A 72,089-nucleotide genomic window follows, 5' to 3' on the forward strand; every position below is an offset into this window, starting at 1 on the left:
TCTTTAGAAAAGAGGATTCCCTTTTCACAGCTTCTAGTAATTCTGACCTGCAAAGCTAATTGAAAGAACACGCGATAGCCGATATGTAATACCTCGTATTTTTCAAGTATTTATAAATATATTTAATTATATTTATAAATTATTTTATTATTTTAATCGCATTTAAATATTTATTTAAATGTATTTTGATAATTAAAAATATTTTTTATTTTTTATTAAGGGGAAAATGAATTTAAATTTCTAGTTGGGAATTTAATTGGGTTTTGAAAATTTAAAACAGTTTGAATTATTCTAAACCCAGTCCAATTGCTTTAATGAGCCCAGGTGAATAATTCAATGACCACTTTTTATTCTAGCCCAACCATGACTCAAGCCCAACTCTACTACTTCTAATCCTATCCCACCTAGGATACTAAACTATAAATACTCCCTTATTATTCAATTGATCCCCACTTCATTAATTCAAAAACCCTTAAACTCTCTTTTTCTTTCTTCCTTCTCACGTCACTCTCCTCTCTTCCCTCTCCTTACATCGCTGCACCTCGAGCCGCGCCCAGCTCCCCTCGCTGCGCGCCTTGTTCCCTCAGCGCTCGTCCTTTCGTTGCCTCGCCTGTTGCTGCTCGCCCCGCACAGCATCGCTGCCCCTGTCCCCGCGCACACCCCCAAGCACATCGACTACAACAGCCCCGGTCCCGCACTGCTATGTCGTGCACCGTGCACCTTCCTCCGTCCCTTGCTCTCGTCCGTCCGATCACCGACCACCACCACCGTGCCCTTTAGCCGGTTGGTATGCTTTCTTTCTTCCTAATCTATTCTATTTAAATTATGTTTTAAATTATGGGTTTTATGATTATTATTATTATTCTTGGATTATGATTTTAAATTGTATTTGGGACTGGTTATGAAGACCAAAGTTGAGGATTTTGATGATTAGATTGTTAAGGATTTTGATGATTAGATTGTTGAGGATGATTTTATTTGAAGAAGTAGGAATTTTCAGATTTGATTTATTAAATAAAGCTCCAATTTTTATGAGTTAATGAATTTGAAACCTTGATTTAGGGTTAAGGTTTTGATTAAACTCATATTTCTAATTTATTAACATAATTAGATATCAATTTTAATTATGGTAATCAATATTAATTTTTCATATTCGTTTAAAGTCTTAAAGGTTGATTTTTAATGGTTTTAAACATGTAATTAATTAAATTTCATGCTAGGGTTTTAAACGAGTAATTAGAATTATTATTTTAATGATTAACTATTAATTTCTATTTAAATCAAGTGGTTTATAACTAAATAAAGTTTCTGGAAATTTAATGATCGTGGATAATAATAATTAAGATTTATTATTTTAATGATAGAAGGAGATTTCTAAATTAGTGGATTGAATCACAAAGTGGCTCTTGTACTTAGGTATTCAAGGTACGTACAAGTCTAGGGTGACCAAGTTAAATTCATGTGAATACATGTTATGATTATATGTTGTGATTCATGTTTACTTGGAGTATTCATATTTGAGTATATGAGCAAACATGTTTGTGAGGGGGTCGAAAAAGCACGAGGCTAATGCATGACCTCGTCCCTCGTGGGCGTGACGTTGTCAGATCAAGTGTAATTGGATTTCCTGTGAGTTTACACCCAATCGACTAGTAGTATAGGAGTCGCCATTCAGTTTTTAACGACAATGAGAAAAACTGACAAAACCCGCTTATCGTGACATAAAGGGAGTGCCATTATGTTCGACCACGACGGCTATAGGTTCCCTTGTGATCCCTGGTGTGGGGATCGCTCAACTTACACCCGCAGGGCAGAGATTGAGAGTTCGGGGGACTGTAGCTACCGAGAGCAGTGCTCATCGATAATACTCCAGAGGCAGGTTATCCTTACTAGCTCAGCATAAATAATTGAAGGGACATGCATTAAACTATTAAACTATTCAGAATTGATTTTAGCAATATGCAACACATAATACTAAATCGATCGTTATTATCTTATTTAGATTGATTTAAGGTACCTAGCATAATAATTCAATTGTCCAAGGTATTATCTTATTAGGCGTGATAGATCAATCAAATTTATTGTTTGACAATTTTATAAAAGGGTGATGAAAGCGATTAAATCATATGAGGGACACATTACAACGCACCCTTGAGAGGTGCGTTGTGGTTCTCAGAAAACTAACCACTTGGCTTTGCTATTTCTTCTTTTATTTAACGAATCTCGAGTTTCCAAGCAATGTTCCAGTATTTAGGCTTAATTCATCAAGCTACAAGGGTATGATGCGTTCTGTTCGACTTTTGGGTCGATTGCGACAGAACGCTGGATCCATTTCGCAGCGTGAGGCTTAGGCTTGAGGCTAGAGTCAATACTCAGATTATGGAATTGTGTGTCCTCTTTTCAAGTCGGTTTTAGGCTATATTTATAGGAGAAGAGTGTGTGGAAAGATAGATTTTAAGATATGAATCCAAAAAGAATCCGGAGATAAAACGGCCCCAGGCACTTTCAGCGCCCAGGGCTGGGCGCCGAAGATTTCGGCGCCCAGTGTTAGGTTATGATACATATGATATTACATAAATCATGCGGAAACAACCATTAACCCAGGAATACATATTATTTACACATAATCATATAGCATAATTTAGATGCATACTCTTTGTTGCGTGCCTTCCCTAGCTGCGCCCGAACCGAACAAGAACAAGTCTTTAGGACTCCAAGTGTCGTCCCTCCAAAGATAGTCCACAGCACGTCCGGATCCGCCTTAAGATTGACCAACTAGAATCGCCCTTAAGGTACTAGAATTTTCGGCACTTTTGAGCAAGATGTGTGGCTGAATTTTTCTCTCAAAAACTCACTTTGAATACTTTAAAAACTCGTTATAAATTGTGAACCCAGGCCACATATTTATAGGGGTATGGAAAGGGAATTGGAATCCTATTAGGATACGAATTAATTAAACTTAGAATCCTACAAGAACTCTAATTAATTAATTTATCAAATAGAATTAGGAATTTAATCATTAACTAAACTCTGCACGTTTTAGGAATCGTGCATGAACACAAACACTTACGCACACACACACGGCAGCCACGATGGGCCGCCCATGCGCGTGCGTGCGAGCAGCAGCCCACGCAGCGAGGCCTACGCGAGCTACAAGCCCACGCAAGCACCTGCGCGCGCTGCGCGCGCTGTGCGCGCTGCCACGGCCTGCTGGGCCTGGCCTTGCGCTGGGCCTGGCGTGGCCTTGGCTGTTCGTGTGGCGCGCTTGGCTTGCTGGGCGATGGCCTGGCTTCGTGCTGGGCCCTCGTCCGGCAGGCCTCGTCCGATGCTTATTCGTACGATACGCTTCCGATTAAATTTCCGATTCCGGAATTCATTTCCGATACGAACAATATTTAACATTTCCGATTCCGGAATTAATTTCCGTTTCGAACAAATATTTAATATTTCCGTTTCCGGAATTATTTTCCGATTCCGATAATATTTCCGATTCTGACAATATTTCCGTTTCCGGCAATATTTCCGATTCTGGCAATATTTCCATTTCCGATAATATTTTCCGATACGTACCATGTTTCCGTTTCCGGCAACATCTACGACTTGGATAATATTTATATTTCCGATACGATCCATATTTCCGTTTCCGGCAACATCATCGTTTCCGGAGTATTCATTTCTTGCCTGTGACGATCTCAGCTCCCACTGAAACCAAGATCCGTCGATTCCGAATATTCATAGATGGAGTATCTAAAGCCATTAGATACTTGATCCGTTTACGTACTATTTGTGTGACCCTACGGGTTCAGTCAAGAGTAAGCTGTGGATTAATATCATTAATTCCACTTGAACTGAAGCGGCCTCTAGCTAGGCATTCAGCTCACTTGATCTCACTGAATTATTAACTTGTTAATTAATACTGAACCGCATTTATTAGACTTAACATAGAATGCATACTTGGACCAAGGGCATTATTTCCTTCAGTCTCCCACTTGTCCTTAGGGACAAGTGTGCATTTCCTAATTCCTTTGTCGCTCGATGCTTGCTCTTGAACATAAGGTAAGAGTTGTCATCCTTATTATGTCCAGAGGTGTTCCTCGGTTTCAGAGTTCAACTGATCAAATAAACAGATAATCATAGCCTATGATTCATCCGAGCACGGCCATGCATTTCACAGTTTCCAGCTCTCCGAGTGGCCTTGTACAACTTTTAAGCATCTCATCCCGATTTATGGGAGGACAATCCCAATCTTGCGATCTTGAGATTAGACTTCGTTTGATAGGTGATTACCTGAGCGTTGCCTTTATAGCCTCCTTTTACGGTGCGACGGTTGGTCAACGTCAAAGCAACCAGTTCTCAAACAAGTAATCTCAAATCACTCAGGTATTGAGGATTTAGTGTCTAATAATTTAATGAAATTTACTTATGACAGACTTTCATCTCTTACAGTAAAGTTTCATAGGTCTTGTCCGATACTAGTCTTCCCAAAGTAAGTATCTATGCAAATGATTATGACATTGCCATGTCCACATAGTTCAAGAAACAGAACTACTAGTCATCTTGCATTCTAATCGTCTAACGTTTTCTATGCGTCCAATTTTATAGAAAACTCCGACTAGGGACCATTTTCAACCTTTGACATTCAAGTTCACTTGATAGACATTTCTTAGTCACAGGACTGGTCCTGACAGTCTATCTTGAATATATCGTCAAATTTGAAGGGACTCATCATTTAATACTAAACCAAGATTAAATGGAATATGAAAATACATTTCATATATGATAAATGTTCAACCCCAATGTTTTATAACCATGGGCCTCAAACCCATCTTCTAAAACAATTCATGGAATTCAAAGCTATGCTTGATTTCCAGTGCTACAACGTGAGTGTTGCTTCTCACTTGTTGCATAGGTTTAGTTATCATGCTTTGCCAATCTTAATATCCTTTTCATCGAATGTTCTTCGAGATATGATGATAAGATCTTTTCGAGTTTGTTTATTATGCGATCTAGTCTTTCTTACTTCGATGGTGGTTTTACTCATTTTGCAATGAAGAACCATCAAGTTAGCAGACGTTTTTCTTGCTTCAAGAGTGGTTCTACGCATTTTTCAATGAAGAACCATCAAGCCAGCAGATAGGTGATCTACCCAAGTTCAGTGAAGAACTTTAAACAACCCTGTTTTATTGCTTCTTAGGCAATAATCACTTTTACTTCAACTTTATAGGTTGCTAGTGATGCTTTGTTTGGAATTACTTATCCAAGCAGTTCACAGATATGTGGAAGACTTTCCAGCTGTATCTTAGAACATAGAAATTATTATTTTAATTTCCCGCGCAACAACTCATGGTCTCCAATCCATGTTGCCATTTCAAAACACGATGCTCTATAGCTCGTCCTTATCAATGATTAACTCCAAAGGGTCTTGCTTGATCCTTTGCCAGTGTTTATGCGTGTAGCATCAATATTTAGCATATCTTTATTTCCTTGAATCAAGAACTATTCCTATGTACCTTTTCAAGTACCATAAGTATTCTTGATCTCAATCTAGTTGATCTTCACTTAGATCAATAGAGATTGGTATATGTTCGTCATGCCTAAAGTCATACGATACATTTTTGGCGATCCTCATATTATATCATACATGATAAATTCTTTTGCAGAATAATTCCCAATTGAATTCTATTCATGTAACTTTAGCTTATCTAGTTTCAGTAGATACTAAATTCAGCTAAATTCTTTGACATATAATATAGGTTAAGAATCTTATTTAGATCCTTTGATGTTTAACTTAGTAAATGCTTATACATAGTTCAAACATCCTTTACTTAGATTTATTCACATGGGTCGAATATCTCCAATGGAGACTTTCGTGTTTGATTTAGTAAATGCCATTACTTAATCCAAAACAATATCATAAGATCTTTGTAAATAGATCTTAATACCCAGTATGTACTAAGTTTCGCCATGGTCCATCATTGATGAATAATTTCAAATCTAAGTCATTAGCATTTGAATGTTATTTCACAATAGAGAGATATGTGTGTAATACACATAGGACCAATTAAGTTTTAAGTACTCCCACTAAACTTCTTATATATCTATAAGAATCATGTATATTTTATGAAACTAAAATACTTATTAGCTTCACTAAAATACAGTTCTAATTCCCAATTGCTTGCTTAAATCTGGACTTAGATTTCATAAGCTAGCTTTCCTTTTCAAGCATTTATTTGGATCCACAAATCCTATGACATACCATGTACATAGTTTATTCCAACATTTGATTGAGGAATACGTTTTGTCATCCAATTGCCATATGTACCAATATGCAATCATTGCTTGAATTATAGACTTAAGCATTACGATTTTGCATGAGGTTTCAACACAATCCATGCCATGAATTTGCTTGTAACCTTTAGCAACTAATCTAGCTTTGTGTGTGAACACAATTCCATGTTTGATGGTTTTTATCCTCAAAACAAACTTGCAACCAATAGGTGTGAAACTATTCTTGCAAATCAACAAAATTTTAATTTTGTCATCAAAACATTGAGTATGTTTTATGGCCTCTAACCATTAAAAATTTGAGTCTATATATGGCCTCTAACCATTTTAGGGAATTTGGGTTTCGTCATAGCTTTCTTACAGGTCACAAACTCATTAATTTACATGATAATAGTTTGACTGCAAGTTGTAGGTTTCTTCACTATTTAATAGAAGAATCTCATAGTTTCATTGACCTGATCTCTATGTTTCTTCACTATCTAATAGAAGAATCTCATAGTTTCAGTGACTTGAATTCTATGCCTACTTGGGTATAGAACATCAAACAATAGAATATCAATAGCCACTTGAAAGTCCTTTGAATATTCTGTTCTCCTTGAAGCACTTGTAAAGTCTTCTAAGAGATGTCTATTCTTTAAAGCCACTTGTAAAGTCCTTACAGAATAAGTTCGGATTTTCTGAAGCACTTCGAAAAGCCTCCGGAATGTCCGTTTATGTTTGTTGTTCGCCTCGAAGACTTTCGAGGTCTATTTTCTCCCACTTGTCATTTTGGAAACGAATCTCCAAAAGGACATCATATCGAGCAAACAAACATTATGTTCTCAAAAATTCGTGGTAGAAACAATACCCTTGTGTCTCATTTGAATAAATCACAATGAAACATATATCTAGACTTGGGCCTTTAGTTTGTTGAATAACAAACACTAAGCTCCCACTGAGTTTAGCAACTCTCTAGATATATATTATCAAAAAGATATTCTGAAATTTCTTTTCTATAGCTTTGACGAATTTAGTTTAGTTTGGTGGTAGTTGAGCATTTTGTTTTAGAAATTAAAGGAAAAGTCTTTATGATTCATCATTAATCGAATCAAGTACTAATTGACTTCGATTATCCCAACTAAGATATGCCATATCTTATGGACCTAGATTGTGAATACACAATCATTGATGATCATATTTGGTCTCAAGTAATCATGAACATGATCTAACCTAGATCTTTATGATTTCTTGCCAAGTGGATTTTATACTTCTGAATCTTTGAACTAGCCAAACAGATTCAAATTTATATCACATTTGAGTAAATAAACCTATATTCACTCAAATCCATGTGAAATAATAAAGTCATAAAATCTTTCTTTAGCTTTGAACTCTATTGTCTAGGCGTTCTAACAATAGTTCATATCTTTTGTTACTTTCAACAAGTAAGACTAGTTGTCTTAAATTGATCTAGAAATCAATTAACTTTCAAAAGTCCATCAAAATAGAGCTTTTGAATGTTAATTTGTTGATATGGTCTAAGCAACAATGCCAAAGATTAGTGGAACTCAAATCAAGGGGTTGATTTGAACCTAGTAAAGTTCTTTAAAGAGTTGTTTGTTTTAATCAAGCATATTGACTCAATCTGTAATTGACCATTTCATTCAAATAAACAAACAAACAAGCATTGTTTTTGTTCTTCTGAATGTGAGTCTTTCTGTGTTTGAAGCAGAAATTTAGGTATGCTGATTATGGAACAAAATAGCCATTTAGTTCCAGCCTTGAAAGGACTTAAAACAAACTAGATGACCCTACAACTAATGTAGCATTGCCATGCTTCATTTCCCACTTGTAGGTCATTAGTGTATCCTAGCTTCCATTATTTGAGTTATTACCGAAGTAAGAACCTCAAGCGGTATACGATACCAAGGAAGTTTGATTGCTAGGTCACTTCTCTTTAAACATAAACTTATAGGTAGAAACGGAATCATAAATTCCTTTCATTTGTTCCTTTGTTTTCCTATTTCTTGTACCCTTTCTTATAGTCTTAAGAATTGAATTCTTTAGTGTTGACTTTTATACTTTGTTAGACATGTCCAATGTCATCAACAAGGTTCTTTACCATTTTAATTTATGTTGAATATTTTGTTTCAACTAGATGATCTTACCAGAAGCTTCTAAAGTTCTCTAAGCATCGATCTATTCGAATGTCTAGGGACTAGACTCATTCGAGAATTAAATGGGCAAAGATATTAGGTTGTTAACCATTGGTAAAGCTGATCGAGCGTATTAAACTCAATGCTTTATGATTTCAAAACTACATTGTATTTTGAATTCACAAGCACCAATTGGTTTGCCATTCGATTTTGATATTCGAAAACAACCATAGAAGTCGATATAAGAAACGTACATTTTAAATTGCTCTCTTTCTCTCTTTTCCGTGAATCGTTCTTGGATTCACTACCAATCGAGGAAATTTACTGTTACCTTTCTAAAAGGATTTATTGCAGTGCAAGATATTTAATTATAAACAATAATTAAAACATACATTGAAGCATGCAAAGTCTAAACATTTATCATGAATAATAACTTGAAATTAAAGCAACCATGCAATTCAAACAAGTCATTAGCATTTTATTCGAATTATGTGTTCCGGCAGGTGTGAATAAAATGATTCCAAGATCCTAAAATCATTGAAGAACTAAGCACAGTTTGTCGACTTAATCCTAAAACATCTTAGGTAAGCAAAAGCCTTTTGCTAATAGTCTAGAAACTATTCTTGGTTGATAGGTACGTCTAAGAACTTATTAGGTAAACCTATCGATTTTGCCACGACATAAAAGGACTCCTTACTTATATCGTTGAGTTTCACCAAAACTAACATGTACTCACAATTATTTGTGTACCTTGCCCCTTTAGGACCAATAAGTAACACCTCGCTGAGCGAAAACTATTACTAGATTGATTTAAAGGATATCCAAGCAAGTGTATATTTTGGCATGGCACCTTTTAACTCAATTTTTTTTTTTTTTTTAAGTTTGGAACTTAAGGCTCTTACTATGTTGGTTAGATTTTAAGTGAACTAAAATCCTTAATCATGCAACATAATCAAGCTCTTGATCTCATGCATTTTAAGACATATTTAAAAGCAATAAATAACTTAAAACATGCATAAGATAAATGTGATCTAGTATGGCCCGACTTCATCTTGAAGCTTTGACTTCAAAGTCCGTCTTGAAAATCTCCGTGGGAGGCACCATTTTCTTCAAATAGGATAAGCTATAATTAAAACTAATTACAACTATTTGATGGTACGCAGACCATATTTGAATTGAAAAATAACTTTGGTACTTTAGACCAATTACATTCAAATTAATGGTACGCAGACCATATTTTCTATCCTATTTGGGCCATACTAGTCACTTCATAACCTGCAAAACAGTACATATACAATATATACCATTCACCCATTCATTATCATGAATGGCCCACATAGCTGGTTAGTAAAACACATTATGCATCACGTAAACATTTGCAGCAATTAATCAAGGGCACCAATAATCTACCAATTATTCAGTCCTTATTAATTCCAATCAAGTTGTTTTAACCTTAAGGATTCGTAGACCTAATCAAGAGTTTTATGACTAAAAGGGCTCCCACTTAAACCAATAAATTCATATGCTTTACTAATTTTAAACATAAAAATGTATTTCAAGTCTAGCCGGAAACATACAAATTTAATTAAAATTTAAAGCTCATATAAATTTATAATTGAATCCAAAAAGTTTAATTTAATTTCAGTCGTATTTAAATTAATTCATGATTTTAATTTTAGTAAAATAATTAGAATAAATAAAATTTATTATAATTACAATATTCAAAATTAAAATCCAAGAAAATAATTTAAATTATTAATTTTAAAATTAATTAAAATTACGTAAACTGAAAAATTTCAAATTAAACATTCAAAACGATCTAATCGCAACGCAAACACCCTACGCATCGTACTCCCATGGGCCGCACGCACACAGCCATCGCTGGCCATGTGCGCGCAGCCCATGCGCTCGTCGCATAGCTGCTGCATCTTCCATCGCAAGCCATCGCACGCTATGGTGCTCGCTGCGCACGCGCCAGCGCTCGACGCACGCGAGCCATCGCTCGCTGTGCGCGAGCCATCGCTCGCTGTGCGCGCGAGCAATTGCGCGCGATCAATCGCTGGGCGCAGCGCTCGTGGCACGCGAGCTTGCGCTCGCTGCGCGCGCTTGCGCGAGGCAGTGCGCGTCGTGGCGCAGCTCGCTTGCTGCCCACACGCGACTGCCTTGGCTTGCCTTTCGCCCATGCCCATTTGTTCATAGCTCGTGGCCCACGACACAAGGCAGGGCTGCTGCCTTGTGCTCGTGCACCATGCCCTTGCTCATTGCATTCGTGCCGCACGGGCGACGAGCTCCCTTGCTCGTCGTCGCATGCCCGCACTATACAACACCCCTTAAGGGTAACACGAAGCGTCCATTGCTTTGTGCGTGCAAGTCATATGAACGAATCGAATAAAAAATTAAAATTTATATTTAAAATTAATGACAAATTAATAATTATTATTAATTTCATAATTTTAGGGCGAAAAATCGAAAATTTATTATCCAATTGATTTCCGATTATTATGGATTCAAGTCTAGGTCATAAAAATTTAAAATTTATCATAAATTTATAATTTTTATGGTGGTTTTTAATCATAGGTTTCTAATTAAATTATAATTAATTATGAAAATCAAATTAATTCTAAATTATTCTAAATTATTCTAATTTTCAACAAATTAATCATAATTACAAATTAGATTGCATAATTAACAAGGCTAGGCATTCAAACTTGTTAAACATATACAGTAGGTCAATCAAAAATTCAAGATTTATCAACAAGAATCGCAAATATTTAATTTAACATCTTAAATTTACGAAATTTTGCATTCGAAAAACTAAAACCTTCGAAAAGTCATAGTTAGGCTTCGAATTTGAGAATTCTGGCTTCGGCCAAAAAAAACTAATTTTTGTCAAAATTTTAGAATGCCTTTTACATGCGGAATTGACACAAAAATCACTCGATTTGGATGGGTAACGAAGAAACTGCCGAAAAACTGCGTACGTATAATTAAATAAACGCAATTTGCAATTAATTAACAATTACGAAAATTAATCACCCCTTTTAATTCTTGCAAATTTGTAATATTTAACCATGTTCATGCAAATTAGATTATGAAAATAATAAGGGGCTCGTGATACCACTGTTAGGTTATGATACATATGATATTACATAAATCATGCGGAAACAACCATTAACCCAGGAATACATATTATTTACACATAATCATATAGCATAATTTAGATGCATACTCTTTGTTGCGTGCCTTCCCTAGCTGCGCCCGAACCGAACAAGAACAAGTCTTTAGGACTCCAAGTGTCGTCCCTCCGTAGATAGTCCACAGCACGTCCGGATCCGCCTTAAGATTGACCAACTAGAATCGCCCTTAAGGTACTAGAATTTTCGGCACTTTTGAGCAAGATGTGTGGCTGAATTTTTCTCTCAAAAACTCACTTTGAATACTTTAAAAACTCGTTATAAATTGTGAACCCAGGCCACATATTTATAGGGGTATGGAAAGGGAATAGGAATCCTATTAGGATACGAATTAATTAAACTTAGAATCCTACAAGAACTCTAATTAATTAATTTATCAAATAGAATTAGGAATTTAATCATTAACTAAACTCTGCACGTTTTAGGAATCGTGCATGAACACAAACACTTACGCACACACACACGGCAGCCACGATGGGCCGCCCATGCGCGTGCGTGCGAGCAGCAGCCCACGCAGCGAGGCCTACGCGAGCTACAAGCCCACGCAAGCACCTACGCGCACTGCGCGCGCTGTGCGCGCTGCCACGGCCTGCTGGGCCTGGCCTTGCGCTGGGCCTGGCGTGGCCTTGGCTGTTCGTGTGGCGCGCTTGGCTTGCTGGGCGATGGCCTGGCTTCGTGCTGGGCCCTCGTCCGGCAGGCCTCGTCCGATGCTTATTCGTACGATACGCTTCCGATTAAATTTCCGATTCCGGAATTCATTTCCGATACGAACAATATTTAACATTTCCGATTCCGGAATTAATTTCCGTTTCGAACAAATATTTAATATTTCCGTTTCCGGAATTATTTTCCGATTCCGATAATATTTCCGATTCTGACAATATTTCCGTTTCCGGCAATATTTCCGATTCTGGAAATATTTCCATTTCCGATAATATTTTCCGATACGTACCATGTTTCCGTTTCCGGCAACATCTACGACTTGGATAATATTTATATTTCCGATACGATCCATATTTCCGTTTCCGGCAACATCATCGTTTCCGGAGTATTCATTTCTTGCCTGTGACGTTCTCAGCTCCCACTGAAACCAAGATCCGTCGATTCCGAATATTCATAGATGGAGTATCTAAAGCCATTAGATACTTGATCCGTTTACGTACTATTTGTGTGACCCTACGGGTTCAGTCAAGAGTAAGCTGTGGATTAATATCATTAATTCCACTTGAACTGAAGCGGCCTCTAGCTAGGCATTCAGCTCACTTGATCTCACTGAATTATTAACTTGTTAATTAATACTGAACCGCATTTATTAGACTTAACATAGAATGCATACTTGGACCAAGGGCATTATTTCCTTCACCCAGATCCAGGCGTTGAAAATGGGATCTGGGCCGAGTTCTTTGTCAGATTTGGACTCTTAGAACACGGAGCTTTTGAGATTTATCTGAGTCTTTTAGTGCGTATTAACTTATGACGGAATGCGTCTGGGCCCGTTACGAACTCTAAGTTCGTTAGGAATTTAATTAATACGTAACTCTTATTTTCGAATTATACCAGGAATGCAAATTTTATCTCTTTTAGGATTTATGTTCGAGTGCAACACCTAATTCTGACAGGTTTCTATCTTTTATGACTTTTCCACTTTTAACAACTACCTTTTACGGCAGTTACTATTCTTAGCAGGTTTCTATAAATAGCATCTTTGGCTGAAATGAAAGGGTGATTGAGATTCGTTATTTTATAGGAGATGCGTTGCCAAGTTGAGATTTATGTTCTCATCATCGAACCTTCCCTTTCGGGAATGGGGACAAAAGTAGGTGTCTATAGTTAGCCCCCACTTTGACTGAGTCTCGAGATGAGACGATGGTCAAAGTACTAGACGGAGTGCGTCATAAAAGCCATGGTGTATGACTTCTCACAAGCCCCCGATTGATAACATTTGACTTAAGGGTCATCACTTGAAGTGTTAACACATTCCTCACGCGTCATTGGAATTTGTTAACTGATAGTATAGAAACTCCCTCACTTTGTCATTGGAAGTGTCTAAAGATGTTTTCGAAATCAAAGCTATAAAGTGTAACTAGGCCTGGCCAAGCCCAGTCACGAGGTAAAATGTTTTTAAAGATTCTCATTTTCAGTGTTAGCTAAACGAGAAAACCCCATTGTTTTTATAGGACGTAAAACGAAGGATAATCCAGCACATCGCTCTTTTTTGGAAAAGGGAAACCAATCCTTTGATTTTTGGAAAAGGGAAACCATCCTTTGATTTTTGGAAAAGGGAAACCAGGAAAAAGTTATCGCTGCAGCGACTAAGGACCTGCGCGGTTAGTGGCGCAGACCCCGCCCGCTGAAGGTGGGCGAGCCTGTCCGCTAAAGGTGGACGCCCCGTCCGATAGAAGTGGACGAATCTGTTTTGATGTTTTGAAAATAAGGACCTACGCGGTTTGTGAAGTAGACCCCGCCCGCTGAAGGTGGGCGAACCTGAATTCGTCTTTTCGATTTGGGACTCGCGTGGTACGTGCCGCGATTTTTCCCGATTGAGGTGGGCAAGTCCCTATTTCATTTGTTCTTGTGATTTCTTTTGAGAATTTCTTTTTATTCATTCTTGTAAGAGCGAATTATTTTGAGGGATGCTCGGATTTATTTGCAACCTGAATGTGGGTTGGCAACGTGCTTAGACGGACCATTGTCTCGTGGTCATCATCTTTCATGGTTTTGAGCTAGTCTTTAAGGCTCAATTTTGCCACTACCTGGGTCCTTGATTAGGGGACTATGTATAAGTATCAACGGCGACCTTTTTCTTGAGGTCGTAATCCGGTTTTATCTTTTGAGATTATCCAAACACGGGACTTCGTACAGCGTAGTCTGGGAATATTGTTTTAACTTTGCATACTCTCTTTTGAAATATATATTTTCTTTCGAGCCCCCAAGCACTCGTGCTTGACGGTCATTTCTTGTCAAAGAGGTTCCTTGGGGATACGCATTTTGTAATGTCCTTGATCGTGTTCGGGATCGTGCTCGTAAGTGCGAGCGATCTTTGTAGTGGTGTGCTACTCTTAACAAAGCCGTGAGGTGCGACTTTTAGTAAAGAAATCGGCAATTTTTGAGTCGAATGGATACGGCAGGACCCTATAGAAGTCAGGGCTTCTTTTGGGCCTGGGCTAATTTTCGGCACCCAGGCCTGGGCGTTAGAAATAATTCACGCCCAAGTGGGGCGTTGAAAATATTGTTTGGGCTGGTCTTTTGATGACACAGTTGGCCTCTTGTTCGTTCGTTTATTTCACTTGGAAATTCTACGTATTCTCTTCTCTTTTGTTTTTCTTTATTTTTGGAACGTAGAATTTTATTAGAGATCACAATGAGTTGAGTGATCGTGATGATTTCTCGAGAAGTCGTAGCCGATTGGTGGACTACGGTGTTTGTCGCTTTGGGGCGATTATTTAAAGGAACTGTCGCTCTTAAGGCGTACAGTTATTGCAATAGTTGGGCGAGTCTATATGGCCCGAGGAACATACCTTGAGGCGTAAGACTTTGATCGCGTATATATTTTTTTTATTTTTCTACGGTCGTTTCGTAGCTTGGAGCCCCCAAGTATGCATGTTGGGATGCTTCCTTTTGGTGTACGATTTTTGTAGGTTCTTTCGAGAAAGATGCCTTGGGGTCCCGCTCGTGTAGGTGCGAGCTATCCCTTCCGTGGTAGGCAATATTTTGCTACCTTTAATCCTTAATGTAGAAGTCGTGTGGCTTGCATTTTGAATTTGGGCGATAAGTAGTCTTTGCCTCATACTCTTGGTCGTGCCCGCATTAGTGCAATATACCTTACTCTTTTTTTTAGACTTGTACCGTGGGATGGTTGAACTTATGGTGCGACGTAGGCTTGTGTGGTCTAACATCGTGTCTTAAAACATTCCTCCAGGTGTTGGGATATCATTATTATTTTTTGCATTGGAGTACTTCATCACGCCTCGTTCAGGTGCTCGAACAAGTGTAGCACCTTCTGCGTGGGTGTGCACGGCTTATTACTTCGTTCGATGCGAGGATTCATAGATGTTTCTTTCTTTTTTTTTCCTTGATTTTTCTTTCGCTTTTGCTTTGGAACGACGTAGACTGTGTAACAGGCGCTTGTAGGGCGAGCGTTATGTGCAGTAGTTTGATCGGAGTTTTGGTGACTCGCGATTTTCAGTTACCCTTGTTAGTGGGGTGACTTTATATATTCTAAGTAGCGCTTAGAATTTGGGAGGGGTTGTAGCCATTCTAAGGTTCGTTTTACACCATCAAACCTTAGGATTGTGCCCCTATGACGTGTATATAGCATTAGCGTCGAGAATTTGCGATAAAATCGTCATTTCGAGCATTTTTAGAGTGTTTTTCTCAAGCCCCCAATTGTAGCTACGGAATTGGCTTGGTGCTATAATGCTTGGAATACGTTTTTATGCATTCATGGTGACATGGATCATGAATAGTTTGAACCAGACTCGTTTAGTGCAAGGTACGTTCGAGTAGTGATTTGCTACTTCTCTTGTAAATGTCGTATTGTGCGACATTGCCATGGTCAAGGTAGTCACATGTTGAAGTGTGCCTTGACCAAAAGCTAGGTGCCTTTCTTTACCCATAATCATATTTAGAAATCTTTTTGACTCACTTGCAACATCGAGATAAACGCATACTTAGCTTAAACCAACGACACTTTATTATGTTCGAAGAAGTCTTTTAAAATTATTTGAAATCCGAGTCCTACTGTGTACAATCCGAGGTGTCCTAAGTAAGTTGACTTATAGAAGGGTTCGTACATGATTACATGAGTGAATCGAAATACTGCTACGATTTTTGGAATGCTGTCTAAGGATTTGCTGGAAGCCAGGGTGCAGATGTCAAGATATTACTTGTGCCCGTGTGGCACATGCTTTAGGCTTTTAGGGCCATCTTTTCCATAATTGCGGGAATATAAACCGCTTTCAGATTGACTTAGATTTACTTGGTGTATGTCTGCACAAAAGGTCAAGGTATACTTAGTTCTTTCCCTAGTTCTTTCATTTCAATTTTTAGCCCCCAGTTGCTATTATGTCTTCTCATTAATGATGCTTTCAGATTTCGATTTTAGATGCCCGTGTCATATGTCTGAGTAGGGTGAGCCTTGGTTAAGTGCCAAGTCCTATTGACAATGTCCGATTTTTTTCAAAGGGGATTCGCAAGCATTTGAATTACCATGAACGGGTGCCCTGAGTTCGAAGGAACGATGGGGCGATGCCGTAGAACAATCCTCTTTATTGCAAGCTTACTGCCTTTACTACTTGTTGGCGATTATGACTGTGTCTAGTGGTGAAAGAAGGTATTTAAGTGAGTTACTTTGCTTTAGGGAGGGTCAAGTCGAGTACTTTAGAGGTCATGGACGCTCGCGCTAGCCCCCATTCAATTGAGGCAAAGCGATCTTTTGAGTATTGGCTAAGTGCCTAGGAGTGTGAGTGCTCCTTCTGGCAAGGGTATGTGCCCTTATTATTTTTCGATGTGTGATCATTTTGGCATCTTGATGACTTGGATTCTTCCTTTGACTTAAATTTTTCTTTCGATTTGGATTGCAAGTAATTAAATTTCAATAAGGGACTCTATTTTTTATTCTTGTTATTCTATAGGCTTTAACATTTTTGCAAATTTGTTGGACCGAATCATGGATTGCCTACGTATCCGCCCTAAATAGATTTAATTTGGAATCAGGTCTTGCGTAGTTCTTAGCCAGAAAATGGTTTCTTAGAATGCCGATTTTAAACAAGTACGTTCGAGTGGAATCGTAATGTTTGAAATAGGGTGAAATAAGTGTACGAAAATTTTGGAGCGCGCGTATTTTGCGTATTTTATATGATCTTCTACCCCCAAGTGTTCGATATTCTTCCGCATGTATATAGGAAAATATACGAACACTTTTAGGAATTGGGAGTTGAAAAGTGATAACCAAGAACGGCGCCCAAGGCTGGGCGTTATTATTTTTGGCGCCCAGGTCTGGTCGTTGAAAACGTGTTCTGAGCTGCCTTTTTGTGCTGCTCCTTTTCATTTTGTGCCAAATATTTGCGAATCTTTTTTGTGCGCTAAATGCTTTTTTTTTTTTAGACGAGCTTTAAAGGCGCTTTGCAAAGTTTCTTTTTTATTATTATTACTATTAATTTTTTTTTTTTACGTTAAGCGTAGAATGTACTTTTCTTTTGTCTTTTTTTTATTCGTGACTCAAGACGGCTTGAAAGATGGGTTGAATGAGATAGGATAATTTGTATAGGTATTAGTCAAGCATGAGGATTAGAAAGGGTAGAAGATCGTATAACTTTATGTAGTTTTTGTGGTATGATTTGGATTGGTTGACTCAATTCTTTTCCTTCGTTTACTTGGGTAAATTTCGCACTTTGGGAGGTACGGGCTAAGTACTTCATGGCTCGCTATTTTCGCTCTCCCTTTTCTCTTTCTTTTTTTTCTTTTTTGCTTGGGATTTTCCCCCCTTTTTATTTGGGCTAAAAGGTAGATGGTTGTGGTCTTTGAGTCACGAGGCGAGACTGAGTGAGCCTCGTTCGGTAGGCCTATAGTGGACCTTTAATTGTCTTATTTTGCAAGCGTTTTTAGTTGTTTCTTAAAATGTGCAAATAGCGTAGATTCAAAATGTTTTTTTACTTTATTGAAATTTAACGAAAGAATTACATCGAAAATAATTTTTTGCTTCTTTTCAGATTCCAGTTTCCGGGATTTAATTGGAAGTTGTGATTTAGACTCGAACTTTCATTAATTTTTCTGATTATAACCCATGTATGAATACAAGGAGGTGGCCTAGAGTCAAAATAATGACGTGGCGTAAGCCTATAATACTTGACCAAGCGACTTTCAGACTTAGGCTAATTTGACCATAACTTTCGTTGGTTGACACTTTAGATTTTAACCCTTGGGTGTTCATTTGTCATGCGTCATTTTGCTTAATGTTGGCAAGGTAGTTAGTTGGGGAGATCGAATTTTCATTTTTGCAAGACTAGAATCATTAGTGCGGCTTCCCTCTTAGTGTGTATCGCTTTACCCCAATGGTAGCTTATGGCATGCCGACTTGGGTATTTTCATGGTTCTTCATGTTGCATTCATGGAAAATCTTTTAGTCCGTACTTAGGAGTACTTCAAGGAGCGAGTGGCTCGAGATGACTATGATAGTCGTGACCCAATGTGATCATAAGCCTTGAGGCCATTAATTTTTTTTTGCCAATGGTATTGACACCTTAGGCTCACTTTGGGGGTTGTGCGACTATGGAGGAATGATTTTCAGAATGTGACTGTTTCCATTTTGCAAATACTTGAATTACATAATATATTCTTTTTATTGGTGAGAGAGAGTATTGAGGCCGTAGATTCTTAGCAAGGGATGTCAATTACATATGGGTGCTTATTGATTTCTTTTAAATGTTAGGAAGGGAGACTCAATATGGTTTAACCTTTTAACTTGCAGAACGACACCAAGCATTAGGACCGATTCTAAGTATAAGACAACTAAGACTTAGGATTTAGATTGTACTTTGGCATAGCCTAGTCTAGACTCGGATTTATTTATTTTTTATTCAAACATTATTTTTCCTTGAAAACTTTATTTGAACATCATTTTTTGAATACTTTGCCCATGTGACATTCAAAGTCATTTAATCAGCGTGCTCGGTTTAGTGCCGAACATAGTCGTCATAGGAGGCCTAGTGGCGACACAATGAGTTGTTTAGTTTATAAGTCGTGTTTCAAAGTCGAGTGTCTTTTTTCCAATACGTCCTTGCAATAGATTTGTCGCTCATTATTCTTTTTTTTTTTATGCGCGGGCACCAAAGCTGCTGGGCCTGACCAATAGGCCAGGCAGCAACTTCGGCGCCCAGGCTGGGCGTGGAAAATGATTGGCGCCCAGCCAGGGGCGCTGAAAATGCTTCCCTGGCTGGTACTCGTATTCTGTTCGCGTATCCTTTTTTTGTATATACGACTTGATTTTGCGTGTTTGCCTAATAACGTCCTTTACGCGTTGTGCGGCGTTGTGGGATCCGTTACAGGCTGTCCTGGGCGTCGCTTATTTTTGTGGCGATCGCCCGGGGCTGCGAAACACGTATTTTGGTACAACTCTTTGGCCAATTGCTGTTTATGAATGTTTGGGCAATTTTAAGGGTCGTTGGTTTTCTAGTATTATTTGTCACACACAATCACATAATTCGCTACACACAACTAACATTACAACATGAAGCAAAATAATATGTCACGTAGTTTATGATAGGCTTCTATGGGTAATATTTGCGCCGGCTTGGTACCTCCTCTATCGTCGATCCAACACATGCCCCGGTCGGGGAAGTGCATTCACGAGCGAATTTCGTCCCAAGAGGCTAATCACGATGTAAGCCAAGGGGGCATGCACCAATGAGAGGGACCTAGTGGGCGAGCGATTTGGTTTGGGATAGGTGTACTACTAGCGAAAGTGCCGAGTGGACAACATTCGAAGCGTATGCACCCCCCGGGTGGCGATGGGTATCCTTATTCCCAACTCCCGAGATGAAACATGCCAAGGGAGCCAAGATTCGTTATGCGGTTCTGTCCGTTCACATTAATATGCTGATTTTCAGGTCGTCCCAACTTGATAGGGAAATGAACGCGGGGTAGGATCGTTTCACCCTTCGGCTATTTTGATTACCTACGAGCACGAGTATTTCATTAATATCCCCAGTTGAGTCGCCACTGTGAGGGGGTCGAAAAAGCACGAGGCTAATGCATGACCTCGTCCCTCGTGGGCGTGACGTTGTAAGATCAAGTGTAATTGGATTTCCTGTGAGTTTACACCCAATCGACTAGTAGTATAGGAGTCGCCATTCAGTTTTTAACGACAATGAGAAAAACTGACAAAACCCGGTTATCGTGACATAAAGGGAGTGCCATTATGTTCGACCACGACGGCCATAGGTTCCCTTGTGATCCCTGGTGTGGGGATCGCTCAACGTACACCCGCAGGGCAGAGATTGAGAGTTCGGGGGACTGTAGCTACCGAGAGGAGTGCTCATCGATAATACTCCAGAGGCAGGTTATCCTTACTAGCTCAGCATAAATAATTGAAGGGACATGCGTTAAACTATTAAACTATTCAGAATTGATTTTAGCAATATGCAACACATAATACTAAATCGATCGTTATTATCTTATTTAGATTGATTTAAGGTACCTGGCATGATAATTCAATTGTCCAAGGTATTATCTTATTAGGCGTGATAGATCAATCAAATTAATAGTTTGACAATTTTATAAAAGGGTGATAAAAGCGATTAAATCATATGAGGGACACATTACAACGCACCCTTGAGAGGTGCGTTGCGGTTCTCAGAAAACTAACCACTTGGCTTTGCTATTTCTCCTTTTATTTAACGAATCTCGGGTTTCCAAGCAATGTTCCAGTATTTAGGCTTAATTCATCAAGCTACAAGGGGCAGGATGCGTTCTGTTCGACTTTTGGGTCGATTGCGACAGGACGCTAGATCAATTTCGCAGCGTGAGGCTTAGGCTTAAGGCTAGAGTCAATACTCAGATTATGGAATTGTGTGTCCTCTTTTCACGTCGGTTTTAGGCTATATTTATAGGAGAAGAGTGTGTGGAAAGATAGATTTTAAGATACGAATCCAAAAAGAATCTGGAGATAAAACGGCCCCAGGCACTTTCAGCGCCTAGGGTTGGGCGTCGAAGATTTCGGCGCCCAGATCCAGGCGTTGAAAATGGGATCTGGGCCGAGTTCTTTGTCAGATTTGGACTCTTAGAACACGGAGCTTTTGAGATTTATCCGAGTCTTTTAGTGCGTATTAACTTATGACGGAATGCGTCTGGGCCCGTTACGAACTCTAGGTTCGTTAGGAATTTAATTAATACGTAACTCTTATTTTCGAATTATACCAGGAATGCAAATTCTATCTCTTTTAGGATTTATGTTGGAGTGCAACACCTAATTCTGACAGGATTCTATCTTTTATGACTTTTCCACTTTTAACAACTACCTTTTACGGCAGTTACTATTCTTAGCAGGTTTCTATAAATAGCAGCTTTGGCTGAAATGAAAGGGTGATTGAGATTCGTTATTTTATAGGAGATGCGTTGCCAAGTGGAGATTTATGTTCTCATCATCGAACCTTCCCTTTTTGGAATGGGGACAAAAGTAGGTGTCTACAATGTTATGATTGGTTATGTTTGTTGGATTTAATTAACAAGCATGTTGTCCAAGTATGTTTTATGCATGTATGGCTTATTCTCATGCAAGGAATGATTTGTGCTATTGTACGTAATGTCTAACATTTTATGACCCAAGTATATTGCGTGCCACGTTGCACTATTTAACCGCACGTGCCTCGGCCGTGAAGGGTATACATTAATGGGTCAAGGTGAATTGAATTAGGACTTTCTTTCTTAGTGCACAATCCACGTGTTAACTAGCATGTCGTGGACTCAACACTTTTTTGAGAGGGAACCCTTGAGTAATTCCATTTGAGTCTTGAATTGATCACATGTGCTAATGATTCTAAAACAAGTATTGTTTGACTGTCCATTTATTAAATGTCTTACTTGATTATGTCTTTAGTCGTCTTTGTAAATAAAATATTAATAAACGTAAAGTGCAATCTGAATAAGTTTCAAAACTCTTGGAACGTATATACCTTGAGTGTGAAATATGGGGGGAGTATCTTGCCAAGGGGTTGTACTCCTACGAATGATACAGGACATTGTTTCATTCTTTTTAATGCGTTGAAATTCCGTCCGTATAGTCCGGCAAGGTTACTTTCTTTAGTAATGGATACTTCCGTAATGGATATTTACTTTAGTGTTTGGTGGGCTCCCAACACTCTTCCGCAATGGATATTTTCTTTTGGGACAGTTTGAAGCTTACTCTAATTAATCTATGAGTCAAGGGTCGTGCCATGAGTCGAGTCTTGTCTTCATGATTAAATGTTTATTAGTTGGCTTTTGCATGTGGTTTCATTTATTTATTGTTGGAATTAAGCATGATAGTTTTAGGATTTCATTCCAACTTGTTTGTACTCAACTTTTGCTGATCACGGGCTTTGTGTTTTGGTCATGGCCTTTGCCATAATGACCCTATGATGATCCATCATTTGCACTTGCATTGTTGGGGAGTAAAAAATTAATAAACAAGTTTTAGAGGTGACTTGCAGGCCGAGTAATCTTTCAAGGGTTGGTTGAGAGAGTTTATTTACTTGCAATGTTTTAAAATCTATTTATTTTATTTGGTCTAGACTATAATGTTTTCAAGTTTAGTTAATTGATTTGATTTAAAGTATTTTGATTTGGGCCGTTAGGATTCCAAGTTATATGGAGACCATTAAATATTATTATTGTTTTAAAAGTTAGTTGTTTCCGTTGCGTAAATCTGGTACTAGCCTTATCCGTTATCACGGTGATGGTTATACTTTGGTAATTCTTTTATTTTAAAGTTGGAAAATTGTTTTATAAAAGCAATTAATTATTAGGGTGTTACACGATAGGTATCAGTTTAGTAAGATCATTTATCTTACCTTCTAAAAAACAGCTCAAAAGGATGTGAACTCTTGCTCTCCAAATCCTAATTGACTAGAGGTGGAAACAAACCGTGAACAGTTCAGAATCGATACGGTCAAATTTTGGTTCAAGTACGGTTCGAGTCCAGTTCTTTACAAACGAGCTAAACTCGAGCCGAAAAATATAGTTTGAATAATTAATGAACCAAACTCAAAATTTGTAAAATTTGACTCAAATTTTTTTGACCTCGCCAATTATTTCCAAAAAGAATAATAATCTAATTTTAGAATCCATTCACTTTAATATCACTAAAGCAAAAATTAATCGCATTCCTTTAATTATTATATTCTTCCATACCTTGACTATATTTTGTATTACATTTCTTACTTTTTTCTAACTTTGTTTCTTTACATTGTTACTCTTGAATCTTGAAAACAAGATTTCTAATTTCTATACTTGGTATCTGGTACCAATTTCATATGTCAATAATTATAATTAGGTCTACTTTATTGAATATAATCATTTAACATATATATATATATATATAGGAGGGCTCATGTGAGAACACCCCTTTTATGTGAGAACACAATCTTATGTGAGAATAAATTTTGGTCTTTGGATCATTTCTAATCTAACAGTTGAAAATCAAGGGATTACTAATGGCATTTTTATAAATTCTTTGAATATATACCCAACATCTCTCGCTGATTTTTCTTTCATTCTCACGTTGATTTCTTTCTCGCTCTAAACTTTGTTTTCTCCTTCTCTCCTCTCTTCCCTCTCTTCACCATGCCGCCATTACAGGACCTCAATCAAGGTCGATTTGATCTTCAAATTTGCTTCAGAATTCAATCATATTCTCGAATACACTCATCTAATTTCTTATTTAAAGGTATTTTATCAATTTCGCAATTTTTTTTTTTCATATTTATGTTATTATTTTCTGATTTTTGACCTAATTTTACATCTGATTCCATGATTATTATTATTTTCAAAACTTATTGAATTGTTGATTATCTAATTGCTTATTACATGATTATTTAGCTGCCTTTTAAAATTTTGCTGATTACGTAATTATTGAATTGCCGATTTGCGTTTTTAAATTTCGTTGATTACGTGATTATTGAGCTGTGTTTTTAATTTGGTTTTGATTACTGAATTCTGATTTCGTTATTGATCTATTTTGCTTTTGATTTATTGATTTTTTTAGATTAAGTTTTTTTTGATTTCCTGATTTGTTTTTCATTTACTTTTTTTGATTTCCTGATTTGTTTTTGATTTATTATTTGATTTTTGGATTTGTTGTTGTTTATGTTTTTTTATTATCGAATTGTTCTACTCGATTCGTATTTTAATTCCTGTTTTCAAATTCTTATTTACAGATTTAGCAATGTAATCGGAACTTCATCCTAGTCGGACCTCATCATTGACGAAATCCAGTGAGTTTTCTTATTAATGTGTCTTATGTTTAATGTTCTGAATAATAGTGATTTTTGTTCTGTACAGTTGTTTCTAATGTTCTGTATAGTCGTTCCCATTTTCTAAGAAATTGTTCTTCATGTTCTGAATTATTGCATTACATGTTCTGAATAATCGTTCCAATGTACTGAGTAATAGTATTTTTGTTTTGAATACTCGATTCTAGTTTTTTGTATATTTGTTTCTATTTTCCTGTGACATTGTGTTTGATGTTCTGAATTATTGCTTTACATGTTCTGAAAGTTTAACCTAATGGTCTATGTATTGTACATGTTATAACATGATTAGATTAATTACGAATCCTCATGCACCCATACTAGTTGTTACAACGGGATTAGAATATGAATCCTCATGCACCCATACTAGTTGCATAAATATCTTATATGTCTGTAATAGTTTGTAAAAAAATCTTTTGATGTATATTTTTGGTTTATAAAGCATTTGGCATATTTTTCGAACATATGGTTAAAGTTTTAAAAAAGTATGATTTGAGTTTTAGAACATTTGCTATGGTTTTCAGAACATAGGGGTTAAGGTTTAAAACATTTTCTATGGCTTTTTAGAACATTTGTTATGGGTTTTTAGAGCATTTGCTATGGCTTTTTAGAACATATGACTTTTTGTTACTGTTGATATGGTTTGTGTACAATTTGCTGGAATTTTTGGTGAATTGCAGTGGGAACATGATTGATATTGATCAAGATTAACAATGGCTATCAATTTTCTGAATGCTTCACTTGATACTAATCAGCAACTTTGACCCGAATGCAGAAAAACAGGAAGAAGAAAAGTCCTGTGTCAGCCATCAAGTCGTATCTGGTAGCACAGGCAGCAACCCGAAGGTCTGATTTTGCTAGAAAAAACATATAGCAGTCTCGTATAGTTGACCTTTGTTTGATATTTAGAACACAACTGAAAAAAGATTATAACATTATAGTTTTTTCTTGTACACTTTAGAGTTATTTGATAGCACTGTCATGAGGATGGACCTAACTTGTGAGTATTGTGATCACCATATTGTTGTTTTTCATTCAAGAAAACTAGCATGCCATCCTTTTGAAATTTGAAGACAAGCAGGCTAATAAACTCATGTCTAAGTTCATGTGCATAAGATTTGGAGATTTTTTTTTTTGCAAAAAATGCTCAAGGTATTGGCCTATTTGCTACTGCAGGTCGAGAAGTTTTGATTTCTTGTTTGCGGATCTGTGACATAAAGCAATGACATATGATTCAGACTCAGAAAGTTAGAAGGGTCTCGACTCAAACAAGAGTTGAAAGTGTGATACCGAAGAGGCAAATGTCTTTGCATCTCGCTCCTCATGCCCAAGTGATCCAGACATTTTTTCCTGCAAATGTAGTACTTACTCGAAATGACAATGTTGGTGCATCAGAAAGTATTTAGTCAAACTACATTCAGGGAAACCAAATAGTGTTCAGTTGCTGTCAGAATATACCCTGCATCTGAATAAATTCCTATCTTTAGAACCTTGTTGTGTACATAATTTGCAAGAGCTTTTATTCCAGAAGGAAACATCGTTCTTTTGGGAACAAAATTACCCTTATATATCATGAAAAAAGGAACATTAGACGGATTTTTGTTTGATATTTCTTGTGTTGTATCTAGAAGAGGAGTTGAGACCACAAGGAGACAAAGAAACATACCTTGTTATCCCGAGTTAACTCTACCCATAAATCATCAGATGAAGCAAAGAGATGGCGCATTCAGCAGTAAGGCAACAATATTACATAAAATAAAGGCAGAGCTTAAAAAAACTGAGGACATATGGACCTACCAATGTTCAATGTTTGTGTCTAAAAATATGTTTTAATATTTAGAACATATGTTACACTATTTAGAACAACAATTCAATTTTTTTAAAACATCAATGTAAGAGCTTTAATATGAGGGCTATTGTTTAGCAACAATATGGGAGAAACGATGTCTATTGTACATATTATACCTTCTTGATTAACCATGCTTTAGTTGACAGAAAGTTTAACTCGTAATTATTCCAGCCTATGTAGGACTCGAACCTACACCCATGTGCAATGACACACTGCTCTACCATTTTGAGCTAATAGGCTTTAAAAATCATTTAAGAATAAAAAAGAATTTATGTTTTAGGAAGTTACATTTACAAAGACACTCAAAGCAGATACATAAACCTTTAGAACATATTCCACGATAATTGGAACATATGCAACAATAATTCAGAACATATGCAACAATAATCTAGAACATAAGGTGATATCATATAGAATTAAAATTTGTAATTTCTAAGAATCATATAATAATATAGAACATAGGCAGTTATTGTTTAGAACATGATCGAGCAACAAGTACTTGGAACATGAGGAAAATTATTTGGAACCCTCAATCTTTCCACAATACTCAACCCTCAATCTCTTCGTTTGCTCAAACTACAATGAATTAAATTTTGAATATTAGAAATAATAAAATAGCATATGTTTTGAATTTACAAAGTAAATGTTCTGAATTAACAAAGTAGATGTTCTGAATTCACAAACTAAACGTTCTGAATTACTAAACTAAATTTTATGAGTTCCCAAACTAAATGTTCTGCATTCCTAAGAAAAATGTTCTGAATTCCCTAACTAAATGTTCTGAATTGACAGATGCACATAAAAGAGCAAACACACATGCAAGTAACAAACGCAATACACATAACTACACCCAACACATAATTGAAGACATCATAATTGACAGTAGCTTCGGTTTTTCCATCAAAGTGAGCTTTAGTTTCTTCCCTGCAACATATGAAACAAATTTGGTAATGTTTTAAATAATGTATATATTATATTAAAAACAATATAAGTTATATTGTTCTAACCAATGAAGCTATATGTTCTAACTAGTGAAGCAACTTGTTCTAACAAGAGAAGCAACATGTTCTAACAAGAGAAGCTATATGTTCTGACAATTGAATTTATATGTTCTAACAAGTGAAGTTCTATGTTGTGTACATTATTCCTATATGTTCTAATCAGTTAAGCTACATGTTCTAAGTAGTTAAGCTATATGTTCTAATAATTGAATTTGTACGTTCTAAACTTTCAGTTAATAGAAAATCGGATATTTTGAGTTGAGCAACTTGAATCTAGCCTTTAGTATCTTCACTTAAAAGGATTACATTCACAACATATTACAAGGAGAGGCATAAACATGTTCACAAGAGAGCCAACAATCTAGTTGTAAGGGTATCTCCATACTTGGGCTCAAAATCAGCTATTAAGAATGTAAAAACAGAGAAGTGTTCGACCTGAAGTGTATCATGGATAACAGAAAAGACAAGCAAGAAATAATGATAGTGGGAAGTTTAGTTGTACAACTAACGAGGAATTTTTTTTTAACGGCTCAAGAAGAGTTGATCGATGATTCAATTCATCATGATCATCCCTGTCAACTGTGCTTCTGAGTATCAGTATATCACTCAAATAATGTAATGGGTTCTATACCTAAGATCATTTTTCATTCAAAACTGAAAAATATTAAACAACCTTATACATTAAAATCACAACATAAACTATCATCCACTCATCATCTAAATTATAAAAGCCCATTTACCATGCCTACAAGTTCATGGAAGAATATCAAACTACCAGAACCATAAAACACCCCTAATGTTCAATTATGCATCGATCAAAAAGCACACATATTCTATGTTATCTAGATCTTCCATCACCAATGCACTACAAGAGGCGGGTGGGGGGGGGGGGTGGAAGTTAGTCGCCAATGTATTTGTTCTGAATAGTGACCTTTCATGTTCTACATTCTTAACCTTCATGTTCTAAAGTATTGAAAGTATAAAATATTACCTAGTATTGCTCATGATGTCGTTCAGAAGTGACGCGGGACAATTTGCTCCGTTGTTTTGGTGCGAATATTCTCATTTTATCTGTTCAAAAATTCAGAACATATAACTCTTACTTTTAGAACATCATAAAATATCAAAAATTAGTAAAATATTTTAAAATTCTCAATTCTCAAATTAATTTAAAAATTCAGAAAATATATTCTTATCAAAAGTACTTAAAATTCAGAAAATTTGGAACATAAAATTCGCGAAGTCTCTAGAAACATCCACAAATTCACAAGCCAAAAATTCCGAAAATAAATACAAAATTTCAGAAATTAATAAATATATTTAGCAAAAATTAAAGCATCAAATACTTACTCAGTTGTATCTTCTGGAATTGTTGCTGCTTTGTTGTATTTTTGTTTAGCTTAAAATTAAAATTTAACAAAAATTAACTACAATTAATGTATAAAGACAAAGAAAGTAGTTCGAAATTTGTGTATTTTGCTTACCTCCGTCGTTCGTATTGTTTTTCTGCTCCAGTCATCTTCAATTGAAAATATTAGGTTAAAATTAGGGAAAATGGTAGAAGGAGAGAAGAAATATACAACAATTGAGTTTGAATTTACCTTAAATTAACAATACACCGGTGATGAAATAGGTTGATCGGTCGTTTTTGGAGCTGCAATGGCGGTTTTGTCGAGAGGAGAGAGAAAATTGCGAGGGAAAAGAGAGAAAATTGTGTGAGAGAAGAGAGTCACGTACGAGAGAGTGAAGAGGGAGGTTTTAGAGAGAGAAAGTGGGTGGGGTTTAATGAAAGAAACGTGGGCTTTAATTAGGAAGGTGGATGGGTTTGCTCATCATTTAATCCTAGCCATTAGATTGAATCTAATCCGTAGGATTAGATTGAATCTAATCCGTAAGATTAGATTCGTTCTCATATATAGTAGTATACTCACATAGGGACCTATTTTCACAAGATCCCTCCCCTATATATATATATATACTATATATATATGTATATATATATATATATATATATATATGGACCGAATACAAAACTCTAAAATCAGATCTCTCTTATACTCTCTCTCCTCTCGATTAGTTACCCTCCTCCTTCCGTTGGATCCCTTCCCAGTTCCCAACCCCTGCAAATTGTAAACATTCGAATTCCATGGACCGTTCGGCCCTCAACAGCGGAAACATCAATAGCCGATTTAGGTATGAGTTTTTTCTCGAGACTCTTCTGATAATCAATGATAACAATTAACAAAAAATTGGTGATGATTAATGCCTTACATTCGTCATTTCAAAGCACAGTTAGGGAATTAGTAAGAAGAAACCATATGCTTCCATTTTATTAGGACCAAGAGTTAATTTAAATCCCAGTCTCATTTACTTGTGTTAGTATGATTTTGAATTTCTTCTTAATGTTACCGTTTTTAGTTTTTTTTACTCATCTGAATTGCTGAATTGGAGCGTTCATTGAAGCTATAACTTATTCCTAATTGGGGTATGCGAAACATTAAATTAGTTTCATTCTATAAGTATTGTACAAATTTTATTTCTTTACTTGAGAATAGCATCCCGTATTCTCGTACACTGCCAGAGATTTCATACTAGTGATTATGGTAAATGGTAATCACAAACCGGTTATTTTAGCCGGGATAAATATTTGACAACATATTTGAGGTTTATGTATGATTGTGTTATAGTAGCATTCATTCACATATATACAGCTACACATAATCACAGATTCCGAACTTCACCTAGAGTAACAACCATCTTGCAAGAGATTATGATATTGCCAGCTTACAAGAATAAAGTTCACCAATTGAGAAATAAAATGGAAGCATATGGTTTCTTCTTGCTACTGTCTGTTGTCCCACCAGCCACCACCCTTCTTATTGTTTGGATTTTCTAATTGGTTTGCTTCTGATTTATGGGAGGAGATCCTCTCTTTTTTCTAATTCTGGTTGTTATTGCATCAAATGGCCAAAGGGAGAAAGTAGGGAGTTGGGAATTGTATTATTTACTAGAAGTGGTAGTGCGTGAGAATGGGATTTAAATTAACTTGATTTCTTCCTTAATGGTGCTATATGCTGAACATTGTTGCCAAATTTCCAAGCACAAAGAACTATGTTTATTTTTGTTATGTAGGTTCCAAATCTCTTCATTGTATATGTGTTTCTTCCTTGAGGTAACAAAGGGTTTTATGGGTTGTTCAGTCTCAGGCTGTTGAGACTTGTTGTTTTTGGAAGTTTAGTCCTAACTTCCTATTGGTTTTCTTGGTCTTTACTTATTAGGATGTAACCAGTGTTCAGGTTATAATATATTTCTCTCTTGCTTGTCAAAAAAAAAAGGGGGTTTTATGCTTAAGAAATATTGATATTTTGTTCATTGATATTGTGTGGACTATGGAGACAAAGAATGAATTCTGGAAATCCTGACTGCTCTATATTATGAAAAATTCTGAAAACTGCAGTCTTGTTCTCTTTTAATAATCTGTAGTTGGAGTTGTGCTATAACCTATTAGCTCAAGTGGTAGAGCACTATGCAAATGATGCATAGGGGATGTGGGTTCGATTCCTACATAGGTTGTCTTTAAACGTTATAGTATGCGTGTATGCCATTTCAAGAACCATTCCTAAGATGGCATTACCTTATTCAATTTAGTATTACTTATTTTATAGTAGTAGATACACAACACTAATCTCAATCTACAGCTGCAACTCATGCAGTAGTTCAACACTACAAATCTGAATCAGAGAGGAACTTTGATCATCCAACTGTTTGTTGTATTCTTTTTCAAAACTGGATCACAAATTGATTTGCTTGAGTGTTTATAAGAAATGAACTTTCTCAAAACTGGTCTGATTACTGATATCAACAGTGAACTTCTGAATGCGCTTTACTGTCAAGCTTCCAATAACAAGATTTTACAGCTTGGTAGATCTGCAGGCCAGATACTAATTTCTTGGGCCAGTGTTGCCTCCTCATGAATCATGATTGGTATGATTGATCTAGAAATTAGTATCCCGTGAATTGATCTGAAGCATAATACAATTCCCATATTGACATCATTATTAATGATGTTTAGTTTGATCCAATAGTCACAATATCTAACCTTGCAACAAGGAGCAAATTTTTATAAATTTGTCTTCTGCATAAGCCAATATTCAGACTTCTTAAGTACATCAACTGCTCACAAGACACAATTGAGTTTGATACCAAACTGTGACCCTAAAACGATGATACATAATACATACTTCAGCTTATTGCTCTAACAAGTACTCAAGCTGAACCAACACAAAATTTGCCCTATTATCCAATGAAAAAAACAGCAGCAGATGGTAGAAAATAAATGGCTGCATCAATACCACATCAAAAGCAGCACCATAAGCATCACCACCACATCAACATCAGCAATACCACCACCACCACTAGCAGCTAGAGCCAAAATATTAACCACAGACAACATCACAGCAACATCAGTGATTGAATGTCAATATTACCTCTTATCATAACAAACCTCTTGTCATAACATCTGCTACGGAGTATTAGTTTTGTGTATCTATAAAACAAGTAATGCCAAATTGAATAAGGTAATTAGCAGTATTAGTGTTGTGTATCTATAAACCAAGAAATACTAAATTGAATATTGTAATGCCATATGGGGAATGGTTTAAAGACAACCTATGTAGGAATCGAACCCACATCCCCTATGCATCATTTGCATAGTGCTCTACCACTTGAGCTAATAGGTTATAACACAACTCCAACTACATATTGTTAAAAGAAAGCAAGAACAAGATTGCAGTTTTCACCCATCACAAATTTCATAATTTCAAAATACAGAGCAGTCATGAATTTCAGAATTCATTCTTGATATCCACAGTTCACACAATATCAAGAACAAAGTATTCAACAGGAAAACCAGATGTTGTACTTAAGAAGGGGAGAAAGTTAGAAAAAGCAAATAGGACACAATTAGTATGTTTATTTCCTTCTAATAGGCAATCGGGATATCTGATGTTACCACTAGTTGGCTGCCTGGATATCTTATGTTACCACTAGCTGGCTGCCTGGATATTCTGATGTTACCACTAGCTGGATATCTGATGTTACCCTAAACAAAATCCAAACAATAAGAAGGGTGGTGGTTGCCTGGCTGGTGGGGCATTAGGCAGTAGCAAGAAGCAACAACAACAAAATGTATATAAACAGTCACCAATCACAGATATTTCCCAAAGACCCTAGCAATATCATTGGAGTTTTCAAAGAAAGATCAAGAGACATATACTTAATACTAAACAATTTTGACATTCCCATGATCTACAAAGCACAACTGGAAATTAATTCCAAAATCTCTTTCTCGCCCCCACCATTTTCAACCCAAAATAAATCAATTAATGTAAGCAATTCCCCAATTCGTCATCACCACTAGTTTACCTAAATGAATTAGACCACTAGTTTACCTAAATGAATTAGACGACTAGTTCACCTAAATTAATTCACTAATTCCCCAACTTTGATATGAAAATGGTAAATTAATGTGAGCATTATCACCAATTTATTGTTATCATTGATTTTTGGACAGAGGAGTCTCGAGAAAAAAAATCATACCTAACTCGGCTTAGTGATTACATTCTGAAGTGATGCTTCCGTTGTTGAGGCCGAACACTCCGTGATATTTGAATGTTTACAATTTGCAGGGAGTTGGGAACTGAGAAGGGATTCAAGGGAGGAGGAGGGCACTGAATCGACAAGAGAGAGAGTAAAAGAGAGATCTTATTAGAGTTTTATATTCTTATACGGAGATTTATGTTTTTTTAATCCTAACGAGTCCTATTCAGCGTTTTAATCTTGGCCGTAGATAAAAATCCAAGGGTTGAGGACGAGAGTTCTCATTAAAAGGGGTTCTCATTATAAAAGGGGTTCTCATGAGAACCGACCCCTATATATATATATATATATATATATATATATATATATATATATAAAATCTTGATGTGATCAATATAAAAGTAGAGTTTGAATAATATTTCGGCTCCACTATTATTGAACCAGTTTGAGCCAAGCTTGAACTCAAACCCGGACTATCAATCTAGTCGAACCCGAGCTTCAAATTGAAGTTCGGGTTGAGCTTGAACCTGAGCTTCAAATTGAAGTTCGGATCAAGCTTGAACCTAAACTTAAGTCTGGTACAGAAATAGTAAATGAACCAAGCTTTGTTAATGTTCGGTTCAATTCGGCTCGTGTCAACCCCTAAGGTCATGAACTGAACTGAACTGAATTTAACTTAACTTAACAGAATATTACTGAAATAAATGATACTCCGTAATAAATAAATAATAATTAATAAATACTCCCTTCGTTCCTAAATGTTCTTCCCGTTTCTCTTTCGGACGTTCCTAATGTTCTTCCCAGTTGGAATCTATATTATTTTTGGACATACTTGTTTTCCTAAAATACCCTTATATCCCCTTCTATTTACCAAAATAGCTAAAGATTCTACCCAAATTACCACATAAATTTCACAACCCCTATTATTTACTCCGTAATTCTTTTCCCTTCCCCATATATCCACTCTCTCACCTCCTTTATCACCCATCCTTATCACTTCCCTCTCTTCATTTCTCATTTATGAATTGTTTAATAAAATATCTACATTTTCTCTTCTTTTTTTTTATTGTTTTCTCTCCCCTTCATTTATTCCAATCACTTACACCCAATCATTACTCTTACACCCAATCATTACACAAATACCCAAACAAACTATGATTCTATTTTTCTTAATTCCCTTCCCGATTCCAACCAGGAAGAACTTAAAGGAACAGAGGGAGTAATAAATAATAAATAAGGAATAATAAATAATAAATAATAAATTAGCAACTACCTATTCAGTTATTAGTTATTAGTTATTAGTTATTAATTAGTTATTAATTAATAAACAGTTATTTAGTTAATAATTATTAATTATTCTTTAGCTATTTTTTATTTATTATTTAGTTATTAATTAATACTTTTTATTATTATTTTGTAATTAACTAGTGATTTCTAATTATTAAAATTAATTGTTTATTATTAATTATAATTATAATTTTATTTATTTATTATTTATTATTAATCATTTATTATTTATTACTCCCTCCGGTCCTATTTGTTGTTCCCCTAAAGAATGTTGGGTGGGAATTAAGAAAACTGGAATATTGGTTTGTATTGGGATATGGGTAATGATTGGGTGTAAGAATAATGATTGGGTGTAAGAGATTATATATTTCAAATAAAGTAAGGTTAGAGAAAATATTAACAAAAAAGAGAAATGGGAGATATTTTATTATTAATAACAAAAAAAATCAGATTAAATTCGAACCGGAAAAATCAACAAAAATTAAAACCAGAAAATTCAAGAAAATTCAACAAAAAGAACCCAGAAAATTCGACAAAAATCAACCCAGAAATTCAACAAAAAAATTCAACCAAAATCAACCCAAATAAAATCAACCAAAAGATTCGACCACATTCAACCAAAAAAATCGACCAAAATCAACGCAAAAATTCGACCAAAATCAACCCAAAAAGTCGAAAAAACCCAGAAATTCGACCAAAATCAACAAAAAAAATCAACCAAAATCAACCCAAAAAATCGATGAAATTCAACCCAAAAATTCGACCAAAAGCAACCCAAACATTCGACCAAAATCAACCGAAAAACTCGACAAGAAATTAGACCAAATCAACCTAAAAAATCGACAAAATTCAACCCAAAATTCGACCAAAATCAACCCAAAAATTCGACCAACATCAACCCAAAAATACGACAAAAATTAACCTAAAAGTGTGACAAAAAAATCGACCAAAATCAACCTAAAAATTCGACAAAAATCCACCCAAAAATTTGACAAATAATTCGACAAAAATCAACCCCGAAAATTCGAAACATGAACAAATAAATAAATTAATACTCACTTTATCTCAATATCACGATTTTGAGGATTTAGAGGTCAAATTCGACCATGAAAACTCTAGATCTAGAGTTTTCATGGTCGAATTTCACCATCTAAGGCCATAGTACATATTCTACAGTTCTTTCCAGAGGGTGGTGGCAGTGGCAGAGGTGTGGTGGTGGTGGTGGTGGCGGCGATCTAGAATTTCACCTCCAGATCTTAAGAACAGAGAGTATTTGGAGGAGAGAGAAATTTAGAGTTTTGAGAAATCAAAGATTTTGGAGGAGAGAGAGAAAAACGTGAGAGAAAGAAGGAGAGAAATGAAGAACATTTATTTTTCTGGAGAGAGAGCAGATAGGTTTTGGAGGGGAGAGAGAGAGAGAGAGAGAGAGAAACGTGAGAGGAGGAAAGAGAGAAATGAAGGAGCGATAAGGACGGTTGAAAAGAAGTTGGAGGGTGGGTGAATGGGGAAGAGGGAATGAATAAAATAAGGAAGGTGGTGAAATTTATGGTGGAATAAGGGTAGAATCTTAAGGTTTTCTGGTAAATAGTGGGGAATATTAGGATAATTTGGTAAAAAAAATCATTGTAAAAAATAGTAAAGATTCAGTAGAAGAACTACATTTAGGAACGCCAAAAATAGAAACGGAAACAAATTTAGGAACAGAGAGACTAGTAATTAATAATAAATAATTAGTTATGTATAATGATAATAATAATATAAATATAAACAATACTAATAATAATAATAATAATATTATTATTATTATTATTAATATTATTATATTTGTTATTTTGAATCAAATGCTAACAAAGTCAAACATTTACAAATAATTATGGGAAGCCGATATACAATCTTATTATTATTATTATTATTATTAATATTATTAGTAAGTTAATTGAATTGAATTACACTTAATTGAACTGAACCGACGAATTTAACTGAATGCTTCCGAACTGATTGGACTGAAGTGAACTGAACTGAACTATACTGAACTGAACAACAAAATAAGTTCTGAAACTGAAATTAAGCCAAGAAGAATAGGGCATAAAAGGCCAACCATGTACTCCATCCTCGTATGAAAAAATATTGGTTTAATACTTGTATAAGAAAAAAACAAGTTGGGCTCTGGGCTGGACTATATGAAAGAATCCACATATGTTCAAACTATGGCCCACCTACTACTTTACCTACTAAAATAAAATTTTGGCCCTAGCCCATCAACTAAGTTTAGAGCCAACCAAATCCACCCATTATCCCCTCAATTTAACGTCGGTTATCTCTCACCGTCACCGTCACCGTCACCGTCACCGTCTTCCTCTCCACTCTCCAGCTCAACAAACCCGAAACGGTAATGTCCAACGTTAAAATCTATCAACGTCCCATTAACAGTGTAAACTAACGCCATTCATTTTAGACTTAGGGGACAAAACCGTCTTTTTCATCGAGAGGGGGGAAAACTCGCTGCTGTTGTTGCCTCTCCCGGTTCTCCCTCCCTCCTCCGTCTCTTTCTCTCTCCTCAATTTTGGAGCTCTGTGAATTTTGTTGTTGAAGATCTCAAATTTTTGCTGATTCAAACCCAAAAAAAAAAAAAAAAATCCACTTTTTATTCTCTCGTAAGGTAATTCCCCTAAATTTCTCTCTCTTGATTTTGTTTTCCTTGATTTTATTGACTATTTATTTCCTTTTTTTGGTCGGTCACTTTGATTTTTCTGTATTTATTTAATTTAATTTTGGGTCGGGTCAATAAAACCAATCAAGTACATATTTCAACTAAGGTTAGGTTTTGTCCAATTAATCTTGTGAGGAAATTATTGATTTTTTTTTCTTTTTCATTTTGTTGATTTTTTAGCTGTTAAAGTGATTAATTGATTGTTTTCTGTGAAAATTAGTCATGAGATTGATGTATAGATAGTGTTGTTTGTTAAAGCTCAAGAATTTGAGGTGAAATATGTGTATTTTTGTTGTTGTGATGCACTTTAATTGACTGGGGAAATTTGTTTGAAAAAAATTAAAGACCTTTGAAATAGAGATTGTTGAGGGTGTAGATGATATGGGAGAAGATTTGTTAGCAAGCTTGTCAATGGAGAATCACCACCCGTCAACATTGTTGTCAATGGATTCAAGTTCAAAATCTCATGAGGAGAAGGAGAGAGAGATCAATAGACATATTGTACTGTCTCGTCCTGGTCCACCTGATATTAATCTTCCCTTATCGGCGGAGCGTAGCCCTCCTCCTCCTCAGACTTGGAATCAGGATGCTTGTGATATGTTAGAGGTTGGGTTAGGGACCCAGGTGTATGAGTCAGAGACTCATGTGACCGTCCCTAAGAACGGGAATGGGAACCGGAAGTGTGCTAAGAGGCTTGACAGTGTCTGGGGAGCTTGGTTCTTTTTTAGTTTCTACTTTAAACCTTCGTTGAATGAGAAATCGAAGAACAAGATTGTTAGGGATGGTAATGGGGTTTCAGGGTTTGAGAAGTCCGATCTGCAGCTGGATTCTTTCTTGGTGCAACATGATATGGAGAACATGTATATGTGGGTTTTTAAGGAAAGGCCGGATAATGCATTGGGGAAGATGCAATTGAGAAGCTACATGAACGGACATTCACGGCAGGGAGAAAGGCCGTTCCCTTTTAGTGCTGAAAAGGGTTTTGTTCGTTCTCACAAAATGCAAAGGAAACATTACCGAGGACTCTCTAACCCTCAATGCCTTCACGGAATTGAGATAGTTAGACAACCAAATCTTGGTGCTGTTGATGAGGAAGAGCAGAGGAGGTGGATAGAACTAACTGGAAGGGACCTCAGTTTTTCTCTTCCAGAAGAAGCTAGTGAGTTTTCCTCATGGAGGAACCTTCCAAGCACAGAATTTGAACTGGAGAGGCCACTTCCTGCCTTGAAAAGCACTGCCAATGGTAACGCAAAGAAATTGCTCAATGGCTCTGGCTTGAATCTGTCTACACAGCCGTCTAACCATGTGAACGACGTATTTGATATCTCAGCTGTTGGGAGTAAGAAGAGGAAGGATGTCCCACTCCCTGCTCATGGAAATGATGAAGATTCATGTCTACCAGCTAATACACATTCTTCTGATGGAACTCTAGATGTAGTAGAGGTGCATCCTATAGAACCCTTGTGGGCCCCAGAATTCACCGGGGTTATGAGAAATGTTTGCGGCCCTGTCACTTGTGCAAAATCTATCTACGAGGATGACGATGGGTACATGATAATCATTAGTCTGCCATTCACAGATCTTCAGAAGGTGAAAGTTTCTTGGTGGAATACATTATCTCATGGTGTAGTCAAGGTCACATCTACAAGCACAGCTTGCATGCCCTATATTCAGAGGAATGACAGAACATTTAAGCTTACAGACCCTTCTCCTGAGCACTGCCCCCCCGGGGACTTCAAAAGAGAAATTTCTCTACCATCTCGAATTCCAGATGATGCCAAGTTGGAAGCTTATTTCGATAATTCTGGAACGGTTCTTGAAATTTCAGTGCCCAAGCCCCGTGTAGGTCCTGAAGAGCACGAGGTTCCAATTTGCCTTCGCTCCCATCTTGGTGGGAATGATCTCTTGTTGTCTTGACTGAGGCTTATCTGGACTAAAAGTAAGGGCAGCTCACATACTTGACATTATTACTGGCTTGCTAGTTTCTAGGTTCCATATAGGATTTAGAAATACCGACTTGCAGTACATGACGTTTTTGCCTTGTGACGAAAACCATAGGTCTGATTTTGTTCTTTTCCATTTGAATAGCTTTGAGTATTGGGTTTGCTCCCGTCCTTCAGAGTCGAGTTCAGAGATTGATGGTAAGATCTTTGCCATTTTCATTTTTCCTTCTATTTGATGGATTTCATGGTTTAGTGGTCATTGGATTCGTTATGTTGTAGAGGGTTCTTGCAGTACACATATGAGAGTGTTGAAACTGTAATAAGATATATAACTAAACAGTGCAACTTCTGATTGAAGTGTTTACTTGTAGAACCTGGAAAATGTATAGATGTACTTTCTTTCTGAATAATGGATCAATGTTGCGGATTTACTCATTGTTATCTCTCCATCTCTGTTATACTTATTTATCACAGCTAAAATAAGCTATTTCTGCAGATCACTCGTATAGTGCCTCACAGTATTACCATAGTATTGTTGCAGCTAACTCATTAAGTACTCCTGGGCAACAGACACTCCGCTGTGGTCAGTACATCAGGTGCGCTGTTCTACCCTCCAAGCAGCAATTAACTGATTACCCTCGACACAACAAAGACCGTTCCACCCGCCCAAGCAGTGATTAACTGATTACCCTCGGCACAACACAGGCCACATTCCCTGCCTCTATTGTAGACGAGGCTGTGATACAGAATTGAACTTGTACAGTCATAGTTGACAATCTGTAGATAATTTTGTTTCATCTCAATGACTTCTTTCATCATGATTCATTCGATTGTACAATTATCTTTAAAATATTAATGAAAAGTCATACTTTCTATTGATCTTCTCTGTTGCAACTCCAACTCAATTAGTATGTTGGATACAATCTTCGTGGTATTTTTATTTGCATTTTGCTTTATTAATGCCACGCCATTGACAGATGTGTAAAGTTTGTTACGTACACTGATTTTTGTTTTGCCACAGAAACGTGTCTTACAAATTGAAGAATATTAGATTCTTGTAATGAACAAACATCTTTCCTTCTCTGTCGTGGAAAGATCTGGCCCTATGTTTGTGACTTTAAGAGACGATAAACTTGGGATTAACCCTGTCAAATTTTTGACTGCAGAAATGAACAAACCACCTTCGTTTTTCTTATAACATAATGACAAAACTACACAGATGTAACAGGCAGAAAACTATAAGTTAACAACCTGAATATTAGATAAAATACATATAACAAAACAAGTTTCCCAAACATAACTAACTAAATGCAAATACAGACATATTTAAGACAACGGTAAAGCTCAGGGTTTCATCATCATCAACTTAGTCGACCTCTTCAATCTTAGGACCAGCACCGCTTGCACCACCAGCGGAAGGAGCATCTTCATCCATGGTACCACCCATATCAGGACCAGCACCAGCACCGCCTTGGTACATCTTTGCAATGATTGGGTTGCAGATACCCTCCAGCTCCTTCATCTTGTCATCAAACTCATCCGCTTCAGCAAGCTGGTTTCCGTCCAACCATTGAATGGCCTGTTCAATAGCTTCCTCAATCTTCTTCTTGTCGGCAGCATCCAACTTGGAATTGATCTTGTCGTCCTTGATTGTGTTCCGCATGTTATAAGCATAGTTCTCAAGTGCATTCTTGGCCTCTACCTTCTTCTTATGCTCTTCATCCTCCGACTTGTATCTCTCTGCCTCTTGCACCATTTTCTCTATCTCTTCCTTAGACAATCTACCCTTGTCATTTGTGATTGTGATCTTGTTCTTTTGGCCGGTAGTCTTGTCCTCAGCAGAGACATTGAGGATACCGTTGGCATCAATGTCAAAGCAGACATTGATCTGAGGCACACCCCTTGGTGCAGGAGGAATACCTGTGAGCTCAAACTTGCCCAGTAAGTTGTTGTCACGAGTTCTTGTTCTCTCTCCTTCAAATACCTGGATCAACACACCCGGTTGGTTGTCAGAATATGTTGAGAACACTTGCTCTTTCTTTGTGGGGATGGTGGTGTTTCTTGGGATAAGCACAGTCATAACACCACCAGCAGTCTCTAGCCCAAGAGATAGGGGAGTAACATCCAGCAGCAACAAGTCCTGCACCTTCTCATTCCCTTCACCACTCAAAATCGCAGCCTGAACCGCTGCCCCATAAGCCACAGCCTCATCAGGGTTGATACTCTTGCAAAGCTCCTTCCCATTGAAGAAATCCTGGAGCAATTGCTGAACTTTTGGAATCCTAGTAGACCCACCAACAAGTACCACATCATCAACATTTCCCTTATCCATCTTAGCATCCCTCAAACACTTCTCAACAGGCTCCATACACTTCCTGAACAAATCCATGTTCAACTCTTCAAAACGAGCACGAGTAATGGTGGTGTAGAAATCAACTCCCTCGTACAGAGAATCGATCTCAATGGTCGTCTGAGCAGTTGAAGACAAAGTCCTCTTTGCCCTTTCACAAGCTGTCCTCAACCTCCTCAAAGACCTAGGGTTTCCACTAATATCCTTCTTGTGCTTCCTCCTGAACTCCTGTACAAAATGGTTCACCATCCTGTTGTCGAAATCCTCACCACCAAGGTGAGTGTCACCAGCTGTCGCCTTAACCTCGAAAATACCTTCTTCAATAGTCAAGAGTGAGACATCAAAAGTACCACCACCAAGATCAAAAATCAATACATGCTTTTCCCCACTGCTGCTAGCCTTCTTGTCAAGTCCATAAGCAATCGCAGCAGCAGTTGGCTCGTTAATGATACGCATAACGTTTAAACCGGAAATCACACCGGCATCCTTGGTAGCCTGACGTTGGGAGTCATTGAAATAAGCCGGAACAGTAACCACAGCGTTCTTAATGGTAGTACCAAGGAACGCTTCAGCGATCTCCTTCATTTTTGTTAGGACCATAGAAGAGATTTCCTCAGCTGAGAATTGCTTCTCTTCACCCTTGTAATTGACAACAATCATTGGCTTATCAGCTGGGCCAGGAATCACCTTGAAGGGCCATAACTTCATGTCAGCTTGCACTGATGGATCGCTCACTCTCCTTCCAATCAATCGTTTAGCATCTGAAACAAATATTTTTTATCAAATTAGTCAGTAATCAGTATTTTTTCCTCGGAGAAACTTCAAGTTCATCCAACAACTAAAATCCAAAACGTTTTCTATCAACTCTATCAGAAACGCTCTAATCAATTAGAGTACTCATTATACCTTTTTCTTCTTCATTTCCAGATTGTATTTCAATTTAAACTGACAAATAGCATGCACATCTAAATCATATACTCCGTACTTCATAATACTTAGAACTAAATTTTTTGCGATTTTGGATTGTCAATTTGTCCTCAAAATTGATTCTAAATTCCACAGCAGCCCATCAAATTGCAACACTTGACTATTTTTCATGCAAAAGTCATACTAAAAACTCAATGACTAAGAATCTAAAATCTCATTGTGATCATCGACATTAAACAAAAAAACAAACAAAATCAGAAAGATTCATGTAATTTCAAAACAATATACAAACGTGAGTAAATGATCCTTCTCGAGTATACTCATACACAATCCAGAGACACAACCTTCAACAATTTTCCAAACACTAAACATAATTAACCAAATTATCACAACCAAATTATCCAAACAGACTATATTCCCGACAAAATATTCATAAGCATGACCGGAGAAAAGGAAAAGACTGACATACCAAAGACAGTGTTGGTAGGATTCATGGCGACCTGATTCTTAGCAGCATCACCAATCAAACGCTCAGTATCAGTGAACGCAACATAAGACGGCGTTGTTCTGTTCCCTTGATCATTCGCAATGATCTCAACACGGTCATGCTGCCATACTCCAACACACGAGTATGTTGTCCCCAGATCAATTCCGATCGCTGGACCTTCGCCTTTTCCTGACATTTTTTCAACCTCCGACGAAAAACAAACAAAAATGAAAATTCAAGAGACGAAAAACTTTGAATTACAGAGAAGTTTTGCTTTCCTTCTTTTGATTTCTGAGGGCGATAGTATTGTATCGTAAGCTGTGAAAATTTTGAATGAGTTTGTGAGAGAAGAGAGGGCGTTTTTTATAGTCTAAGTTCATTTCGAGAAGGTTCCCGTTTGTTCGTAAATCCTCGACCGTCCGATCTTCGCCCATCTGTCTCTTAAAGGCTTTCCCGCTTTCTTTGCGGTTAGTTTTTTCTATTTATTTACTCGTTTTAAAATGGGCATGAAAAAAAAAAGGAGGTTCTGGACTTCTGTTTAGTTCGAGATGATTCTGGGTCGGGGTGTTTTGGGGATTTTAAGTTTTCGGAGCGGTCGGATGATGTTGAGCCGTTGGATTTGATCTATTGTTTGAGTTGGACTCGTGGCTTACCTTCCGTTTGTACTTTGTAGTGTTAAGACATTTACTAGGAGAGCCAATGAGGATGAAGTTCTGAAGATTATGTTTTTGGTGTTACCGCCCAATTTATCTGCTAATTCGAATTCGGGGTAAATTTTGAAGATTAAAGGTGAGTTTACTGGGTAATTGATCTTTTTTTCCTTTTTGTAGGGAAGGTGATGGATTATCTTGGTCAATTTAACTTTGAATTGTAGGTCCAATATGACGTTGTCTTACTGCTCTTATGTGATTACTCCTCCCGTATTATTTTTGGAGATATATTAAATAAATCTGGTAAACGGGTCGGTAGGTCGTGTTGTAAAAATACTTTCGGGTTATTTTCTGGTTTGGATTTATAAATGCTTGAGGAATGAGATTATTAGGAAGAAAGTAGTGGTTGCACCGATTGAGTTTAAGATGATGAAAAATCGTTTAAGATGGTTTGGACATGTAAGCAGAAGATCAAATGATGCTCTGATTAGGAGAATAGAAGGGTGACAAAGTGATAGAATTGCAAGGAGTAGGGAAGACTTGAGAAAATTTGGAGGAATGTGATTGAGCACCATATGAGCTTTCCTGGGATACATGAAATATGGCGTTGGATAGGACAGAGTGGAGGGAGATAATATACATTGTGACTCCATTTGACTTATACAGCTTCCATGTTTCTGTTTCTTTCTATTGTTTATTTTATTTTTAAAATTAAAATAATTAAATTATTTTAAATTAAAATAATTTAAAATTATTTTATATATATAAAAAATAATAGAAAGAAACAGAAACATGGAAGCTGTAATTATATATATTCTATAATTTCATAAATCCATTTTACAAGAAGTATTAATTAAATTTCGTTTTTTGTTAATTCGAGCTAGTAACTTGTTTTTAGTAAAACCGATAATTAAATATATTTTCCTACCTGAAAAATAATAAGCAATTTATTACTCCCTCCATCCCAAAATTATAGTCTTGTTTGACTAAAACCATGGATTTTAAAAAAAGTGGAATTAAGTGTGTGGGAAGTTGAAATATAATACATTGATGATGAAAATGTACTAGAATATAGTACATGTAAAAAAGAATAAAGCACATAGGGAAGAGAAAATAGTACATGTTAAAAGGAATAAAATACATTTTATTTTTGTTTTGTGGTCCCAAATAAATGTAACATGGAAATGTTTTGTGTTCAAATAAGGAAATAGGACTATAATTATGGGACGCCTGATTTGAAAAGCAAGACTATAATTTTGGGACGGAGGGAGTAGTAAATAATTAGATTATAAAAATTTAATAAAACATAAGTATTGATAAATAGAAAATCTGAAAATTCAGATTTGTCTTACCCAAAGCCCAAATGGTTAGATTTGGCCCAACTCTATTATGGGTTTAAGGAAAAACCAAAGTTTTAAATTGAAACTTGGTTTGGTTTTCTGGGAAGGGAAGGCATGAACAGGGGAGGGGCACGAGATAGAGGAAGCACAACAGAGAGGAAAGAGAGGAGGGAGGAGGGAAGGTGGTGGCTGGGCACAGCAGGGTCGCGCCGGTGAAGGCGGTTCGCGACGGAGGAGCAGTGAGGGGAGGGTGGTGAGTTACGCGAAGAAGAGAAAACAGGGGAAATTTGTGTGGTGTTTCTGGTCGGTGGTGGCGGCGGCTCGCCGGGAATTGAGGGGCAAAAATTGGTTTAAGAGGTGGTTAGGGTGGTCGGGGATGGTGGTGTTGCGTAGGTGGCGCAACAAGGAGAAGAGAGGGAGGGAAGCAGGGGAGTTGCGAAGGAGGAGAGAGCAGGCGAGGTACGGTGGGGCGTGGTGGTGGTGTTGCCTTGGTGTGGTTGTGTAGGGTGGTTGCGGTGGTGCTAGGCAGTAGGTAATGGTGGTGGTAGACGGTAGTGGTCACGGTGGTGGTTCGAATCAGAGAAGAACAAAAGGGGGGTGGGATTGAAATTACATTTTGTTGATTGATTGAAATTCAATTGGAATTCTGATTTTGTAAATAGGTAGATTGAAGACGAAGGAGAAGTACTTGGGGATTAAGGCATGAATGTAGACTGAATTTAGGGTGGGAGGAATGAAGGAATTCCTTCATTCTTGTTTGTACGTGAAGAGCAAGGAAGAAGAAAGAAAGATGCCAATTTTGTTCCTTAGGGGCATTTTGGTAATTTCACATAGTTAGGCCAAAATTCAGAAATGTTGTTGCTATTTTTGGAAATTGACATAAATAGAAATATTTAACTAAAATAATTCTTTATAAAATAACGTTAACGTAAAATAAATTTTTGATTATGAATTTATCGTTTAAAATATTTCGTAAAAACGTTTAAATTAACGAAATTTAATTATTCGTAATTTTTAAAAACGAAATCAATTTAATAAATATTTTTAATTTTCATAAATCAAGTTTAAAATTTTCGTGGTATTACGTACAACTAAACCCCAATGATCATACATACCATCTACACCACTCATATTGTCGTGCACCTCACTAGCCGACGATCCCAACACCTCACCCAATCCGAATACGGAAACACTTTCTCATGAAACTTGACATCACGGGATACAAAAAACTCAGGGGTCTCTAGATCATATAATTGCGACCCATTTTGTCCGGAAGGATAACCAAAAAATATATACTTTTGACTTCGTGACTCAAATTTATCTCCCTTACTCCTCTGATTATACGCATAACATAAACATTCAAAAACACGAATCGAAACATAGGAAGAAGATTTTCCAAACAACATCTCATAGGGCGTCTTATTATTAAGAATAGGTGTAGGGGTACGATTAATCAAATAATAGGTGGCCAAATACGCTCCCCCCAGAACTTCTTAGGTAAATTACCCTGAAATCGTAACGCCCTCCCCACATTCAAAATAAGTTGATGTTTACGTTCCACTCGCCCATTTTGTTGGGGAGTCCCAACACGTACACGATGATTCAAACACCAATTCGTGCTTAAAAAAATAACCTTGTAAGCAGTTAAATTCCGTACCATTGTCACTCTGAATAATTTTGACGACTTGATTAAACTGCCATTGGACCACAACAACAAAATTAAGAAACATAGACTCAACCTTTATTTTATTTCAAAGCAAATAAATCCACACAGCTCTTGAAAAATCATCAACAATTGTCAAAACATATTTAGCCCCACAAGACGAAGATGTCTTGTAAGGAACCCCACAAATCAATATGAACTAGTTTAAACACCCGACTAGCCTTAGAATCACTAATTGAGAAACTCTCTCTACATTGTTTTGTACGCGGACATACATCACAAATGTAATTATTTTTGCTAATAAAATTACTCGCAGCAGGAATTAACTTCAATGTTTTCTCCGATGGATGTCCCATTCTTTGATGCCACAAACCGACCACACAATCTACTGCTAGCACCCTGACTTGTGGAACGCCACGAAAAAATAGTCCTTCTTGCCGTTCACCCATGCCAATCACTGTCCTCGTCAACTGGTCATGAATCACACAAATTTTGTTAGTAAATTGAATGGTACAATTTGATTCATCACTTAATTGAGTTACAAAAATTAAATTGCAGTTCAACTTAGCCACAAACATAACATTATCAATAATAAATCCACCCTTAAATATTACATAACCAATTTGATTGCAGTTTGCCATTTGACCGTCTGGTAACTCCACTTGATTATTTCCAACGGTCTTGATATTTCTCAAAAGTGATAGATTACCCGTCACATGATTGCTCGCCCATGTATCAATAATCTAACGTAAGTATATATTACCTTACAATTTAGATTGAGACTTGGTTTACAGGAGATCAATAATCTGTTTCACTTGGTCATTAGAGACCCCTGCTAGATCATGCGAGGCTGCTGTCCCACCTGTTGCCCCCATTCACTGCATTGGCACCGTGCTTGCAGATGCACCAGCCCTTCCTCCCCGACCTCCTTAACTAGCCATGATTTTTCCTCCTCTACCAGGTCCTCTACCACCCTTTTTCTTCTCATCCCACCATTCTGGAAAACCAATAATCTGATAACAACTATCTTCCTCATGTCCCACTCGATTATAGTGGTTACAGATTTTTTCACTCGTGTCCCTGTAGCTCGTTCTCGGCTTGGTGTCAACCTTGAAGGCCATTACATTTCCCTTCTCTTTACCTCCTTTTAGACGTAGTCTCTCGGTAATGATGACTAAATTATAAGCTTCATCAACACTAGGTAACGGGGATTGCGCCAGTAATTGAGCCCGAATTGCTTCGTAAGGATCATCAAGGCCAATCAAGAAATAATATAGATGATCTTCACCATGAATATCCCTGATCTGCTGTGCAATATTTCATTTACATCCTCCACGGGAACATTTTGGCACTCTCGAACACATCACATATCCTTTCCAGACCCTTGACAATCTGTTGTAGTACTCCGTAAGGGTTTTCGTGGATGTCTGCCGGCACTCACTCAACGCAATCTTGAGTTGGTAGACCCGTGTACCACTCACCACACAGAACCTCGTTTTCAGATGTGTCCACAACTCGATGTCGACTGTATTGGTAATCCAAGACACTATTGCCGAAGTTACAACGATCCAATGCTTTATTTTTTTAGCATCAATAAATGGTTCCGCAATCGAACCATCAATAAACCCGTATTTCCACTTTGAGATCAACGAACGACGCATTGCCTTTGCCCACTCATCATAATTCGAAGCTCCCCTTAGTTTTACCGGTGTAATCATGACCCTAGCCTGGACCATCACTTGATCCAAGAAAGTAGTCCAGGTCTGCGGTGGTGTCGACCTTAGGTATATCATCTCTGCTGGTCATGATTGACGTAATTGACAAACAATTGCTCTAGCAATCTATGGTGACTGCGTATCTCAAAACTCAGAATTCTCTTTTGCGGGATTTTTTTTTTAATTAGGGTTTTACCTAGGCTCATGATACCATGTCAAATGAGGCTCAAACTATCATATTCTCATTTATAAACTCCGTATATATATATATATATATATATATATATATATATATATATATATATATATATATATATATATATATATATATATATATATATATATATATATATATATATATATATATATATATATATATATATATATATATATATATATATATATATATATATATATATATATATATATATATATATATTACATCGGGAAGGATATTATCGGCAATTCTGTATGTCTACAGTATTACAATATTAACAACATATACTACTGTATACTCTGTATATACTATGATAACAGATGTTCAATTAAGAGAGTTCTAAAACCTTGAAAGAAATGGTGTTGTTGATGTTCTTGCTTGATGCTCTATTTTCTAGTGGGAGAGCGAGAGAGACGGTTTCGGAGAGAGAAAAATGAGCAATCGGTTCCCTGGTCCAATGATCAATTATTGTGTAGGTGGTAATGTCGAGGGTGGGTCGGTGGTAATGGTTGCACGAGATGAGAAATTGGTGAATATGGTAAAGTGGTGAAGGGGGTATTTGAATTCGGTTGACATGTGAAGCGTAAGATAAAGACTAAAGAGTAAGGATGAGGGTAGGTTAGTGTTTGAGTTCCCAATTGACTTCCAATTTGGCCTACTGCCCAAAACCCACTTGGCTAAACATAACATAAGCTCCAACCCAGTAATGGCTCCATGCCCTATCCAAGCGGCCCAATGCCCATTTGGCAATAAATGCCTTAGCAACATTCATTACACAAACACTATATATATGCCTCCAAAGCGCATATACAAAGGCACGTTCAGTTTATTGCCTTAAAAATTACAATCCTATAGAGAACTTGTTAGGATATGATACATATAACTGAATATAAATCATGCGGAAAAACCATAAAAGCCAGGATTCCAAATTAATTGCCACATAAAAATTAGCATAATTTAGGATGCATACTCTTTGTAGCGTGCCCTCCCTTGGTGCGCCCGAACCGAACAAGAACAAGTCTTTAGGACTCCAAGTGTCGTCCCTCCGTAGAAAGTCCACAGCACGTCCGGATCCGCCTTAGGTTTAATTAACTAGAATCGCCCCAAAGGTACTATGTATTTCGGTTATTTATGCAACAAATAATGACTGAATTTTATGCCTAAAACTCAATTGAATACTTTTTAAACTCGTTATAAATTGTGAACTAGGATCACATATTTATAGGGTATGGAAACGGGTATTGGAATCCTACTAGGAAACGAATTAACTAATCTGAATTTAAACTAAATTCTATTAATTAATTATCTAGTAGATTTAGGAATTTAATCTTAAACGAATCCTACATGATTTAGGTTTCGTACGTAAGCACAAACACACACGAGCATGACCTGCATGCGCGCAGGCCATGCCCGCGCATACGCAAAGCCCGCAGCAGGCTACGAAGCCCACGCGTGCTGCCATTGTGCTCGCAGCCTTGGCGCGCCGAGCCTGGCCTTGCGCTGGACTTGGCGTGACCTTGGGCTGCTGTGAGGCGCGCTAGGCTTGCTGGACGTGGGCCTGGCTTCGCGCTGGGCCTTCGTCTAGCAAGCTCGTCCGATGCTAATTCGTACGACGCGCTTCCGATTAATTTCTTGATTTCGGAATTCATTTCCGATACGAACAATATTTAACATTTCCGATTCCGGAATTAATTTCCGTTTCGAACAAATATTTAATATTTCCGTTTCCGGAATTTATTTTTCGATTCCGATAATATTTCCGATTCTGACAATATTTCCGTTTCCGGCAATATTTCCGATTCCGGCAATATTTCCATTTCCGATAATATTTTCCGATACATACCATGTTTCCGTTTCCGGAAACATCTACGACTTGGATAATATTTATATTTCCGATACGATCCATATTTCCGTTTCCGGCGATATCATCGTTTCAGGAGTATTCATTATTTGCCTTTGACGATCTCAGCTCCCACTGGAACCAAGATCTGTCGATTACGAATATCCATAGATGGAGTATTTAATGCCATTAAATACTTGATCCGTTTACGTACTATTTGTGTGACCCTACGGGTTCAGTCAAGAGTAAGCCGTGGATTAATATCATTAATCCACTTAAACTGAAGCGGCCTCTAGCTAGGAATACAGTTCACTTGATCTCACTGAATTATTAACTTGCATAATTAACACTGAACCGCATTTATTAAACTTACCATTAAATCCATACCTGGACCAATGGCATTATTTCCTTCAGAACTCTCTCTAGATCCCAACTAGTGCTTACTTAGGCATCGGAGTGGCTTTCCTCGGAAACACCCCCGAGGCTAATAACTTTCTCATTATGCAGGTATATTTGGACTCCACACAATCAATCAAGCAAGATCTTCCACATCAACGAAAGGGCCTTCAATCTGAATCCCATTGTTTCAACACTGGAACAATTTGGCGCCTTTTGTGAGGAAGATACTACAGAGCCTTGAAATATCAGTCATTTTGCTCCCAAAATGGAAAAATCTCAACAACAATTATGCGGATTCAGAGTCCGAATTTGAAGTGCGCGCCAGCTCTCAGCCGAGTAGGACTATGCACACTCACACGGTGGTCTCGAGACCTCCGGTCCCCTCAAGGGAGGAGCTAACCGCGTCCATAACCATAATGAAAAACTTGATGTTTAACGAAAAGGAAAAAAATGCAAGAAATGACCGCCGTACGCACCGGAGGACCAGACGCCGGCTCAACTTGGAGCCCCAGCCAAGAGCTGGACCCTCAGGATCTCGCCAAACTCTCCCATCGATGACAGGGACTCACCTAACGTCTCGGTGGACGGAAGACACCTGACATACCAAGGAAAAAGCTCAGGATCAACCATATTGGTTCATATCACCGACTCCACGAACTTTTCGAAGCAATGGAACGGCCGCAAGTCGACCCACACATATCAGAAGCACCGTGCATAGCAGGCTGAGGCCATTGGTGCACGATAGGATTGGAGACTCTAGCAGATCCAATGACCAACCCGAGACCAGTAGACGACCTTCCAGGAGGAATAAGAGGAGGCGCGACCAAACTCCTAGCCCTCGCCGTACACCCGAGAACTCTCACGAAACCTCGGGGAGCGGAGGAATCAGAGCGAGGATAGGAAAGAAGGTAATGACGCTGATGTCCTCTCCATTCATTGAAGAGTTGTTCATGGAGGAAATCCCGAAGGTCAGGCTACCAACACATCTGACATACAAAGGGACAACCGATCCACGAGACCATGTGATCTCTTACGAGCAACAAATGTACCTGAGCCCCCAATCCGAAGCATGTTGATGCAAATACTTCTCAACCACGCTAACCGGAGTAGTAGGAGAATGGTTCAAGTCTCTGCTCAAGGGTTCGATCGTAAGCTTCGAGGATCTGAGTGAAAAATTCTAGGTTCAGTATGCCAGCAACAACCATCGTGAAAGAACCACTGCTGAGCTTACTTCGGTACAACAGGAAATAGGCGAAATTCTTCGGGACTTCCCAGATTCATAAAAGAATCAACAAACATCCCTAACTTACAAACCGATGTTGCAATCTTCGCATTGAAGCACACCCTTTTGGAAGGAAGGTTCCGCGATAAACTATCAATGAAGAACCCCACTAAAATAGCTACCGTGCTACAAATGACGGATGCGTTCATCAGAATCGAAGAAGTCAACAAAGCCGCAGTAAAGTTAAAGACCTCCTCAGAGCCGAAGGAATCAAAAGCAAACTAGACCAAGCCCGAGGTCAGCTCAAGGAAGGGGAAAGAGAAACAGGGCGCAAGAGCTGTTAGCCTGATGAAGGAAGGGAAAAAGGGTGATCTTCAACCCAAGTACACCAACTACCCCCCTCTTGCTCTCCCCCAGAAAGAAATCTACAGCCTCCACAAGCACGATAGAAAGTGGCAGAAGCCATCCAAGTTGAAGTCCAAACATCGGAATAGAAACAAGTGGTGTGAATTCCACGACGATTATAGCCATTACACCGAGGAGTGTAACCAGCTGAAGGACAACATAGAGAACCTCGTATGCCGAGGGTATCTTAAGCAGTACATGGCTGATCAAAGAGAAGGAGCGTTGGAAATGGAAAACAAGCCTGGTGGTAAGCCTCAAGAGCAGCCCTAAAAGAGAATCCACGAAGCTACGGGACATAAAAAACCCGATATCTTAGTGGTCTTCGAGGGGGGAAGAGGTCTGGCAACGCCAGCAAAAGCAAAAAGCATCTAAGAAGTCTATCCCACTGAGTCAATTTCAGCACTGTCGGCGAAAAGGATCCGCATCCTGCAAACATGATCTTGACATCCGATGACTGCCTCGGCGTCCAGTAAAAACATGAAGATCCATTGGTAATCTCCATGGACCTCAATAACAACAACGTGCATAAAGTACTCGTCGATGGAAGAAGCGCCGTCAACATTATCTTCAAGAACTGCTTCGAACAATTAATCCTCGGAGAAATCGAAGAGTCAATGAAAAAGGTAAGCTACCCACTGATCGGATTCAACGGTTCATCCGCAGTTCCCCATGGAAAAACACACTACTAGTCACCATCGGTAAAGGACACGCTGCGAGGAACGTCTGAGAAGAGTTCTTAGTGATGGACTGTGATTTAGTGTATAACTTCATCATGGGAAGAACCATGATTCACAAGATGCAGGCCATCCTGTATACATACCATCAAATGATGATGTACGTCTCGGACGCAGGCTTTGCCGAACGGATAAGAGGAGATCATGAGATCGCAAGAAGAACTTGCCACACCGCTATCCAAAAATCGAGACTGGGAGATGGTCCTGAGGATGATGATGACAAGGATGATAGAAATCAAGAGCCCTCGCATGAGGAGCAAGAGGCTAAGAAGAGAAAGGTCGGCCCTGGAAGTCTGGTAAAACCCGTAGAGGTTGATGCTCGGCTCGAGGGTCCTTCTCCCGAGCCGGATCAGGAAATGGAGGACATATTCCTCGAAGTTGATTCTGACAGGAGCGTCCGAATAGGCAAAGGCCTAAGTCCAGGGCTCCGAATCGAGCTCATACAACTGTTGAGAGATCACAAAGACATTTTTGCATGGTCGGCAGCTGACATACCACGGATAGATCCGAAAATGATCTGCCACAAGATGGATGTCAACGTCAAAGCCCAACCAATCAAACAGAAGAAGAGGAACTACTCCTCAGAGAAGAACAAATCCATTGCCGAAGAGGTAAAGAGGCTACAAGAGGCCAGGTTCATTGGGCCCTGCATCTAGACAACGTGGTAATGGTAAAAAAACAAATGGTTCATGGCGCATGTGCGTGGAATTCACATATTTGAATAGAGTCTGCCCCAAAGACTGCTACCCTCTCCCGAGGATAGACTAACTGGTAGACTAAACAAGCGGCCACACACTACTAAGATCTGTGGATGCCTTTTCAGTATAACATCAAGTGTTCATGCACCTTGACGACAGAGAAAAAACCACATTCAGCATGAGTGCAGGAGTGTTCAACTACAGAATGATGCCCTTCGGATCGAAAAACGTCGGAGCAACCTATCAGAGGCTAGTTGATCACGTCTTTCCTTATCAGAAGGGAAGGAACGTCGAGGTTTATGTAGACGATTCCATAGTGAAAAAGCATCAAGAAGGAAGACCACATCAAAGACATGGCCCTTCGAAAATCCGAGGAAGTATAAGATGAAACTGAACCCGAAGAAATGTGTCTTCGGAGTGAAATCAGGAAAGTTCCTCGGAATCATGGTCAGCAAAAGAGGAATTGATGAAAACCTGGATAAAGTCAAGGCAACACTAGATCAACAAAAGTGGATCCGAAGTAGTATATGTGATCACGGAAACTCAAGTCCGCAAATTCATCTGACAGAACATCATCACAAGATTCAGTATACCGAGGCTAATGATCTTTGACCATGGGAAACAGTTTGACAACACCCCACTGCAAAAATGGTGCAAACAGTTTGGCATACACTTGGCTTACTCAACAGTATGCCACCCACAAAGCAATGGGAAAGCCAAAACGGTAAACAAGTTAATCCTCACTGCGCTAAAAATGAGAGTAGAAGACGAGAAAAGCAAGTGGTTGGAAGATCTACCAGGAACACTCTGGTCCCTTCGTGCCACCGAGAAAGAGGCCACTGGACAGACACCTTTCACTTGGTATATGGTTCTGAGGCTGTCATCTCTGTATAGATCGTCACAGAAAGATTAAGGATCCAGTCATACAACAAGTATGATGGAAGTCATTGAGAAAGAAATGATCAACTTTTGTACGAATCTCTATACCTGCTAGATGAAGCTCAGGATGACGCCAAGAATTTGAATGCAGCCTACCAACAAAGGGTTAGCAAGAACTATAACCGAAGAGCCAACACCAGACTTCTCAAAGTAGAGGATTTAGTGCTAGGAAATGTTGCATCAGTCCAGAAGGGTCGGGTCCATGGAAAGCTCTCGGCAACTTGGGAAGGGCCTTATGTCATCCACGCTGAGAAAACACCTGACACTTACATGATTAGGCAATTAGACGGGCTGGTCTTGAAGAACCATTGGAATGCTGATATTCTCAAGAAATACTTTGTATGAACAACCTCTGTATGAGCACCACCCCCCATTTGTAATCCAAGTAAGTTGTTTAATGAGAAGAAGTGGCCGCTAGCCCTATGTGTTTCATTAAACCTGCCTTTGTATTATACTTTTATCACATTTACTTTATATGCATGACACCTCGGAATTGATCCTCGGGTCACCGAGTCTAACATTAATGTGGGATAACTAACTCTTGGACGGAACTCCAAAAGAAAGTTAGCTCGGAAAACCAAGCATCGTTCCATCCAAAATCCTACGATTTGCGGGATTCTGGTTGAATAACGTTCAACACAAAAGTCGCTCGAATTTAGGTCAACAAAATATGCCTCGATCCACGGATCACATAATTTAGACTAAGAACGGAAGCAACCTTTGAGTTGCCGAAGTCACCTAACTAAGGGAATGACTAGCAATTCCTTGCTCAAATCTTAGGATCGCAAGAAATTGGAAGAACAAGCAGGCTCTTAGATAGATCTTCGGATCACAAGAACCTGGATAAACAAGCAAGCTCTTGGACAGATCTTCGGATCACAAGAACCTGGATAAACAAGTAGGCTCTTGGACAGATCTTCGGATCACAAGAATCTGGATAAACAAGCAAGCTCTTGGACAGATCTTCGGATCACAAGAACTTGGATAAACAAGCAAGCTTCTAGGTAGATCTTCGGATTACAAGAACTTGGAAATTGAAACCTTTTGAAGGAAAAAAGCAAAAAACTCGAAACGTCGAGAGCGTATGACTCAAGGAGCAGGAAATAAATCCTCCATCAAAGTCACACATTCCCGAAGTTGAAGGAAGCACTTAACATTGAAAAAACTTAGCACTTAGCAAAGGAGATTCATTTTCTATTCAATATCTGGGGGAATACATGCATACATCAACAAAACTCAGTAACAACCGAGGATTCCTCAGAATTTCCAAAGAAAATGAAGTAAATCCAAAATCGGCAACCATCAACAAATAGTATCAGCCTACCATGCAAAGTACTAGAAAGAAAAAGAAAGTTAAGTTATTAAAGTACGATGTAGTGCTGAGGTAAAAAGGAGAGGTTAAAAGCGCAAGTTCGGGGGCCCTCAACTAGAACCAACCGACTCTGAAGAAGACGATTGCCCGAATTCCTAAGCATGAGGGACGTCGAGAAAAGGACCTTGAAGAATGGCCTTGGAGGAAGTTCCCACATAAGTATCTCCTTCGGAAGAAACCTTCCTTAAGTGCGCCTCCTCGACAGCTCTCTCATGTTCCTCCTTGGCCTCATCCCGATCCGCCTGACACTCAACCTCATGGTCCCGAGCAGCAAACCAGGAATCCATATTCGTCTTCTAGTCAAATTCAGGCATGTTATTGGCAAACATTCGACGAGCGCCGAGGATACCAACCCAATACTGATCCTGATACTGCTCTTCATTATAAAGGCCAGCTCTCTCCTATTCAAGCTTCCGGCACTCTTCGATTTTTCCCCTCAACTTCTCTACTAGCATCGGCATACTGTCAGCCTCGACCTGGATAAGATCTCGGCTCTCAACGATAGTGAGGCTCCGAGACTCAGAATCCTTCTTCTCCATAACAAGCTTCTTCCTTTCCTCTGGAAAGGACCTAGCCGGCTCAGCCTTCTCTCTCTCTAGTTGCTGCTGGAACTTAGGGGACATATCGACCTTCTCTTGCTCAAGACGTTTAATCATCTCGGCATCACTTTGACCTTGAACTGCAAGCTTGCCAACTTCGGTCCCAGCACGAACAACCACTGCATCAACCATGTACTTTAGTCCAACCATCATTTCCCGAACCTCACCAAGCTCGAAAATGAGAAGATTAGACTTGCCATCGCTACGAGAAATATCACGAGCATAAAGGTCGTCATACTTCTTGACCAGCTTCTCCTCCCAATAGCTACATTCTAAGGCGAATGAAGCCCAGAAGTTGGCCTGAGAAAAAGAAACAAAAATAATGACAACATATATACGAAGGCGAATGCAGAACAGGAGAAAACGACAAGCAACGACTCTTAAGTCCTTACCTCGTTCAGGTGATATTGGGCCATTTGAATAGGATGCCTCTCCTCCACGCCAGGAACCATGTAGTGAAGAATTCTTCAGAGCATATTCTCACGAGCAGCCATGGGGCCGACCACAAACCTCACATCGATAGAAGGATCCCCACGAAAGACGGAAGGCGAGGCACACTCAACCATGATGTTCTGAACCACATCAGGCACCCTCTGTAGGGTAATACAGTTAAACATACATAACATGTGCGGAACAATCCCCAAAGCCAGGAAACATGTATAAAGTACAGTTTAAGCAAACTTACATTCGAAGCGTGTTTTCCCGAGTATTGTATCAACGAACACGAACAAAGAACACCACTTGTTGTTCCTCTACTTGGTTCACCGACACGTTCAGATCCGTCTTGATTATTGTAGCTTAGACAACGCACAAGATATTTGCTTTTCGGGATGAACAGTTTTCACAGAGAGAAAACTGAAGAACGTAATATTTGAATTAGGTTTAGGGTTTCTGGAAAACTGAATGATGTTATGTGTTGTGTGCACAAATATAATAACCTAATATTATATTAGTGTAACCGGCCAAGACAAGGCCTTGGCCGACCACACTTGCACACACGGCCTCACAGACCCGCGCCCAGCCACACGCTGCAGGCCGAAGCCCACAGCGCGCGCAGCCGAGCAGCTGGGCTGTGGGCCTCGCGTGCTCGCTGCTGCGATGCTGTTGAGCACTTGTGCCACGCCACGGGCTGGCCTGCTCGCCTTGCTCCCGTGCTTGCTGGCTCGTTGGGCCTTGCGCTCTTGGCTCGACGGGCCGCCAGCTCCGATGCTACTCGTATTCGCCACTAATACCTTACGGCTATTATTTATCGTATCGTATACGACGAATCACCGTCGTACGATAAGATTATTCGTTTCGCCTAGCTTACGAATATTCGTGATAGGATATACGATTCCGATACAAGGTCGTATCGTATAATACGTTTTCCAAAACTAATTCCCGAAAAGCTATTAAATGAATTTCCGATTCATTTAATCCGGTGATCTGTTAAGTGCCATTGGTGTGACCTTGTAGGTTCAGTCAAGATTAAGTTGTGAGCTTAATATCCATTAGAACTCACTAATCGGAAGCATTGCTCCAGCTAGCTGTTCCGATCACTTGATTCCACTTAATTAATTGTTCGCAATTAATCTAAAACTTGGTATTAGACTTAATGCACCTTGGGTGAAGGATATATTTCCTTCACCCTCTTCATAGGAACGTCAGCACTGGGATCAACATTGGCCAACCTCTCCAAAACCGAAGGGGAGGTCGAACCCAGTGTTGGACGAGGCCTCTTTGGAGGACTCTCCAAATCTATACCATCTCCTTCAGCAGAAATAGGGGCGGCAACCTGCATCTCCCCTTCAACAGGTGCAGGAATAGCCACTTGCACTCCTTCCTCAACAGCAGAGGGACCCACGGAAACCTTCTCGGGGGTCTCCGGATCGTCCTCCAAGTTTATAACAGGGAACTCACCCCACCCCCCCCTCGGGAGCAAGCTAATCATCCAAAAATAGATAAGGATCAGTAGCCTCGAGGAACTCCTAATGGGTCACATCCTCAATAAGGACCCCAACCGGAGCAACCGGCTTTAGAGGAGAAGGAATCGACACCCTCTTAGTGGTTTGGCTGGTCGACCAGATTCTGAACAACGTGACCACGCTCCTTAAATTGGTTCCAGGCAGAGGGATGCAGTACCGAAGATGCTTCTGTGGGCCCATTTGTCGTTCAAGATAACGCTTACCCGCCTCGGCAAGAGTAGGATCCTCTGCAACCACCTGTCCAATCACAGCTTCAGAAAGAGAAGGTCGTTGCCTAAAAAACTCAAGTACCTTAGGATCAGGCTTTACCTTCTCCTTCGGCTACGAACTCTTTCTCCTTTGCCTCTGATTCGGAAAAGACCCTTCCTCAGCCGAAGACTTTGTCTTTGGTCTCCTTTTCTCCTCGTAAGGGGGAAGAGGATATGATACCAACATCAAGATAAAAAGAAGAAGAGACGAGAAGAGACAAGAGAAAACAGTTAAAATACCTGGACGGAAAGGTCCAACTAAGCAGGAGACAAGGCAGAAGGAGCAGCGCGCAGCACAACAGAAGTCGCGGGTCCCTAAAAAGACTGGAGTTAAAGCGTCAGCCATTGGCCACCAAGTAATTAGTGGAAACACGAGAAATTACAAAGGAGGAAACTTACTAGGTCCGAGTCCGCCACGAGAGGATAGAGCATGACGTTCAAAGGAACAACGTCCCCTGGATTCTTAGAGTCCGAGGGATCGGCTTTGACGTCCTTCACCCGAGCAAGCAGTTCCTCGGAAAGCTAGTGCTGATCAAGCTTTGGGTTCTAAGAAGTCCCCTTCCCAAACTTGTAATTAGGAGCTCGACAGAGAATCTTCTTCAAATCCAAAGTAATACCGAGCACTTTAGGATCAAGATTGGAAAGACCAGTCTTTGCACGAAAACAAAATAAATATCAGATACAAAGAAAATAAAATTGGAGATCAAGCTACTAAAACACGGTCGCAGCCGAAGGAAGTCTCACCCTTATCAAAAATGTTGCTGAGACCAGAAGCAGCAAGAATGACCTCCAAAAGAATAAAGATCAAGTTGGGAAGCCAATTCTCAGGTTCATGACGCTTCAGGTTTTCGGTTTGGGCCAAAAACTAAAGCAGAAGATCCTGATAGGCCCTACTTCTCCTATCAGGAGCAGCAACCCAACCATATTCGGATCCGAATTTACAAACCACTTCGGAGGACGATAGAAGTGAGGATGCCTCGAATGCTTGGGAAACCGAACAAGACGTCACTCCCCTTTCAAATTATGATCTGAAGAGATATGGGGATGAGCCGTGATGTAAGAGGGATGACCCTTTCTCGACTTCTTGTTAATAAGGTTCCATCAAGCATATACCCTATAACACCCCCAGTAGTCGTATTCTTATGCAACTGTACATCCCTGAAAACGGCTACGGAACAAGGAAAGTTGATGAAGTCACACACCCATCGGAAGCCGATGATGTGCCTCATAGATTTCGGGGTCAGTTGGGCTAGCAAAATATTGTAAGAAACCAGAACATCCGCTACGAAGGGATCTAGAGGGAATCGAAGACCATACTCAAAATGGTGAGTATAGACCGCAATAAAGCCCCTCAAAAGGTGGGTCACTCGAGGACGTTCTTGATCAGGAAGCTCGCACTAATACCCTTGGGAGTGCTGAATGTCGTACATGTTAGGTTATGATACATATGATATTACATAAATCATGCGGAAACAACCATTAACCCAGGAATACATATTATTTACACATAATCATATAGCATAATTTAGATGCATACTCTTTGTTGCGTGCCTTCCCTAGCTGCGCCCGAACCGAACAAGAACAAGTCTTTAGGACTCCAAGTGTCGTCCCTCCGTAGATAGTCCACAGCAAGTCCGGATCCGCCTTAAGATTGACCAACTAGAATCGCCCTTAAGGTACTAGAATTTTCGGCACTTTTGAGCAAGGAATGTGGCTGAATTTTTCTCTCAAAACTCACTTTGAATACTTGAATTAATCTCTTAAAATATGTGACCCTAGGCACGTATTTATAGAGTTATGGAAAGGGAATTGTAATCCTAGTAGGACACGAATTAATTAAACTTAGAATCCTACAAGAACTCTAATTAATTAATTTATCCTTTTAGGAATAGGAATTTAATCATATACTAACTCTAATAGTTTTAGGAATCATGCATGAACACAAACTCACACACACACACACGGCAGCCACAAGGGCCGCCCATGCGCATGCGTGCGAGCAGCAGCCCACGCAGCGAGGCCCACGCAGCCGTGGCCTTGGCGCGCGCTGGGCCTGCCTTGCGGTAGGCCTGGGCGCTGCCTTGGCTGGGCTTGTGGCGCGCGTTTGGCTTGCTGGGCGATGGCCCGGCTTCGTGCTGGGCCTTCGTCCGGCAGGCTTCGTCCGATGCTAATTCGTACGATACGCTTCTGATTAAATTCCCGGTTCCGGAATTCATTTCCGATACGAACAATATTTAATATTTCCGATTCCGGAATCAATTTCCGTTTCGAACAAATATTTAATATTTCCGTTTCCGGAATTATTTTCCGATTCCGATAATATTTCCGATTCTGACAATATTTCCGTTTCCGGCAATATTTCCGATTCTGGCAATATTTCCATTTCCGATAATATTTTCCGATACGTACCATGTTTCCGTTTCCGGCAACATCTACGACTTGGATAATATTTATATTTCCGATACGATCCATATTTCCGTTTCCGGCAATATCATCGTTTCCGGAGTATTCATTTCTTGCTTGTGACGATCTCAGCTCCCACTGAAACCAAGATCCGTCGATTCCGAATATCCATAGATAGAGTATCTAATGCCATTAAATACTTGATCCATTTACGTACTATTTGTGTGACCCTACGGGTTCAGTCAAGAGTAAGCTGTGGATTAATATCATTAATTCCACTTGAACTGAAGCGGCCTCTAGCTAGGCATTCAGCTCACTTGATCTCACTGAATTATTAACTTATTAATTAATACTGAACCGCATTTATTAGACTTAACATAGAATGCATACTTGGACCAAGGGCATTATTTCCTTCAGTCTCCCACTTGTCCTTAGGGACAAGTGTGCATTTCCTAATTCCTTTGTCGCTCGATGCTTGCTCTTGAACATAAGGTAAGAGTTGTCATCCTTATTATGTCCAGAGGTGTTCCTCGGTTTCAGAGTTCAACTGATCAAATAAACAGATAATCATAGCCTATGATTCATCCGAGCACGGCCATGCATTTCACAGTTTCTAGCTCTCCGAGTGGCCTTGTACAACTTTTAAGCATCTCATCCCGATTTATGGGAGGACAATCCCAATCTTGCGATCTTGAGATTAGACTTCGTTTGATAGGTGATTACCTGAGCGTTGCCTTTATAGCCTCCTTTTACGGTGCGACGGTTGGTCAACGTCAAAGCAACCAGTTCTCAAACAAGTAATCTCAAATCACTCAGGTATTGAGGATTTAGTGTCTAATAATTTAATGAAATTTACTTATGACAGACTTTCATCTCTTACAGTAAAGTTTCATAGGTCTTGTCCGATACTAGTCTTCCCAAAGTAAGTATCTATGCAAATGATTATGACATTGCCATGTCCACATAGTTCAAGAAACAGAACTACTAGTCATCTTGCATTCTAGCCGTCTAACGTTTTCTATGCGTCCAATTTTATAGAAAACTCCGACTAGGGACCATTTTCAATCTTTGACATTCAAGTTCACTTGATAGACATTTCTTAGTCACATGACTGGTCCTGACAGTCTATCTTGAATATATCGTCAAATTGAAGGGACTCATCATTTAATAAACCACAAATTAAATGGAAAAATGAATTCTTTTCATTTATCGTGAATGATTAACCAATAATGTTTTACAAAGGTTTAAACTCTAAAGCTTTAAAACATTAAACAGAGACATCAAAGCCATTCTCCAATATGCTTGATTCCCATAGCTGCAGTGTGCGAGTTGTGCTTCGCCTGCGGCAGAGGTTTAGTTAATGGATCTGATATGTTGTCATCAGTTCCAATCTTGCTTATCTCGACTTCTTTTCTTTCAACGAACTCTCGTAGAAGGTGAAATCTACGAAGTACATGCTTGACTCTCTGGTGGTGTCTAGGCTCTTTTGCCTGTGCAATAGCTCCGTTATTGTCACAATACAGGGCTATTGGTCCTTTAATGGAGGGGACTACACCAAGTTTACCTATGAACTTCCTTAGCCATATAGCTTCCTTTGCTGCTTCATGTGCAGCAATGTACTCCGCTTCAGTTGTAGAATCCGCAATGGTGCTTTGCTTAGCACTTTTCCAGCTTACTGCTCCTCCGTTGAGGCAGAAGACAAACCCAGACTGTGATCTGAAATCATCTTTGTCGGTTTGGAAACTTGCGTCCGTATAGCCTTTTACAATTAATTCATCATCTCCACCATAGACCAGGAAGTCATCTTTGTGCCTTTTCAGGTACTTCAGAATATTCTTGGCAGCAGTCCAATGTGCCTCTCCTGGGTCTGACTGGTATCTGCTCGTAGCACTGAGTGCGTACGCAACATCCGGGCGTGTACATATCATAGCATACATTATTGAACCAATCAATGATGCATATGGAATCCCATTCATTCGTCTACACTCATCAAGTGTTTTTGGGCACTGAGTCTTGCTTAGAGTCATTCCATGAGACATGGGTAGGTAGCCTCGCTTGGAGTCCGCCATCTTGAACCTATCAAGCACCTTATTGATATAAGTGCTTTGACTAAGTCCAATCATCTTTTTAGATCTATCTCTGTAAATCTTGATGCCCAATATGTACTGTGCTTCTCCTAGATCCTTCATCGAAAAACATTTCCCAAGCCAAATCTTGACAGAGTTCAACATAGGAATGTCATTTCCGATAAGTAATATGTCGTCGACATATAATACTAGGAAAGCAATTTTGCTCCCACTGACCTTCTTGTATACACAAGATTCGTCCGCGTTCTTGATAAAACCAAAGTCACTGACTGCTTCATCAAAACGTATATTCTAGCTCCTGGATGCCTGCTTCAATCCGTAGATTGATTTCTTCAGCTTGCATACCTTTTTAGCATTCTTTGGATCCTCAAAACCTTCAGGCTGTGTCATAAACACAGTTTCTGTTAAAACGCCGTTTAAGAAAGCAGTTTTGACATCCATCTGCCATATTTCGTAATCGTAATATGCAGCGATTGCTAACATTATCCGAATAGACTTTAGCATTGCAACTGGTGAAAAGGTCTCATCGTAATCCACACCGTGGACTTGCCTGTAACCTTTTGCAACCAATCTAGCTTTGAAAACTTCAAGTTTCCCATCCTTGTCCTTTTTCAGTTTGAAAACCCATTTGCTTCCAATGTCTTGGTAGCCATCTGGCAAATCAACCAAATCCCATACTTGGTTTTCAGACATGGAGTCTAATTCAGATTGCATGGCTTCTTGCCATTGCTTGGAGCTAGGGCTCGTCATAGCTTGTTTGTAAGTCGCAGGTTCGTCACTTTCAAGTAATAGAACGTCATAGCTCTCGTTCGTCAAAATACCTAAGTACCTTTCCGGTTGAGATCTATATCTTTGCGATCTACGCGGGGTAACATTTCTAGATTGACCATGATTCTCACCAGATTCTTCTAAAGATCTCTGAGTTTCATCCTGAATGTCATTTTGAGCATTCTCTAGAGTTTGTTGTTCGACTCGAATTTCTTCGAGGTCTACTTTTCTCCCACTTGTCATTTTGGAAATGTGATCTTTCTCCAAAAAGACACCATCTCGAGCAACAAATACTTTGTTCTCAGATGTATTGTAGAAGTAATACCCCTTTGTTTCCTTTGGATAGCCCACAAGGATACATTTGTCAGATTTTGGATGAAGTTTGTCTGAAATTAATCGTTTGACGTATACTTCACATCCCCAAATCTTAAGAAAAGACACATTTGGAGGCTTTCCAAACCATAACTCGTATGGAGTCTTTTCGACAGCTTTAGACGGAGCTCTATTTATAGTGAGTGCAGCTGTATTTAGTGCATGTCCCCAAAATTCTAATGGAAGTTCGGCCTGACTCATCATTGACCTAAACATGTCTAGCAAGGTTCTGTTCCTCCGTTCCGACACACCGTTCCATTGTGGTGTTCCAGGAGGAGTCAATTCTGATAGAATTCCACATTTTTTCAGATGGTCATCAAATTCATAGCTCAGATATTCACCGCCTCTATCAGACCGCAGTGCTTTAATCTTCTTGCCTAATTGATTCTCTACTTCACTCTGAAATTCCTTGAATTTTTCAAAGGATTCAGACTTATGCTTCATTAGGTAGACATAACCATACCTACTGAAGTCATCAGTGAAAGTGATAAAGTAGCTGAAACCACCTCTAGCATTTGTACTCATTGGTCCACATACATCTGTATGGATTAAACCCAATAGTTCATTTGCTCTTTCTCCAACTTTAGAGAAAGGTTGCTTTGTCATTTTGCCAAGTAAACATGATTCGCATTTACCATAATCCTCTAAGTCAAATGGTTCTAGAATTCCTTCCTTTTGAAGTCTTTCTAAGCGTTTCAAGTTTATATGGCCTAATCGACAATGCCACACATAGGTGAGATCTGAATCATCCTTTTTGGCCTTTTTGGTATTTATGTTATATACTTGTTTGTCGTGATCTAATAAATAAAGTCCATTGACTAATCTAGCAGATCCATAAAACATCTCTTTAAAATAAAACGAACAACAATTGTCTTTTATTAAAAAGGAAAATCCCTTAGCATCTAAGCAAGAAACTGAAATGATGTTTTTAGTAAGACTTGGAACATGGAAACATTCTTCCAGTTCCAAAACTAGCCCGGAGGGCAACGACAAATAGTAAGTTCCTACAGCTAATGCAGAAATCCGTGCTCCATTTCCCACTCGTAGGTCGACTTCACCCTTGCTTAACTTTCTACTTCTTCTTAGTCCCTGTGGATTGGAACATAAGTGTGAGCCACAACCTGTATCTAATACCCAAGAAGTTGAATTAGCAAGTATACAGTCTATAACGAAAATACCTGAAGATGGAACGACTGTTCCGTTCTTCTGATCTTCCTTTAGCTTCAAGCAATCTCTCTTCCAATGCCCCTTCTTCTTGCAGTAGAAGCATTCGGATTCAGAAGTGGGTTGACTGACCTTCCTCTTTACAGATTTGGCGCCAGTTTGCTTAGTTGGGCTGGCCTTGTTGCCACCTTTCTTAGCATTCCTCTTCTTTCCAGATTTCTTGAACTTGCCCCCACGCACCATAAGCACATCCTGCTTATCACTTTTGAGCGTCTTTTCAGCGGTCTTCAGCATACCGTGAAGCTCAGTGAGCGTTTTGTCCAGACTATTCATACTGTAGTTCAGTTTGAACTGGTCATACCCGCTATGAAGAGAATGGAGGATGGTGTCTATAGCCATTTCTTGAGAAAATTGCTGATCCAGCCGACTCATATTCTCAATGAGTCCAATCATTTTGAGAACATGTGGACTTACGGGCTCGCCCTTCTTAAGCTTGGTCTCAAGAATTTGCCTATGAGTCTCGAATCTTTCGACTCGAGCCAGATCTTGGAACATGTTCTTCAACTCACTGATGATTGTGAAAGCATCTGAGTTGATGAACGTTTTCTGCAGATCCGCACTCATGGTGGCGAGCATTAGACATTTCACATCCTTGTTGGCATCAATCCAACGATTGAGGGCTGCCTGAGTGACCCCGTCGCCTGCAGCTTCGGGCATCGCCTCATCTAGGACATACTCCTTTTCTTCCTGCATAAGAACTATTTGCAAGTTCCTTTGCCAGTCAAGGAAGTTTTTCCCGTTCAACTTCTCCTTTTCGAGAATTGATCGAATGTTGAATGAATTGTTGTTTGCCATATTAAAAACTACAATTGAAAAGAATAAACAAATAAATAACCATTCACAGTTTCTCTTAATAAACTTAAATTCTAGCATACATGCATAATTCAATGTTTATTAAGCTAGAAACTATTCTTGGTTGATAGGTACGTCTAAGAACTTATTAGGTGAACCTATCGATTTTGCCACGACATAAAAGGACTCCTTACTTATATCGTTGAGTTTCACCAAAACTAACATGTACTCACAATTATTTGTGTACCTTGCCCCTTTAGGACCAATAAGTAATACCTCGCTGAGCGAAAACTATTACTAGATTGATGTAAAGGATATCCAAGCAAGTGTATATTTTGGCATGGCACCTTTTAACTCAATTTTTAAGTTTAGAACTTAAGGCTCTTACTATGTTGGTTAGATTTTAAGTGAACTAAAATCCATAATCATGCAACATAATCAAGCTTTTGATCTCATGCATTTTAAGACATATTTAAAAGCAATAAATAACTTAAAACATGCATAAGATAAATGTGATCTAGTATGGCCCGACTTCATCTTGAAGCTTTAACTTCAAAGTCCGTCTTGAAATGAAGGAAATAATGCCCTTGGTCCAAGTATGCATTCTATGTTAAGTCTAATAAATGCGGTTCAGTATTAATTAACAAGTTAATAATTCAGTGAGATCAAGTGAGCTGAATGCCTAGCTAGAGGCCGCTTCAGTTCAAGTGGAATTAATGATATTAATCCACAGCTTACTCTTGACTGAACCCGTAGGGTCACACAAATAGTACGTAAACGGATCAAGTATTTAATGGCATTAAATACTCCATCTATGAATATTCGGAACCGACGGATCTTGGTTTCAGTGGGAGCTAAGATCGTCACAGGCAAGAAATGAATACTCCGGAAACGATGATATTGCCGGAAACGGAAATATGGATCGTATCGGAAATATGAATATTATCCAAGTCGTAGATGTTGCCGGAAACGGAAACATGGTACGTATCGGAAAATATTATTGGAAATGGAAATATTACCAGAATCGGAAATATTGCCGGAAACGGAAATATTGTCAGAATCGGAAATATTACCGGAATCGGAAAATAATTCCGGAAACGGAAATATTAAATATTTGTTCGAATCGGAAATTAATTCCGGAATCGGAAATATTAAATATTGTTCGTATCGGAAATAGATTCCGGAAATGGAAATTTAATCGGAAGCGTATCGTACGAATTAGCATCGGACGAGGCCTGCCGGAAGAAGGCCCAGCACGAAGCCGGGCCATCGCCCAGCAAGCACGCACGCCACAAGCCCAGCGCGCACCAAGGCCACGGATGCGTGGGCCGCGCTGCGTGGGCTGCTGCTCGCACGCGCATGGGCAGCCCTTGTGGCTGCCGTGTGTGTGTGAGTTTGTGCTCATACGTGATTCCTAAATCTACAAGAGTCAGTGTATGATTAAATTTCTATTCCTAATTGGATAAATTAATTAAATAGAATTCATGTAGGATTCTAATTTCAATTAATTCGTATCCTACTAGGATTACGATTCCTTTTCCATAACTCTATAAATAAAGGCCTAGGGGTCATTATTTATGCAACAAGTTTTTAAGTATTCAAAACTAAGATTTTTAAGCAGAAAAATCAGCCAATATTCTTGCCTACCCAACCGAAAATATTAGAACCTTAAGGGCGATTCTAGTTGGTCAATCTTAAGGCGGATCCGGACGTGCTGTGGACTATCTACGGAGGGACGACACTTGGAGTCCTAAAGACTTGTTCTTGTTCGGTTCGGGCGCAGCTAGGGAAGGCACGCAACAAAGAGTATGCATCTAAACTATGCTAAATGATTATGTGTAAATAATATGTTTCCTGGCTTTATGGTTTTTCCGCATGATTTATGAACTGTCATATGAATCATAACCTAACAGTGGTATCACGAGCCCCTTATTATTTTCATAATCTAAATTGCATGAACATGGTTAAATATTACAAATTTGCAAGAATTAAAAGGGGTGATTAATTTTCGTAATTGTTAATTAATTGCAAATTGCGTTTATTTAATTATACGTACGCAGTTTTTCGGCAGTTTCTTCGTTACTCATCCGAATTGAGTGATTTTTGTGTCAATTCCGCATGTAAAAGGCATTCTAAAATTTTGACAAAAATAGTATTTTTCTGCCGAACCCAGAATTCTCAAATTCGAAGCCTAACTATGACTTTTCGAAGGTTTTAGTTTTTCGAATGCAAAATTTCGTAAATTTAAGATGTTAAATTAAATATTTGCGATTCTTGTTGATAAATCTTGAATTTTTGATTGACCTACTGCATATGTTTAACAAGTTTGAATGCCTAGTCTTGTTAATTATGCAATCTAATTTGTAATTATGATTAATTTGTTGAAAATTAGAATAATTTAGAATTAATTTGATTTTCATAATTAATTGTAATTTAATTAGAAACCTATGATTAAAAACCACCATAAAAATTGTAAATTTACGATAAATTTTAAATTTTTATGACCTAGACTTGAATCCATATCAATCGGAAATCAATTGGATAATAAATTTTCGATTTTTCGCCCTAAAATTATGAAATTAATATTATTTATTAATTTGTCATTAATTTTAAATATAAATTTTAAATTTTTATGCGATTCGTTCAAATAACTTGCACGCACGAAGCAATGGACGCTTCGTGTTACCCTTAAGGGGTGTTGTATAATGCGGGCATGCGACGACGAGCAAGGGAGCTCGTCGCCCGTGCGGCACGAATGCAATGAGCAAGGGCGTAGTGCACGAGCACAAGGCAGCAGCCCTGCCTTGTGTCGTGTGCCACGAGCAATGAACGAATGGGCATGGGCGAGGGGCGAGCCAAGGCAGTCGCGTGTGGGCAGCAAGCGAGCTGCGCCACAACGCGCGCTGCCTCGCACAAGTGCGCGCAGCCTCGCGCGCAGCGAGCGCAAGCTCGCGTGCCACGAGCGCTGCGCCCAGCACTACTCGCGCGCACAGCGCGCGATGTCGCTCGCCCAGCGAGCGATGTCGCGCCCCAGCGAGCGATGGCTCGCGCGCACAGCGCGCGATGTCGCCCGCCCAGCGAGCGATGTCGCGCCCCAGCGAGCGATGGCTCGCGCGCACAGCGCGCGATGTCGCCCGCCCAGCGAGCGATGTCGCGCCCCAGCGAGCGATGGCTCGCGCGCACAGCGAGCGAGCCAGCGCGCCCAGCGAGCGATGTCGCGCGCCCAGCGAGCGATCTCGCGCGCGCGCACTGCGAGCGATAGCTCGCGTGCGATGGGGCGCTGTGCGGAGGCTTGCGATAGGACAGCAGCAGCTATGCGACGAGCGCATGGGCTGCGCGCACATGGCCAGCAATGGCTGTGTGCGTACGGCCCATGGGCGTGCAACGCGTAGGGTGTTTGCGTTACGATTAGATCGTTTTGAATGTTTAATTTGAAAATTTCAGTTCACGTAATTTTAATTAATTTTAAAATTAATAATTTGAATTAATTTCTTGGATTTTAATTTTGAATATTATAATTATAATAAATGGAATTTATTCTAATTATTTTACTAAAATTAAAATCATGAATTAATTTAAATGCGACTGAAATTAAATTAAATTTTTGGATTCAATTATAAATTTATATGAGCTTTAAATTTTAATTAAATTTGTATGTTTCCGGTTAGACTAGAAATACAATTTTATGTTTAAAATTAGTAAAGCATATGAATTTATTGGTTTAAGTGGGAGCGCTTTTTAGTCATAAACTCTTGATTAGGTCTACAAATCCTTAAGGTTAAAACAACTTGATTAGAATTAATAAGGACTGAATAATTGATAGATTATTGGTGCCCTTGATTAATTGCTGCAAATGTTTACGTGATGCATAATGTGTTTTACTAACCAGCTATGTGGGCCATTCATGATAATGAATGGGTGAATGGTATATATTGTACATGTACTGTTTTGCAGGTTATGAAGTGACTAGTATGGCCCAAATAGGATAGAAAATATGGTCTGCGTACCATTAATTTGAATGTAATTGGTCTAAAGCACCAAAGTTATTTTTCAATTCAAATATGGTCTGCGTACCATCAAATAGTTGTAATTAGTTATAGCTTATCCTATTTGAAGAAAATGGTGCCTCCCACGGAGATTTTCAAGACGGACTTTGAAGTCAAAGCTTCAAGATGAAGTCGGGCCATACTAGATCACAAATATCTTATGCATGTTTTAAGTTATTTATTGTTTTAAATATGTCTTAAAATGCATGAGATCAAAAGCTTGATTATGTTGCATGATTAAGGATTTTAGTTCACTTAAAATCTAACCAACATAGTAAGAGCCTTAAGTTCCAAACTTAAAAAAAAATTGAGTTAAAAGGTGCCATGCCAAAATATACACTTGCTTGGATATCCTTTACATCAATCTAGTAATAGTTTTCGCTCAGCGAGGTGTTACTTATTGGTCCTAAAGGGGCAAGGTACACAAATAATTGTGAGTACATGTTAGTTTTGGTGAAACTCAACGATATAAGTAAGGAGTCCTTTTATGTCGTGGCAAATTCGATAGGTTTACCTAATAAGTTCTTAGACGTACCTATCAACCAAGAATAGTTTCTAGACTATTAGCAAAAGGCTTTTGCTTACCTAAGATGTTCTAGGATTAAGTCGACAAACTGTGCTTAGTTCTTCAATGATTTTAGGATCTTGGAATCATTTTATTCACACCTGCCGGAACAATAAATTCGAATAAAATGCTAATAACTTGTTTGAATTGCATGGTTGCTTTAATTTCAAGTTATTATTCATGATAAATGTTTAGACTTTGCATGCTTCAATGTATGTTTTAATTATTGTTTATAATTAAATATCTTGCACTGCAATAAATCCTTTTAGAAAGGTAACAGTAAATTTCCTCGATTGGTAGTGAATCCAAGAACGATTCACGGAAATGAGAGAAAGTGAGCAATTTAAAATGTACGTTTCTTATAGCGACTTTTATGGTTGTTTTCGAGTATCAAAGTCGAATGGCAAACCGATTGGTGCTTGTGAATTCAAAATACAATGTGGTTTTGAGATCATAAAGCATTGAGTTTAAACGCTCAGCTTTACCAATGGTTAACAACCTAAAATCCTTTTTCCATTTAATTCTCGAATGAGTCTAGTTCCTAGACATTCGAATAGATCGATGCTTAGAGAACTTTAGAAGCTTCTGGTAAGATCATCTAGTTGAAACAGAATATTCAACATAAATTAAAATGGTAAAGAACCTTGTCGGTGACATTGGACATGTCTAACAAAGTATAAAAGTCAACACTAAAGAATTCAATTCTTAAGACTATAAGAAAGGGTACAAGAAATAGGAAAACGAGGAACAAATGAAAGGAATTTACGATTCCGTTTCTACCTATAAGTTTATGTTTAAAGAGAAGTGACCTAGCAATCAAACTTCCTTGGTATCATATACCGCTTGAGGTTCTTACTTCGGTAATAACTCAAACAATGGAAGCTAGGATACACTAATGACCTACAAGTGGGAAATGAAGCATGGCAATGCTACATTAGTTGTAGGGTCATCTAGTTTGTTTTAAGTCCTTTCAAAGGCTGGAACTTAATGGCTATTTTGTTCCATAATCAGCATACCTAAATTTCTGCTTCAAACACAGAAAGACTCACATTCAGAAAAA

The 72,089-nt window shown here is 38.5% G+C and overlaps 3 protein-coding genes and 1 long non-coding RNA gene across 10 annotated transcripts; 2 read left to right on the forward strand and 2 right to left on the reverse strand.

Moving 5' to 3' along the window:
* Positions 1–27,190: 27,190 nt before the first annotated feature.
* LOC110797713 (uncharacterized) lies at positions 27,191–30,194 on the reverse strand. Its single transcript, XR_002535923.2, has 5 exons — positions 29,067–30,194; positions 28,950–28,984; positions 28,816–28,864; positions 28,457–28,536; positions 27,191–27,388 (listed from the first exon to the last, which is right to left on the reverse strand). It is a non-coding gene; the product is annotated as an uncharacterized lncRNA (long non-coding RNA).
* Positions 30,195–36,820: 6,626 nt separating this feature from the next.
* LOC110797722 (uncharacterized) lies at positions 36,821–39,882 on the forward strand. Of its 7 annotated transcripts, XR_008923191.1 has the most exons (4): positions 36,821–37,009; positions 37,406–38,999; positions 39,149–39,201; positions 39,534–39,882. XR_008923191.1 is itself a non-coding variant. In XM_022002833.2 (3 exons), the coding sequence occupies exon 2, from the start codon at positions 37,442–37,444 to the stop codon at positions 38,975–38,977; it is 1,536 nt and encodes a 511-aa protein (XP_021858525.1). In that variant the 5' UTR covers positions 36,821–37,009; positions 37,437–37,441; the 3' UTR covers positions 38,978–38,999; positions 39,149–39,882. The 7 variants fall into 7 exon arrangements, 4 of the variants coding, with proteins under 4 accessions (XP_021858525.1, XP_021858522.1, XP_021858527.1 ...); XR_008923190.1 differs by having other exon boundaries at positions 36,821–38,999; positions 39,500–39,882; XR_008923189.1 differs by having other exon boundaries at positions 36,821–38,999; positions 39,545–39,882.
* Positions 39,883–40,172: 290 nt separating this feature from the next.
* On the reverse strand, positions 40,173–43,109 carry LOC110797721 (heat shock cognate 70 kDa protein). The gene is made up of 2 exons (XM_022002824.2): positions 42,750–43,109; positions 40,173–42,114 (listed from the first exon to the last, which is right to left on the reverse strand). Exons 1-2 carry the CDS (start codon positions 42,961–42,963, stop codon positions 40,370–40,372), a joined length of 1,959 nt encoding a protein of 652 aa, XP_021858516.1. The 5' UTR covers positions 42,964–43,109; the 3' UTR covers positions 40,173–40,369.
* Positions 43,110–52,960: 9,851 nt separating this feature from the next.
* On the forward strand, positions 52,961–54,038 carry LOC130463465 (uncharacterized). Its single transcript, XM_056832599.1, has 2 exons — positions 52,961–53,586; positions 53,810–54,038. The coding sequence occupies exons 1-2, from the start codon at positions 52,961–52,963 to the stop codon at positions 54,036–54,038; spliced, it is 855 nt and encodes a 284-aa protein (XP_056688577.1).
* Positions 54,039–72,089: the final 18,051 nt, after the last annotated feature.

Source organism: Spinacia oleracea, chromosome 6 (assembly GCF_020520425.1).
Source record: "Spinacia oleracea cultivar Varoflay chromosome 6, BTI_SOV_V1, whole genome shotgun sequence".
NCBI classification, from domain to species: Eukaryota; Viridiplantae; Streptophyta; class Magnoliopsida; order Caryophyllales; family Amaranthaceae; genus Spinacia; species Spinacia oleracea.

Bases quoted from the DNA above. Each gene is read 5' to 3' on its own strand.
- LOC130463465 (XM_056832599.1), top strand. From the start codon at position 52,961: ATGGACTGTGATTTAGTGTATAACTTCATCATGGGAAGAACCATGATT. The intron at 53,587-53,809 runs GTTCATTGGGCC...CCTTGACGACAG, and splicing joins AAGAGGCTACAAGAGGCCAG to AGAAAAAACCACATTCAGCA.
- LOC110797722 (XM_022002830.2), top strand. From the start codon at position 37,442: ATGGGAGAAGATTTGTTAGCAAGCTTGTCAATGGAGAATCACCACCCG.
- LOC110797721 (XM_022002824.2), bottom strand. From the start codon at position 42,963: ATGTCAGGAAAAGGCGAAGGTCCAGCGATCGGAATTGATCTGGGGACA. The intron at 42,115-42,749 runs GTATGTCAGTCT...TATTTGTTTCAG, and splicing joins TCCTACCAACACTGTCTTTG to ATGCTAAACGATTGATTGGA.